Source organism: Barbatula barbatula, assembly GCF_947034865.1.
Source record: "Barbatula barbatula genome assembly, chromosome: 21".
Classification (NCBI taxonomy): Eukaryota; Metazoa; Chordata; class Actinopteri; order Cypriniformes; family Nemacheilidae; genus Barbatula; species Barbatula barbatula.
The window spans coordinates 18943373-19007956 of record NC_136784.1 but is presented as its reverse complement, the minus strand read 5'-3'; the positions used below and the strand labels follow the sequence as shown (position 1 = coordinate 19007956).

Below are 64584 nucleotides of genomic sequence, written 5' to 3'. Positions count from 1 at the left end.
GGGTTTGTTTTCCTAAATTCTTCTAAATGTTTCTTTTCTGTTCAATAGAACAAATTTTCTTACAATAATTCTGGCTACTTCTGTACGTTAGTAGATAGGTAGTAAATGATGTTCCACCAAACAAAGAAATTCATGCAGGCTTGGAACTACTTGATTTTTATATTTTGGGTGAACTATCCCCTTAAGTTTCCAGATAATAGTGGCATTTCTTAAAGAAAGCTGATCAATCATAGTTGACCCACAAATGTGATGTTCACATACACATTGGTAAAATTGGGCAGGATCCGTCCGGGTTCTGGTGTTATGGAGCGGCACTACGTTGTGCCCCGGTAAAAAATACGCTGTACCCCAGAATAAATCTCAAGTTCAAGTAATAATTTACCTTTTTCGTCAGTTTATACACTTAGCCTACGTGCAAAATTGTGGAAAAACTGATCTATAAGCAACGTAGTAACCCAATTCGCGGTCGCACATTAACCGCAGAAATCTGTGTATGCGCGAGCTTGTGTTTCCATTCAGTTGCGCCTATTTGCGAGTGTGTTGCATGATGTTTTGACAGAAAAGTACTGGAAATACACAGGTCATGCATAAAATTCTGTGGACGTTTATAAATGATACAATTTATATAGAAAGATTTTATTCTTATTACATGTAGCTTTGTACACTGCTGGCATCTAGAATGATTTGGATCAGAATTTTGTTGTTCATAGCAGAGGGCTCTCTCAATTTAGATTTTACAGTTTGTCGAGTAATAAAATAAAATTATAAGCTATATAGACGCACACCTCAAAATCCCCCACTTAACAAATCCCAATTTAGCCTAACCCCTACATACAATTTTAGTTTGTTGGCAAACATCAACAGCGTGACCTGCATCGTGTGATGCTGCTGATGAAGTGATGTAAACAGTTTTCTCTCTCTTCTCTTAGCAGCTGATTTGAAAGAACTCCCAGTGTCTCTTCACCTCTCGCTGTGAGATTCCTCCTTCTGCTTCCCCTTCATTCATCACTGAGCCGATCGACGGCAGGCCTTCTCTGTGTCACAGTCACTTCACTGCAGGCCACCGATCTGAAGATCACTCCCAGATCTTTTCTTTTGCTATTTATCTCCACAAGATTCTGCCGTACTCAGCAAACCAAAAAAGAGCCGCACATCCTCAGCTGCCTCGAGGCCTTTTAAAAACACGAATTATCCCTTCCTTCGAATAAACTGATGAGGAAAAGCATGTCTGGTAAAATTAGGGGGAATGAGGAATACCATGTTTTTGCTTGTTTTTTAAGTTCCCATTATATTACTGTGTTTTTTGTGTTTTCTTAAAGTCGGCATGAAACGGAAGAAGCGGTTGTCATTTTTTCCGTATCATGAAGAATACCCAAGTAAAAAGACTTGATTTCATCCACCGACAACTGATAAGATTGTTGAAAGATTTGAACGCCAGTTTGCAATTATAATTATAATTTTTTATTTCATGCCGGCTTTAAAATGTCCCATTTAATTATGTTTATGCATAAAACATACAATTTGAATGCAATTCAAATAGCCAAATGGAATGCAATCTAATGCAATGACATCCATTTATTGTCATGATTCCGCTATCATGTCATGTCTTTGAGTTGTTAGTCGTGTCTGTGTCTGTGTCTGTGTCTGTGTCTGTGTCTGTGTCTGTGTCTGTGTCTGTGTCTGTGTCTAGCTGTTTTTGTAGTTGTAATTCTTGTCAAGTGTTTAGTCTGTAGTTAGTTCAGTTTAGTGTGTACCCTGTTGTCACCCCCTCGTGGGTTTTTGTTTTGTTTCTGTTTTCTGTATATATTAAAGTCCTTGTTAACCCCTTCATCCCCGTTTCGCTGCCTGCAATTGGGTTCTCTCTCTAACACATCCGTGACAGAACGAACGAGCCATCACAGAACCCAGCAGCAGCATGGACACTGACCGGTCCAGCTTGGCCCGTCGCCTCTGCAGTCTTCGCCAGGGAAGTGAGACTGTGGATGAGTATGTGGAGAGGTTCCTGGACATCGCGGAACAAGGTGTGTTCGGGGAGAGGGAGCTGGCGGTGCTTTTCAACGCCGGTCTCCGAGAGCCACTCTCTCGCTCTGAGATGAGGGCGATGAGGCCGTTGGACTTCGACGCCGTGTGGTTAACTGCCGCAGCGCGTTCGGAGTCCACGACCTCATTAAACCCAGTTTACTCATCTCCGTTGGTAGCGATACCAGAGAGTGTTCCTCTGCAGATCGTTGTTGTGGGCATTGCCACGAACCACTCTCCAGCCTCTGCAGCCTCTCCACAACCGCCCAGTCTCACTGGCAAGCGGGGGAGACGGGAATCTTGGGGGTCCTCGTCCGAGGCCTCCAATCCCGAGCCGCCCGTCCCATTCACATCGTTCCTGCAGCCGACCACCAGGCGGGTGGCTCGGCTGAAGAAGAAGAGGCAACGGAGGGCGGCTCAGAGTCCGGTGGTCCCGTCAAGTCCGGTGGTCCCGTCAAGACCGGTGGTCCCGGTGGTCCCGTCAAGACCGGTGGTCCCGGTGGTCCCGTCAAGTCCGGTGGTCCTGGTGGTCCCGTCAAGTCCGGTGGTCCCGGTGGTCCCGTCAAGTCCGGTGGTCCCGGTGGTCCCGTCAAGTCCGGTGGTCCCGTCGGCCTTCCAGCCGGCGTCAAGTCCTGCCCTGCCGGCCTTCCAGCCGGCGTCAAGTCCTGCCCTGCCGGCCTTCCAGCCAGCGTCAAGTCCTGCCCTGCCGGCCTTCCAGCCGGCATCAAGTCCTGCCCTGCCGGCCTTCCAGCCGGCGTCAAGTCCTGCCCTGCCGGCCTTCCAGCCGGCCACTCCTAGGGCCACTGGGACTTGGCGCTCTCGAGCGCCGCCCCCCTGGGTGTCCCCTAAGTCCCCTGGGACTCCGCGCTTCCGAGCGCCATGGACAAAAACTGTTCCCCCATGTCCCACTCCCTTTGGACTTCCCCCCATGAACTCTGGTGTTCCCCCCATGTACTCAAGTCAACCCCCCATGAACTTTGTTGTTCCCCCGCCCCCTCCCTTGTTTGTTATTTTTATTATGTCACCCCAACCCTTTTGTTATATACTCTTGTCTGCCCCTAATCTTGTTTACAATGTTTTGCTTTGTCTTGTCGTTGTCCCAGTCTGCCCTGTCTTGTCTGTCTACCCCTTGATGAACACCTGGAAGTGTTCATTTAAGGGGGGGCTTATGTCATGATTCCGCTATCATGTCATGTTAATTCTTGGTCTTGCAGCGGAGTCATGGCATAGCCTTAGGTTTTGTGTGAGAAAGACATGGCTTTGTTGTGATTCTGACTGCCATGTGCTTTCCGTGTCTCGTCAGTGTTTCCCGCCATCTCGTTTCCTCGTTAACCTTCCCTGAGTGTTTCAGTACCCGCACCTGACCCTTGTCAATTATCCTGTGTTTGTTTCCCTTTAAAGCCTCCTCTTGTCTATTGTCCTGTGCTCGTTCGTTGTACTGGTATGCCTTGTTACTTCATGCTTTATGCTATGCCATGTTTTTGAGTTGCTAGTCTAGTCAGTGTCAGTGTCAGTGTCAGTGTCAGTGTCAGTGTCAGTGTCAGTGTCAGTGTCAGTGTCAGTGTCAGTGTCTGTGTCTGTGTCTGTGTCTGTGTCTGTGTCTGTGTCTGTGTCTGTGTCTGTGTCTGTGTCTGTGTCTGTGTCTGTGTCTGTGTCTGTGTCTGTGTCTGTGTCAGTCTAGGTGTTTTTGTAGTTGTAATTCTTGTCAAGTGTTTAGTCTGTAGTTAGTTCAGTTTAGTGTGTACCCTGTTGTCACCCCCTCGTGGGTTTTTGTTTTGTTTCTGTTTTCTGTATATATTAAAGTCCTTGTTAACCCCTTCATCCCTGTTTCGCTGCCTGCAATTGGGTTCTCTCTCTAACACATCCGTGACATTTATTGTCAACCGGTTTAAAGGTGGGGTGGTTGATTCTTCCTTCTAGCACGAAAATTATAATCCCACGCCTCCTCAAAACACATGAATGCATTTTGTAAATCCACGCAACGAATTACAAACTGAACCCATACATTTTTCCTCGCAGCATACCTGCCCATCGTCTTTCAGGCCCTTTACCTGCCGGAGCTGTCTCCATCGTGTAAGAGCTGAATCTATATGTTAATTCGATGAACCGGACGTTTTTTCGTCACTGCTTTTTCAAAAACTAACTTTCGTTTTGTAGATTTACTTGTTGTTGATTCCACAGGAACTTTTGATTGGTGCTGATTGTCCGCCATTCTCCCTACATGACACAGCGGACGTGAGCACGCTGATGATGTCTGCGTGAACAGGGTGCGCAATCGTATGCAAAATATGTAGGCTGAAACACATGACCAATCACAGTGTTCGGCCAGAACGTTTTGATTGGGCGAACGATTTTTGGTCCTGCGACATTCACAGACGATATATTATTATACAAATATTATTTGACCACTATACTTCTTGATTGCTATCAGGATATAAAGAAATTTCCAACCAACATGGCAAAAAAGAATTCTGGACAGGATCACCCTTTTAATTCCCAAAAACCACAGGGCTCCAGCAGTCACGTGAACTATTCTGTTGAGCACTGTCAATACCAATGCTAAAGTCGCTCTAGCGCTCTCCTGATAGCCTGCCAAAATGGCGGTGTTCTATAGGCTTGGCACTGCAAGATCCAAGAAGAGAGCGATTTGAAAAACCATAAAAAGTTTGCTTTTGAATAGCTCTCGTGGTACTTTGATGTCATCCGTCTGTCGGATTTTGTGTCGCCTAATAACTTCTTCTCGTTTATACAGTACATGATGCAGCTTTGTTCCTCAGATACAGACATGGCGCTCGAGCTATTCTCACCTCACATGCTAACAGCCTTTTATCTATTGTTATGACGCACTGATCTCAGACAGAAGCGTAATTACTGTTCAAGTTAATTACTGTCTCTAAACTGGAGCTCTGACTTTAGTTCAAGCCTCTCAGCAGCTCATTGAAACATCAGTCTCTACCTTAAAGATGAGGGCGGCACGCCATTGTTTAACCTTTAATGATCAGGTGCATGCAAGGGTTTCTGTCAAGGCCTGTGAACTCTTCTCGTCCCTGTAATGACCACCTCCTCGACACAATTGCAGCTTTGATGAGAGGATGTGATCAAAGAAAGGACCTCCGGCACATGACAGAGAATAAATATGGAGTTGTTAATTTGATAATCCTGTCTTCTGTCCCACTTGAGAGCTTTTATTAAGCCTGCATCTTGTCTCACTGCTAATGATAATGGGCCAAAGTTCATCTGATTTGAAAATGTCAATGGAAGTTGAGAAAAAGTTCATTTACCGTTTGTTGTCTTTAAGGTAATTGAAGCATTTATGCCACTGTGAAATCTGTTTGTGTAAACATTGTGTAACTGATTAGCGTTAGATTAAAAACAATAACCACTTGTCAAAGTCAAAATCATGTAAAAAGCATAAAACCTGAAGTGTGCTACTCTAGCAACACCAAACAGATTCATACATAAATAAAGAATTACAAATGTTGATCAGTCCAAAAGAGTTCTGCCCCAAACTCGCGCCATTCATTGTACTAATAAAGCCTTCATTTATCACATATAAGCAGTTTATTATTGGATTTCTTTGTCTCATCAGCTTAAGCTATGATATAGGGATAGATTTAATAACAGAACAATTTCACACACATGAAAGATATAAAGTACTTTAATAAATAAATACAAAATCAACATCAAAGCGTATTTCAGGAATATGGCTTGCACTACATTTCATTGTTTAAAGAACTGGTGGCACTAATCCCATTTTCACAGTGAGTACCAAATGATTCGTTTGTAAAAACAGATCATCATCAAAAATCGTGTTTTATAGTGGCTGAATATTTGTGATGTTTTTTTCTTTAAACTTTTTGATCATTAATTAATCAATAAACTGAAGTGAAATTTGATTGATGTTACTTAGAATGCAAAAACATAAAAAGATTCAGATGAGTTATAAAAATATCTGTAGAAAATGACAAATTCAATGTAAATAAATAATCAATACATAATAAATAATAATTAAATCATATAAAAAATAGCCCGTTACAGCAAGAAAATATACAAATATAAATATTTCTAAAACCCAAGAATAGCATAATTTGGACCCTTTCTACAGCCAAGTAATAAATAAAACATAACAACATTAAAAAAGTTAAAATGGATAGTATTAAAAAAGCTCTACACTGAAACACTTCATCTCTCAGCTTCTTTATAGTTATTAAACAGACTTCGTTTACATTACTAACATAGACTAATATAATGTAAGTGGTTTGGGACTGTGGAGGAGTGATACCACACAGTGAAGTGTCTCAGAACTGTTCTGGTCCTATATCATTACTCTTTGATTGCCTCTCATTCAGTCAGAAGGAAAAGAACTAGCTGTCGTATAGTAATCTTTGCAAACATGAATGACGTGAATGACTTGGCCGCTGTACGCATTGTTTTCTGCGGTAAGTACAGTTGTTGTTCTCTCTTAATGATTAATTGGCAAATGTCAATGTGCACGCACATGGGCAGCCACTCACTCGGTGTGCGGGCCTGTGAGATTACAGCCCAACCCCATAGGGACACATATTAATGAGTTCACATGTGTGTTAACAATTAATATCAATTCTTAAGGCAGGGTCTAAATGAATTAAGCTCTCATTTACAGGCACACACCAAAACCCCTCTGGATTTGACCTGAACTGAGATCATTAATAATGCTTCTTGCCGTAGAATTTACACAATTAATTCCTTCTCATTAACAGCTTTTAAAATAAAACAATTAGCCAATGTACATTAAGAAGATGTCTCAATAATGACAAGCCGGATGCTTTACTCCCTCTATGGTCAGTCGGTGTGAAGTCTCAATTACATTAGCAGGTGCATTTCAATCAATGCATTATGCCTGACTATTACATGCCTTGCATGTTTACAGCAAATATATTCAGGGTAGTTTCATGTACGGGTGGTAAAGGGCAAAGGTAGTTTGTAAACTGCATATTGTGTGTTTTGAAGCTGAAACTAGATCTTGTATTTTATGACCTACACATCGGTGATGTGTGATAGCCGGTCACAGTACGTCAGAGGACCAAAGAGTGCATTTGTGTGTGTGTACGAGTGTCCACGTACACGTGTGACCACCACCAATTTGGGCCCAAGGGACTCGCTCCTTCCCTTTCCATCAGCAGCCGTCTTCAGGGGCCGTGCAGTAATTTCATGGCTCGTTGAAGGTGTGCAAAACCTGGGCCACCGTCACTATTAACTTTCCTCTTGCCTGGAGCCTTTAAATTAAGTTGTTAATCCTGCAAACACAAGCAGACCAGTTCCTTTCGAGCCGGGAGGGGCGTAATTTAACTTGCGCATCCACAGCAAAGCAATTTTGTTTGTTTTTCGAGATGACTTTGACGTCACCTCAGTGGATATAACCTGTCAGACCCCGGTGCTGCTTCTGACTTCCTCTTGTCAGACTCTTCGTGTCTCGTCCTCCATGTTTCCAGCACGGTGGCTTCCAAACCTCCGTGTTCTAACTGCGCATCTGTTTCCTGTTTAATTGAATCAAGCCTTTCGAGTTTCCACACACCCCCTGCACTGAGTGAATGTGGTAAGACCACAGAAGTAAACATCAGAGGTTGTAGGAAGCGGCTTTTGCCATTCAACGCTTATCACCAAAGACCCATATGTTCACATAATATGCCTCCAATTTGAAAGAAGGGATAACATTGTCTACAAATTATCCCTCACAGACAATACTCGAGCAATGCGAAAAAATACATCAAACTACGTTTGTTTGCCTTACTGTAAATACAATCTCTAACTTTTCTTTTTTTTGGGAGGAGCTATAGCAGGGGTTGAGGTATTTTAGCAAGTTGAGGGTTTAGCATGGACAGCACACAGGTGGGGAGATGGTTCAGGGGGGTGATGTTTTGCCAATTTATTTTATCAAATGAACTAAAAATGAACTTCAAATGTATCTCGTGCCAGAGGCAAAAACATATGCAAAACCCATTACGCAGACCTCACTCAACCCCATTTCACACTATAATTCTATCTGATATCTTTTAAATGGTCTTCAGAAATGTGAAGGTGATGGAAGTAAAGGGGCAGGTAGTTGAGGGCTTCAGACAAGTCCGATAAAGGAATGGTTGAATTTGGGTTTAATTGTACTGCGCAAGTCAATCTTCTCAGTCAGATCTTTGGAGATGCAAGCGGCAAAACCACATCACAGTGGTGCAAAACTACACCCCGGTCCAAATGGCGTTGCCAGAGGGTGTCCACTACAATGGGTAGATTTTTAAAAGGCGGTTACATCCACACCACCACAGGTACAACCTTAAAAATAAAGGTGCTTCACGATGCCATAGAAGAACGTTTTTTTTGTCTAAATAGTTCCCTAAAGAACCTTTAACATCCGAAGAACATTTCTGTTTCACCAAAAACAAAATGGTTCTTCAGATTATAAAAGAGTAAGAAAGAGATGCTTCTTTAAAGAACCTTTGACTGAATGGCCCTTTGTAGAAAAAATAGTTTATTCTTATATAATTCTTATATGGAATACAGTAAAGAACCTTATAAGCACCCTTATTTTTAAGAGTGTACAACCGTTGACCCTTACCTTGACTACTTGACCTCTTGATACGTCACTCTGTGTTTTCATTCATTTGATCTACAGCATTTATGACCAACATAAATTCACATATTACAATATAAATTACATGAAATATTAAAACTGGAATTATTAACTAAAATAATACATTTATTTCGATTTAAAAAAAAATTTTTTTATTTGTGATTTAATAACAAAAATACATTACCTTGAACACAAAGTTTATATTAAGTTAATCTTTCCGCAATGAAACAAAAAGGAATATTCTTTAAATTCTCTTTATTCTTACAAAAACTCAACACACTGATCTCAAGAGCCAGGGTTTTACACGCTAAAAACCCATACAGCTTAAAACTTTAAACAAACCTATGCAGTGAATAAAGCAAACAAAGAAAGGAATGAACCTCAACAATACTTCTTTATGAGAGCAGGATTCTTATTCATTTCCAAAAGGTGGAACAGTTCTGATTTACAGTACACGCAGTTTCACCTTTTCTGTGTGATTTGTTCCATAGAGGTCATCAAGTCCTGTGTGTTTTATGAAGAGTGTCTTTCCTCATTTTACAGCACGGTTATTTACATCGCATTCTTGCTTTAGCGAGATATGAGCATAATTGCATGTTAGTTTTTAATTATAAAAGAAGTAAGGCGATGGCTTGTAAGGTAGCATCGCATTGTTCCCGTCTTATCCGGGCTCTGTGATCGTGTGAGCCTGCCTCCTGTGCTAAGTGATGATAAGCCCGCTTTCTGCTCGCCCATAATTAATCCATCTCCAGCGCGCCCCCGCCCTTATCACGCTCGCTCCCGCATCTCAATGGACCTGGAATTCTCTATTGATATCTCCCATAAAGAGAGAACGGAAAATCCTTCCAGTTGAGCCGTAGATTGAAGACATGATTCCTCTTGCCCCCAAATCTCAGCATTTTATTATGTAGAAATGCATGAGATTTAACAGCACATTGTGTTTTGATGGCATACTTTTCAAAGCTTTAAGATTTGGACTTGTATGTACGGCATCTTATTTAAGAAGGCTGTCACCTATTGTTTAATTTCAATCTGTTCCTGTATATAGCTCATCATGAATACAGTTTTTCAACAAACAACTTTACTTCTTTACCATAAATGAACATCAAATAGCAGGATCAAATGCCTTATCATATCTCTGATCTAATCTGATATGTCAGGCAAATTAGTCTTCTTCGCTTTTTCTTTTTCTTCCAAAGTATAGTTTTTTTTCCATGTTAAACTGAGATGAGATTTCAAGATTTAAGTGCATTTAGATTCACCAATAAACACTGCACGTGTCGTAGCTTAAAGGGCTTTCACACAGGAGAAATGTTTTGGTATGTCTAGAACTAATAGGTTGTGTTCTCACAAGGGGAATAATTCCTTCTTTAGGGACTAGATCCTTCTTTATAGCAGGGTCAAATCCAGCACAATAGGAACTACCAGTAGCACAAGTTTATGTTGACTGGCCGAACGCATGCCACGGAACAGTATTTTACAGTAATAATACACACACAGACATTGTTAGTGGTATTTACTTGTCGCCGAGAGAAGTTATCTTTATAACATATTTTCTTTGAAGATGCTGTTTTAACAAAAAAAAACATTTCTAACTCTATTTAATATTTAAGGGGTAACGCATTTGTCATTTTATTGAGTAGAAATTGCTACAGACAATGCAAGGATCCTAAATCAGGTGAGCATATTTGTTATATTATATATATCTGCAGTGTTCCAAATCCCAATAAGATGCTTAAAAACATCACTGTAAACCCAAATGCTCAAAATAATCAAACAGATTCAGTAATGTAAACTTACACTTATGAAAGAGTTAAATATTTCAAGCTCCCGAAAGGCATTTTTAATTCTGAATAAAGTATAATGATTATTTGAGATTAACTTGATGTTTTGACTCCAAAAAATAATTTACTTAATTTAAAGACGTTAATTTAACACAATTGGTCGAGAAGGACTTTCAATTCACAGCATTCTTTGCATCAGACTGTATTAGGACAGTCAATTTGAAAATGTTTTTTATGTGTTTTCAGTAAGGTTAAAGCCTTGAGAGTGTTTCACGTATTTGCATTTTTGTTTGTAGGCTACCGTTGTTCAGAAGAGTGGTGCAAGTGCTTAGGCTGTGGGAGACTAACATGTGATATTTCATGAGTGAGCAATGACTGTGCCAGTTCAAGTCCTGTGATCAATCTCTTCTTGCTCATTTCGGGTCGCATAAATAAAGGTGTTTGATTTATGCATATTAAGACTAAGAAATATGTCAAATATAGAAACTGATGAAATTAGGTTTAGGTTGCTTAAAAATGTGTGAACTTATTTTTTAAGTTCCGTCTACTTCATTCTATGGGAAGGATGAATGAAATATTTAAGTAAAACTGACTGAGACTTATTAGAACTTCAATTGAACAGTGATCAAAATGTTCTGCTTAATTCAATTTCTTTGAGTATTGTAGCTCACAGAATACAAGCGTAAATGGCACAGTATAAACTGTCTATTGGAAAAAAAGACCACTAAGCAATGATAATAGTAAAAAACGCACTACATGATCTCACTGCGTGTTTGCTTCTAACATCCACTTAACATCTCACATCTATGTGTTTTGCATTTTAATAGAATCTTTGTGTAAAAACCTTTCGTCAGTCTACGTAAATGATAATCCAAAGCGAAGATGTTTAATTCAAGCCTCGTGTTATTTTAGTTTATTATAAGGTCAAGTGCATTGCAACGTGGGATATGGTATCCCATGCAGTGTGCACTGGTTGTACATGGAATTTTGATCCAGTCATTTTCTATCGAGAACATACAGAAAAACTCCATCAAAGCCTGATACACAAAACACCAAATGTTTCATATTATAAAACCTGACATCACGTAAGAGCACACCTCGCTGTTAAATTGAATGTACCTGCAAAGAAAAACTTTCCAGATGAAAATGGAGAAAAACAGCAACACAAGTAATCTGATGTTCATTGATATGAATAGTTGAATGAGTGTATTGAGATCTCAGCTGTGGCTCAAAGCTCCTCCTGCAACAAAACCTCATCACGCGCTCATGTGCGCTGTCAGTGCGCGCTCCGACCACAGCACAACCTCCACCTCCACAGGACAGATAAACCCGGACTGCGATCAGACACGCATCTGATACACGATCCGAAAACACTGATCCGTCTGGCTGTGTTTGGATGATTCGCAGTGTTGTTTTATAATCTCCAGTCCAGCGGAATGTCCCGGAGGAAACAGAGCAACCCAAAGCAGTTCAAACGTGAGTTTTTAGAAGCGGATTTAATTGCTACGATTTCTTAACACAGGCGGTCAAACTGTGTGTTTGTGATAGTTTGAATTCAGCACAGTTTCAAACGGAATGTCTGATGTAAACAATTGCTGATCAGTCAGATGTTGACGTGATGTCTCGACGCATTTATATTCGCAAACCATATTGTTGAATTGTGTACGCTGAAAGAAATGACACAACTGCAATAGGAGCTCACAAAGGTTTGTGACTTTATCATTCACTTCTAAAACAGCATAACGAATTGACTTGCTTTGAACCATGAATTGGAACATATTCACAATAAACAGCAAAGTAATTCGAAGTTTTTTACGTGTTTGGAATAAAATAACAGTCCTGCCATCTCTCAACTTATGAGCAGTTATCAAAGGAGTTTGGATGAGGCAATTGGCTTGTAATATAACACAATAACATTGACCCAAAATGAGCTAATTCCTTTATCTATTCAATACATTTTCATTATCTTGCTTATCGGCACATTGCACAAGTGCTGCTGAAATTGTTTACCTGGCACTCCAGCCGTATCTGCTCACATCATATCTGTTTTCTGCTTTTCAATGTCTACGTTTCTTGTGATACCTCAAACATTCTGCCGAGTGATCTGAAACAGTTCTTGAATTTGACTTTCGAGTAATTTACTGTAGGCGAGAGAGTGCTGCACCTGTAAGCGCGAGAGCTTTCCCAGCCACCTGCTCATAGCAAAGGACAAAGAAGTTGTTATGGGTAGAGACACTCCTCATTTTTTTTTACATTTTGTTCCCAATTGAACACGCTTTGCCCTGTTATCTGAACCCTGGCGTTTCAACCTGGATTTTCATATTTTGCCTATTCCATTCTCTGGGGTGCCCTCTGTGAGGCAGATAAAGCCTGAGTACTGAAAGAGCTCCATTAATTTGCCCCGATGACTGTGGCGATAAGGCCAGATAATGGGGTAGATAAGCTAGGGAAGATATACCATCAGAGACCCCATTATTACCATTAGAATTCCAGCCCAGCAGTCTGCTCCAGCCTGATAATCCCTCCCCCATCCTCCATTTGGGATGATAAGACAAGGAATTGTCAGTCCGCACTCTCTTTATTAGCCCGCCTGGATATTCCGATAATATGGTGATAAATTATGTATTTTCTCTTCTCCCACTATTTTAGCGCTATTGGAAGATCTCTGTCGCGCCTTATGGAGAGATAATAAGTGCGTTCAGGGTCATCTTTTCTTCTTTTGCCAACCCTCCCCTTCTACTGGTGTTTAGGCTTTTATTTTAATAAGAGGTTGATGGTAAAAGCTGATAGGACGGTCAAGGTGTCTTGGTGGGAGAGACATCACTGCTATCAGATCTGCATCACCAGTGCAGACTGGCACCAGCTGTTCATCTCTGCCTGTTATCACCCCAATGTGGCCAAACAAGCTGCACATGTGCCCAAATTGGAAATGGTTCGGAGAGGCGGGTTTGCCAAATTTATGACAGTGGATTAAAAGGCCAGAACAGTTCGTTGTGGTTCTCCTTGGAATTAGCAAAAATTGCAGATTTATAAAAGCCATTTTCATTGTTAATTCGAGTGTAGTTCATGCTTTTGAATACTTTAAACAGGGAATTATTGCTGTTGAATATCACAATGTGCCTTTCACTGTAAATAAAAGAATGTCATTTTCATGAATGACTAGAATTACACACAGAATTACATGACACACGTTTTATATTGATTTAAATACAGTAGCTCCAAAACGTATTTGGACACTCAAGCCACAATGCAATGGCACTTTATTAGATAAGAAAACAATAATAATAAAAAAGCAATTGCAAAGAAAAACTTTAATTAGTAACAAGAGCAATAACCTTCCAAAATATGGCAGTTTAAAAAAAGTGGACATTTATGAACTTATCATGTATGTGGTTACTTAGAAGCCGATTTCTCTCTCCTGGCTTTTTAAAGTCTTTGCAAAAATGGCTGTTTTTCATATGGTTTTGTATTTTGTTATTGTATTTAATTACATCTAATTTGAATGTTTTGGGATCGCTTGACATGTTTTGAACTATTTGTGGAATAAAGTTTGGGCACAGAAGTTTGCAGCAGTGAACCATTTCTATCTTTCCTTGTTTTATAATTCCTCAATTATTTATTTGGCGGCTGTCATTTGTGGCTGTCACCGCTAACTTTGGGCTGTCAGAAAATTATGATTTATTTCATTATTATACCCTATCAGGGATGTCATATTTGTTGCCTCTCCCTTTTTTCTTTTTTTTATCCGTTTTGATTAACTTCATCTGCCAACTGTCAGCGTGAGCCATCTTTCAGTCGCAATCTATCTCTCATAGATCAGTGCAATATAAAGAGAGGGCTTATTGCGTGCCAACTTTCTCCACAGCATCTGTTCGGCACTAATGAGCTATGAAGTGCCGTGGCTCACTAGGCTGCAAAAAGAGGAGGAGGAGGAGGAGGAGGAGAGGTGGGATGCCAGCCGCCTGTCTTACCCTCCTCCATGAACGCAGTGAGACAAGTGAGGCGAGTTCAGGAATGCTGCTACTGTTTGTCTTTGTTAAGCCGATAGTTCCGCTCCAACAATTCCAGAATAGCTTTGTGAAAGTGATAAGTGATACGCTAGGTAAGAGAGAATGTACAGTCGGCCGATCATTATCGCTAAATTAACCCCAGAATGGATAACAAGTAAAGATTTGATTTCAAACGAGTTGAATCATGTAAGAAGAAAAGAGCGCGGAGTGATATGCTAGATTGACAGCTCTGTAGCAGAATGACCATCACATAAAAATGCCAAGATTGGCCAATCAGAATCAAGTATTCCATGGCTGTTATTCTTGATATTGAAATACAGTGTCTAAGAAAAGATATTTCTTTTATGAATTAATCTGTGCAGTATACAGCACAAACTGTGCTGAGACTAAATGCATGTAGGTGATGGAAACTGTTCCTGATGCCAGAAAAACAAACAAATCTGAATGTTAAAATGACAATCGGCCCAATTTAAAGTAGATATATACATGAAATCGAACACAAATTTGCTAACAATGATCAGCCAACCTGCAAACTGTAATCAAACAAACAATACGGTTACATTGACCCGTACGAAAGACTGAATCCGTAGCCGGCCCTCAGGACCCTCCGCTTTAAGAGAGGCCCACGGAATCGATGGCAAAAACAAGATAAGCGAGATGTTTATTTGACGAGACTTAATCATTGATGCCCTGCTCTGCGAGATCCTCTATCAGTGATGGCCAGCGGCTCTAACTGAACACAGCACTTTTATTCCTCTCACCTTCATTAAGACCAAAGAGTTCAATGATGGTAAATCAATAGCTGTTGTCAGACGCACACGTCGGTGGCTGGTTCTGAATGGGAACAATAAGACGGCTCAATTAGGATGTTTGTATCGAAAACATAACTGAAGCAGTAATGTTTGGAATCGCGTAATCTTATTGTCACGAAGGGCAGGAGATCTCGACATGTGATAAAGCAGGCCAAAACAAAGCTAAACGTAGGGAGCTGCTCAGTTTTCGATCAGGTGCCGACCTTTGAGTTTTTCCCTTAAGTGCGATACTGTGATTAAAAAAAAACAAATGTCGTATCCATCATTTTGCATGTGAGTTTAATATTTCATGGGAATGACATGAAAATGAACTAATTTGTCGACTTGTTGGATCTGGTTGTTTTAATCCAATTCAAACTCATAAGAATTTATCAAGAACCTCTAAAACCCTTTAAATAAAGTTATTTAAGAGGCAAAAATATTTGCCAGTGCAATAAAAGATTCAGCTCTGCCGGCTCTTTTGAACTCCAGCACCTCCACAATAACTGTAATGGCATTCCGTGCTTTTAAAAGCGCAGTGGAAAATCGCTAATGGCACAAATCCGGGGCACTAATAGATCATAGCTGAATTTTGGGAAAGCTTCTTTTGCCAACTGTGCTTAAAAGTTCATAATTCAGAGGGCTTTGGGGTTGAGTCTGCAAAGCTGTTGATACCAAATGACAGACTGTAGTTGTTTAATTACCTTAGTGATTGTAAAGTGTGCTTCTAGGATACTGGAACACTGTTAAAGTATCATTATTATTTATAGTTTCAGTTTATATCAGGGATTTTCTCGAAAATTGTTCTGTTGTTTGGGTGTTTTCTTTGCTTTTAAGAATTGCTATAAGACTTTCAGGTTTTCCAGAGAAAAGAAAAATAAGATTTTTCTGTCACATCGGCTGTTTCTGCGACACGGAGAGCAAATAGTTCAAGTTGAGACTTTTGCTTTGATTTGTAATGCTTTCCACAGTCTGCACACGAAAGAGAGAGATGATGAAAATGATACTATCTACATCTGAACGCAGCTCTTCTGAATATGTAGTTGATTGATTTATTGTGCATTTCATTGATTTCAGGTTTAGGTGTTTGTGAGCAGATAATGCAAATCTTTAAAGTCAGAAAATCATTTGTCACACAATGACATTGTAGGTCATTGTCTTATAAACAGTTCATTATTCCCAAATAGCAGGGTGCATCATTATCTGTTGACTTTGAGAACCGAATGTACGGTATATAGCAGAAGTCATTTAGGATAAAAACTAAAGTGTGAAGGCTGGAATTGGATTTATGAGGAGCAATGTGCTTCTTTAATGCCAACGGCTTTTCTGTCCAGCCCTTACATTTTCAGTCTAAACAAAACATTACAAGGTTGTTAGGGACAGAATAAGGTCTGTTTAATAAGCTGTATTCATTAAATATCATCAACTATTACACCGTCCAGCACAGCCAGAAACCTGGGTGTGGTAATCGATGATCGGCTTAACCTCACAAGTCATGTTGGCAGCACCACCCGATCCTGTAGATTCATCCTCTACAGCATTAGGAAAATTAGACCTATCCTATCAGAGCACTCTATGCAAGTCCTAGTCCAGGCCCTTGTCTTGTCCAAACTGGATTATTGCAATACTAACCTCACTATTCTTAGCTTTGTATACTGTGCTAGGCTTTAATGGACTGGTTTTGATGCACTTATGTATTTTGTTGCTGTGTTGTTATAATGTTGTTATAATTGCTTCCAATGTTTCCTCATCTGTAAGTCGCTTTGGATAAAAGCGTCTGCTAAATGACTAAATGTAAATTTAAATATGAGCAGAAAAATATGTGTTGTAAATAATATTTTTGCAAACGTAAATCAGGAATTGTTTCACGCACTGCATATTTACAAAACATGTCTAATGAATTGAATGCACCATATCGCTGCTGACCTGAAACCCTCGTAAATCCATATTTAGTGTTTTAAATGGTTTGCCATTATTCATTATTATTAGTCAGTCACCATTTATGTTTGTCACTGTGTTTTGCAAATATCTAACAAATAAAAAGATCAAAAAGTGCTTCTCAACTTTGACAACGCAGTGTTTGGAAGGACAGCGACAGTATGTAGTGGTTTCCAAATATATGCTTTTTTAAATAAAGATTTAAATAACATACGTTTTTGTAATATGTACGAAGAATTCATAAACATTTAAACGAGAGTTCATGATCAGCCAATATGTCTTAATATGCCAGGTCATGTCAATTTTCAAGTCTAAAAAAGCATAAAAAATGTGCCCACCCTATATTAGTGAAAAGCTGAACTTTTGTTCATTTTATCAGCGATCAGAGATTGAACCGTTTTACACAACAGGGTGACTCCACTTCATTCTCATTCATGTTCGATGAATCCGCGTCCGTTTTTACTAAATTCTGTTGAAGGTGTCGGAAGACGTCAGCTAAAGCACAGTCCTTGGCCTGCACCCCTCTCGTTCTTTCTCTTTTTCTCCTTTTTTCATTTATTCATCTGTCTGGTCTGTTTCTCCTGGGAAGGATTCAGCAGACAGATGGAGACAGTGAGGAGTTATGCCAGTGAGGTGATCATATGGGCGATACAGAGTCTGGCTGCAGCTGTTTGTCCAATCCAAATCCAAGACATTCACACAATGGAAACGATGCTTCAAACATGCACAGTCAATATAAAGCAAGCGTAGGCTACATATTTGATATATCATCTTTGCTTTTACATTTCAGTTGATTAAATAAGGCAGATCACTACTGGAGGGTATCGTACTTTATCATTTATTATTTGTGCCATACAATGCATGTATTGGACTGTTCTCTGGCTATGTTTAGAATGCAACAGTAGCATACTACAGGTATATACTGTATTCATAGTAGTATGCTGCATTGTTTCGGCATACCTTGGATGTTCAGTGAGTGAATTGCAATAATCTTTGTTGACATTAAGGTTTCCAATAGAAAACTATGTTAACACGTTACAATAAGGTGCTTTTTGTTAGCTGTAGTAAATGCATTAGCTAACATTAAACAATTTAGTATTTCAGAATTTGTTAATCCCTGTTAATTGTAGTTCATTTCAATACAGTCTTTTATGTCAATTCATGGTGCATTAATTATATTAACAGTGATAACATTTGATTTTAAAAGTGTATAAGTAAATGCTGAAAATAACATGGATTAACTAACGTGAATGAATGCTGTGTTAGTATTGTTCATTGTTAGTTCCGTTCAATTTAGTTAATGCATAAACTATTTGTTAACAAATAGCACCTTATTGTAAAGTGTACCATAAATTGTTTTAAACGTGATGCGCAGTCATTGCGTTGTGCACATTGCATTGTGGGATGCAGATTCCCACACAGTCTGCACTAGTTGGAGAATGTAGTAGGTCGTATATTGCCTGCATACAGAACAGAAGCATACCTTTCTGAAGCGTTTCATGCATATTCAAATAGTTAATGTTATGAAATAGTTATTGATCTACCTTAATAAATTGACTCGTCTCAGCGGGTGTAGACGTCTATCTTTTTGGTCAGATGGAACTATATACGGTAAGCAGTTGAGAAGAGAAAGAGATGGAATGGGAGGGAAACGCGAGTGATTTCCATGCGGCTCGGTCCTGTCGGATTGAATTAGCTCAGGTGTAATTAGAGCAGTGGAGAGCGTCCTGCTTTGGCTGCGGTGTGCGACGGGGCAGCATGGCTGTGCACTGAAGCCAGCTGATACTGTGCCGCTCCGCTATCACCATGCAAACACACGCCTCCAACATCGCAGGCAGGCGGCAAATCCAAGCATGAAATTAGCAGTCACTCAGATCATGCCCGCCGCATTCTTGCATATTTCTCTCCATGTGCTTTCTGCTTTGTGTGTGTACGTGTGTTTTAGAACGAGCAGGAGTGTTTAAGTGGATAGCTGGAGTTGAATCATGAGCGGGTGTGATGGTGTTTCGAGGTTGCAAACACATATCCAATTCCACATACAGTATACCACGTAGATGTCTAATTCCTGACCTTGTGAATGTAAGGGTTTTGTATTATTTAAGTGCAAAGCTTGGATGATGACAATATCCTATTGGTTCCCCTAGACGGCACCGAAATTCACTGTAAATTCAATCAAGACTTGTATGTTTGTCATGAGAACAAAATACCACAGTAATTCACAGTAATATAGTTCTTCAGTTTAGAAGAGATGTCAACAAAGCTGTTACAAGCTCGCTATCAAAGGATCTCAATATACAAAGCCGATCATTGTCATCTTATTCTTACAAGACAAAGCGCCACTTCTTACATTTATTTTCTAGCTCAGTGTCGGTTTCCAAAGGAATTGTCAGTGAAATGTGTGAGACAATGTTAAAGCTGACTTTGTACTCCATTGGGTCGCCTGAGATATAAAGGAGCGATCTTAACATATTTCTCTAGACACTTTTGTTTTTGCTACAAGATCAAATAAGGCAAAATCGTGACCTTGTGCAGCATGTCTGTCTCTAATCATTTTATGCAAGATTACAGCTGCCGTCTACAAAGGAGCAATTCATGAAGCTAATGAAAAGAAAGCGGTTCCTCAACCAGATCACAACCCGTCCCCCCGACAAACAAGATATTTGTTACGGAGCACAAATATGTGCATTTTTAATACCTTACTTTTTTAAATAAAAAGCAGAATGAATTAAATAAAAAAAAATATATATATACATTTAACCTGACAGTTTTTACTGTAGCTCTGTGAAAATAGAAATTTTGGAACCAAATTTTTTATATCAAAGCCGAAAAGCGCATCTGTGTCATTTTGTTCAGGTGGCTTCTATTTCTACGTGAAGAAAAAAAATTAATATGCAAATATCAAAGTACATGTACTGCTGGAAGGAAAAGGCCTCTCTTGATATAATGTAGCCCATGTCTTTTTTTAACAGAGGAAAGAAATTAATCAAACAGAGAAAAAAATGAAGTTTGTGATTGCATGGGTGTACCACCCAAAGGCATGGCAAGCAAATGAAAAATCAACATTGTGCCCACTGATAAGCTCAAATGAATAAGAAAGTGTGCTATGTCTACCTTCGATTCTGCTGCATGCGTGAACAAGTTATCTTTGAGCAGACGTAACCTTAGGCTTGGATCGCTTCTTGTGTCGGCTTTGCTCTTGCCTTCACTTTTACTGTTAAAGGTACAAAAACAAATGACAAAACACAGTAACAGGGTTTTGAGGGACTCGCTGTTGTGGACATGTTGATAAACATGATTTGTTAATGGTAATGGCTTAGGCAAGCACACGGTTTTTTGCTGTTGTTTATATTTAAAGCGAGGGTCTTATCAAAACCCTAACAGGACTTTTTCTTCTTTCATGAACGATGGTTTTGGCTCGGTCCCTCATTCATGAAAGAAGAAAAGGACCTGTCAGGGTTTTGTTTAGACCCTCAATATCATAGTGACTTTTGAACCCGAAAGCATCACTTGCATTTTCTTCAAAAAAAGATCCTAGGTTTTATGTGTAATAATCTGCTTTCAAATGAATTATTTTCATGATTTTGACTTTCAAGTTGAATTCACGACAGCGTCTTCTTAAGTACTAACTTTTCTTTGTCTGTTTTTTACAGGAGTGTTTGAAAGTGGGCTTGAGACAGACTCTGAGGAGACAGTGTGCGAGAAGACAGATTTACTGACAGAAGATGACAGGTCTGTTGAGAAGGATCCGCTGTTTCTCACTGACCCAGACAGCATCATATCTACAGATGAAGATCACTTGAGGAACGGTAAGGTCATCTCCATTTATGGTTTTTTACATGATCTCACAAAAATATAAAAAGCAAGAATGAAGCCTCACCCTTAAACCTCATGTCACCGGGGTCAAAACAGATATTGACAACATTGTAAAATAGTTACGACTTGTCACGAGACTGTTATAATTTGAACCCAAGAATTATGATGTTCATTATAAATCTAGCTGTATATTTTTAACCCTCGGCTGTATAAAATAGAGTGACATGCATTTCTGAGTATGCTTGAAGTACCAGACCCTTCCTAGATGCCACAATTTCTCCCACCTTCTCTCTGAAGCGGTTCACCCATGCCTGTTGTGCTCAAAGCGGTGTTTGGTTCAATGGGAAAATTGAATTTAAATATGAAAGAGGAGATTCCAGATGTATGGCATTTTGAGAGAGCGTCTACTGTATGTTGCTAACCGGCGTATTGGTCATAATAAATAACAACAGAGTTGCTGGTATTTGCTGCAGGGTTCAACCATCAAAATCCAGCTAATAGCAACGGCCCTTTGAACTGAAATTCAATTACAGTCAGTACTGCCGGCCACACCTCACCGTCACAACAGAATCCTTCGCAAGCCCCCCAACACCCTGAGCCATTTGAAATTCACTCTGCATCCTTATGCTTTATGCTTTTTATTTGTAAATGATGAATCTTCTCTTTGAAATGCCAGCCTCTGTTTCCAAAAGTTTGTGACGACTGCGTGAACTACCCGCTTTGCCTGGAAGCGGGCAATCTTCAAAAGAATAATCTCTCACTTTTCTGCTCGAAATTGGCCGAACGGAATGTGACGCTTTTCTTTTGTTCTTGTTGAATACAAATACGGGCACTTCTTTTATTATGTTCTTGCGTGCTTTGACCTATTAAGTTTTGAAAGGAAAGGGTGAAACATCCTCTGAACGTTTGAGAATATTTGAATATTTATTGTTTGCCTTGATTTTTTTTCTCTTCTCTTGATCACGTAATTGCATTTTGAATGGGTGAGCTGTATAATAGAAATGTCAGAAAATAAAATTGTGACGTAGGGCCCTATCATACACTCGCTGCAATGCGGCAGGTGCAACGCAAGTGTTTCAGTAAATTTTTTTGTTATTTAAAGAGCGCGTTAGTAATATGCACCTATAGGCAGGAGCACAGCGGGCATACACTCCTACATACAGAGGGACACGCAGCAGCACACAGTAATGCCAAATATTACAAATAAATGGATTACAAGGTAAAATATTATTATTGTGGACATAAAGATAAAATCAGGCTTGTCCTGTAGATGGTCTGCTCGCGCGAAAACCAGCAGATGCGTTCCCTCTCTGGAGAAGCGTCCAGTCTTCGCTGGACTAATAATATTCCATAACAAATAATTGTGCTCCATGACGACTGCGCAAAACAAGATAGATGCTACGAACTAATACTTTCACATTTGTCTACGTGATCTACGTTGTCGTGGTTTCTACGGCAGTAAAAGCGGAAACTGAGGGTGTTATTAGGGAGACGCAAGGTCTGGAAAAATCGTAACGGCTTACACGAATATAGTGTCTGTGGTAACACGGATATGACGCCATTGACATGCGACTGCAACACGGTTCGTGTCACTGGTTAAAATGGCAATTTCTCACGATTTACAAATAGTTGTAAACATTTGAGATAATGTAAGTACTCAACTGAACAAAATACATAACACTGGCCTAGTGCTTTTGGATATTTTACTGCAAAATAATTACAAACTGTACCTTAAAGGTGTCACGAAATGGTTTGGACAGAACCCAGATGCAGGCAGACGAAGGGTTAACTTAGGAAACTTTATTAAACAAAAACCCACGAGGGGGTAAACATGAACAAAAACACTAGAAAAAACAAACACCTCCAACGAGGGGGACAAAAGGAAACAAAGTCCTTTATAATAAAATAATAAGTCCACAAACTATTTGCCTGGAGTCGTGTAATCCCCAGTCACAGCTCAACATAGACATCCACATTAGACAATCAATATAAGACAATGCACCAACACTGAACAGAGAGAAACTGAGACCATATAAAGGGAGACAATAACGAGGAGTGATTACATGGGGAGAGTGGTGACAGCTGATGGGAATAAAACCCTAACGAGGTGAATTACAAAACAGACGATGGGAATGAAACCCTAATAAAATTACAGGAGATAGGAGGGTGGGGCTGAGAGACATAACAGGAAGACACGTGGCATTAAGTAACAACATAAAGCCACATGTCTCCACACATAACACAACAGAAACCCGAAAGACGTGGCAATGTCATGACTCTGCCCAGGGAGCTAGAAAGCTCGAGACAGGAAGGACAGAGTCCTAACATTACCCCCGCCCCCAGAAACGCCCCATGGCGTCTCAAGGGAGAAACTTCAGCGGGCCAAAACACCAAAGCACAAAGACAAACACCACAAGCACAACACAGAACAAACTAAGGGGAACATAAGGGAGGCTATGAAGGGGTTCGGGTGGGTCAACAAAAACAACAAACATGGGAGGGGGGGTGGGGGAATGGGAGGCCAAACCTTGGGGACACCAGAAAAGGGTGGGACAGGTTGAGGGGACTTGAAGCAACCGGACGAGACCGGCGGGGACTTGAAGCAACCGGACGAGACCGGCGGGGACTTGAAGCAACCGGACGAGACCGGCGGGGACTTGAAGCAACCGGACGAGACCGGCGGGGACTTGAAGCAACCGGACGAGACCGGCGGGGACTTGAAGCAACCGGACGAGACCGGCGGGGACTTGAAGCAACCGGACGAGACCGGCGGGGACTTGAAGCAACCGGACGAGACCGGCGGAGACTTGAAGCAACCGGGCGAGACCGGCGGGGACTTGAAGCAACCGGGCGAGACCGGCGGGGACTTGAAGCAGCCGGACGAGACCGGCGGGGACTTGAAGCAGCCGGACGAGACCGGCGGGGACTTGAAGGGGCTAGGGAGAGGTGTGTGTCCAAGGGGGAAAAAAGTTTGAGGTGATGCCGGCCGGAGAACTGGCTGAGGCACTGGCTGGAAGGCTGCCTGCGGAAGGGCAGGTCCGGCCGCCTGCGGAGGGGCAGGTCCGGCCGCCTGCTGAGGGGCAGGTCCTGACGCCTGCGGAGAGGCAGGTCCTGACGCCTGCGGAAAGGCAGGTCCTGACGCCTGCGGAGAGGCAGGTCCTGACGCCTGCTGAGAGGCAGGTCCGGCCGCCTGCTGAGAGGCAGGTCCTGACGCCTGCTGAGAGGCAGGTCCTGACGCCTGCTGAGAGGCAGGTCCTGACGCCTGCTGAGAGGCAGGTCCTGACGCCTGCGGAGAAGCAGGTCCTGATGCCTGCGGAGAGGCAGGTCTGGAAACCTGCGGAAAGGCAGGTCTGGACGCCTGCTGGATCGCTGGCTGTGAACCCGGCTGGAGAACCGGCAGGAGCGCTGGCTTGGCTGAGTTACGTGCCCCCCTCCGTTGCCTCCTCCTCTTCTGCCGAGCCAATCTCCTGGTAGTCGGCTGGAGGAAGGAGGTGAAGGACGGGGCTGGCTCCGCGTTGGAGGCCTCCGAAGAGGACCCCCAGGACTCTCTCCTTCCATGCTTGCCCTGAAGACTGGTAGGTGGTGAAGAGGTTGCAGGGTCCGAGGCTGATGGCGCGGTGGTGGTCACCACCCCAAGCTCCAGGGTATGATCCTCGGGGATGGGGCCCAACGGAGAAGACAACCTCGGACAGACGGAGACACTGGGCTCCGGTCGGCTCATGGCGAACTGGAGCACACCCTCGAAGCCAAGCGGTCTCAGCCTCCTCATCTCCGCAGGCGATAGGGGGACCCTCAGTCCGCTGTTGAATGCCGCCGTCACCTCTTCCTCCCCGAAGAGCTCCTCCACTGCGGCTTCCAGGAACCTGTCCAGGTACTCGTCCCGGTCCAAGTTCCCCTGGCGAATGCTGGAGAGGGGACCAGGCTGGCGAGGCCTTGCAGGGAAAATCGCCGCCTGCTGGGTTCTTATGGGTTGGTGCATTCTGTCACGAAATGGTTTGGACAGAACCCAGATGCAGGCAGACGAAGGGTTAACTTAGGAAACTTTATTAAACAAAAACCCACGAGGGGGTAAACATGAACAAAAACACTAGAAAAAACAAACACCTCCAACGAGGGGGACAAAAGGAAACAAAGTCCTTAATAATAAAATAATAAGTCCACAAACTATTTGCCTGGAGTCGTGTAATCCCCAGTCACAGCTCAACATAGACATCCACATTAGACAATCAATATAAGACAATGCACCAACACTGAACAGAGAGAAACTGAGACCATATAAAGGGAGACAATAACGAGGAGTGATTACATGGGGAGAGTGGTGACAGCTGATGGGAATGAAACCCTAACGAGGTGAATTACAAAACAGACGATGGGAATGAAACCCTAATAAAATTACAGGAGATAGGAGGGTGGGGCTGAGAGACATAACAGGAAGACACGTGGCATTAAGTAACAACATAAAGCCACATGTCTCCACACATAACACAACAGAAACCCGAAAGACGTGGCAATGTCATGACTCTGCCCAGGGAGCTAGAAAGCTCGAGACAGGAAGGACAGAGTCCTAACAAAAGGGACACTTTCTTTCTTTTTTATCAATATATTGATCTCAGTTATGATCTATTCAACACAATAATGAGCAAGTACATTAGAACTCGATGGTTTGAACACAAACAGGCTTGAAGTGCTATTTTGGCTGTGGGCTCTTGGGTCCTTAATAAGGTTTAATACTTGGTGCTGTTCCTGTATTTACTCGGCTTGAGTTTGAAGATCATAAGGGTTTATCCATTCAGTCTATAGAAAGGAATGTTCTGTCTGCAGAGGGCACAGACGGATACACTGTCTGTGTTTAAAGTTGTACGAGCTAACGGAGGTAAATACGCCTGTTTTTTGAGTTAACTTTCTCTTTCTGGTGACCGTGTTTAACAGTGCTTTGCCCGTGGTGTCAGAGCCGAAGGCAGAAAATCCTTAATCACAGCTTCATTAAGGAATCATCTTGTAGCTTAATTTCTTTCCCAACACTGTAATTAAACATTTCCAATAAGTTTCGTCACAGGGCTTAACACAGGCAGCAAGTCTGTGATCAAGGTGGGTCCAGGGACATGCTCTGTCTCCATTCTCTCCGAAGAAGAGAGCTAAAATTCCCACAGCAGACACTTGAAAGAAGCCAAAATGAGAAAGGCACAGTGGAATTATGCTCCTTACAAGGGATAAGGTTCTTAAAGAACATGCAAATGCAGTACATGTAAACGCGAAAATCAGGTCGTCGCTGTCCTCTTTACAGATTGGTCTTTAATATAGATGTTTTTTTACAGGTGAAATGATTGGAAATGTAAAGGTGGAACAACAAGACAATGACCGACTGGAAGAAAAAGCCCCGCCCAGCCCAGCAGAGGAATGGGACGGCCCAAGTAAGACACCTGTCCAATCACATTTTACCTGCCTTACTATATAGGAGATTTTGTAATACGTTGTCAACATAGACAAACGAAACGTTACTATGCTACTTTTATCAAAGTAAATCCTTTACACTACAACCAATGTAAAACTAGTAACTGTCAGCACACACATAAATGACTATAATATTTATACTATATATTTCGTGAACTGCAAATATAGCAGTATTATATTTATTGTTATTCATTTATCGTCGGTTCTGATATTATCAAATAATTTGAAATGCTTCGAGGGACACGTTTTTTAGTATGACATCATACAAGAGGATTTTTTACATTTTCAGATCCCCAGAATTTAAAGGGATACTTAACCCAACAAATGATGCCATCATTTACTCGCCTTCGAGTTGTTCCAAATCTGTATAAATATATTATATTAATATAAGATATTTGGAAGAATGCTTATAACTAAGATCTCACCCCTCATTGACTCCTATATAGGAGGACATTTTGAAGAATGTAGTACAGCAAACGGTTCTAGGGCACTTTTGACTATGAGAGTCAATGGTGGCAAAATCTGTCTGGTTATAAGCATTCTTTCAAGTATCTTTCACTGTGTTCATCAGAACAAAGACATTTATACAGATTTGGAGTTTTCATTTTTGGGTGAAGTATCACTTTAATGAGCCAGGCGAATACTGTAATAAGCCTTGTTTTCTGTAAAAAGCATGAAATCTGATAACATAATAATGCCATTTTGGAAGGCACTTTATCTTGCATGTTCACACTAGATTAAAACAGTCACTAGTGTCACAGCTACAGTGTGTTTGTCTTCATATCTCATGGTGTAATCGGTTCTTGATGATGAGATATCTGCACACTGATCTTCACACTTTTTCCACGGATGTCTCTTTCTCTCCTTCTTATCATCTGAATAAATATGATTCGTTTCGATTGAGATTCATTTGAACTATATTGGATCCCAGTGTGGTCTTGTCTGATTAGTTTGCCCGAAGAATCATTATGTCATGCAAATATACACAGAATGTTTGGCCTAATATTCCAGTCGGATTCCATTTAAAATAAATATTATGTTTGCATACGCATTATACATTTACATGTATTCATTGAGCAGACGCTTTTAGACTTAGAGATCATTTAACATTTTGTCGAAGAGTTTAAGAATAATTGTAGTTTTTCAAGCCATGTTTACAATCAAGATTAAAGCTCAGTCAAGGGCAATTTGAACAATATGAAAGAAACAAACACGGAAGGTTGAAATAAATAAAGAGAGCAAAAAAAGCACACGGATAGCGTTTAGTCAGGTGCATCCGGTACAGATACAGTATGTTTCTTTCTGAGTTTTGCATGCAGGCCAGCTGTAATGTAATACAGTTATGGCTTAATTTGAGGTCTACATGCATAAAGTGTTAACTTACGGGTTGATTTCTATGTGTTGTCACCATGCAGGATGCAGTTGTGGGACCGGTTTGCACATGCTTTATTATAGGTTGATGTTTGGGTGGTTAAATGCCGCCCCACAGCTTGTTTCATACAATAGATTGTGCTTTGGCTATAGGCATACATATAACATGTGTTTATGTGTTTGTTTTTTGCCTCTGTTATTTGTTAACATTAAACTTAAGCGACTCGCCCATGGCACAGTCATAACTTCTGGAAAAAATGAATAAATAAATCACAGCACCCCCTTCTCAAAATACATTCCTTTGTCTATGGTCGTAGATGAAGTCACTTAAAATAAAAAGAGCAATATGTTTTTGCTGACATACCCTGAGAGAGTAAAAAACTGATATATGTTTACGCACATGTATTATTTACTAATGTTCACCACTGGTAGAAGTCACTTGACTGAATTTTTTTTTATAATATCTGAATGCCATATACTGTATGTTAACATAAATCTCATGGTTACATTTTTGCCATTCTGTATTTTGGGATTAGTTTGCAAATTAGGAGTAGGTGAGCCTAAACTTTGAACATTATGTCAATGCATCGCAACATTCAGGGACATGTCAGAGTCCCTGAAGGTTTTAACGTTCCTACGCAAAGGAAAAGGAAACAGTTGTCAAGAGAGAGAGATGGACGAAAGGAAAAAGATTCTGTCTGGGGCCTCTCAGAAGAAGACAGGATGTAGTGAAGGATTTTAATGAAAGTGTAGTGGATTAGAGAAATTCCTGGAACAATATGAAATCATTACAGCGACAGTCGACATCAAAGTCCTGCTGACGGAGCCCCCTAAAGCCTTTTCACAGAGAGAGCGGAAGCATGGCCGAGCACATGTAAACCACAGCCGAGAGCGGCTGACCACTGCACTCAGAGAGAGAGAGAGAGAGAGAGAGAGAGAGAGAGAGAGAGAGAGAGAGAGAGAGAGAGAGAGAGAGAGAGAGAGAGAGAGAGAGAGAGAGACTTCACTGGACGTTTTATCCTTGTTTTGAGATTATGTGGATATTTTAAACTCTTTAAAGGGCCAATATTATCGAAAAGAATAATTCATTCCGAAATAATTATATTTTAAAATGGATTATTATTTATTCCTCCTCCAGTCGGAATGACCTGTTATGACTTTCGACAGTGCCCATTTTTTATTATTTCATTTAAAGGAGCAATGTGGGGATTTAAGCGGCATCATGTGGTGAGGTTGCGCATTGCAACCAATGGCTCACTCCACCTCTCCGTTTCGAAGCAGATAACATATTTACAAAACGCATTCTGTAAAGCAGTTTGTCTGTTCAGGGCTACTGTAGAAACAACAAGGTGAATTCTATGTAAGGAGACTTGCGGTGTAGATAGAAATAGATCATTCTAAGGTAAGATAAAAATACTCTTCATAATGTAAGGTCTTTATACACCTCTGAAGACATAGTTAAATATAACACATTGCATATGTCAATAGATCCTGCAAAATATTACACACTGGATCTTTAAAATGTCTCACTAAAAATGGTAAAAATAAATGTTACACTTAACCATAAATGCGCCAAAGGATCACTTAATTAAAAGCTCCCCACACTGGGAGATCTTCGACTGTCGGAAACAAAAGTTTTAATGCTCCTCTTGACCCCTACCTATATGGACACAATGTGGCTTATTTATTGTCTGTAAGATGCGCCCGTCCCATCCCATGCCCAGAGGAGGGGGGGAGGGGAGGGGGGTTGCGGCTGTCAGTTGAATTAAAATACCACGTAATAATAATAATAATATAAATAATGACATTGATAAAAGGGCTAATCTACACGAAACAAAACAGCGTGTTCCTCCCTGATTGTGTGGGTTGTTGCAATATTCAATTAGACCATTTTCTCTGGCATATTAATCATCTTTTCAACAAACAAGCCGGCGTTAATTAAAGCGGAGCGCGAGGATAAAGACGTGTTGCTGGATCATCACTCCGTTTATCAGCTGCGCGCACACACCCCGTCGTTTAGCAAATCCTGCGCAGCGCTGCAAGGGGAATTTCAATGCTTTTGGGTTTGGAACTGGGTTTTTGGGATGGGAGGGGGTGGATTGTAAGAGTTTCAAATACAGAGCCTGTCAACGTGAGCCCTCTGCCCTTCACTGTGGGGGGATGAATTTATTTGTCAGTTTTATTTCGGCTGAAGAAAAGGAGCCCGTAGAGTAAATCCCCTAAACCTGAGACATACGTGAGAAGTCTGAACTCTCCGCGTCTCTTTTAGAGGCCTCAGTAGGAAACAATAGAAAGACCGTTTTACACGGGTTGAAAATAAATAATGAACATTCATTAGTCTGATGGTAATGCATAGATTTGCATGATGCATGGTGGAGTGGAAGAATGATGCTGATTTGTCAATGGTGAATTTGAGTCATGTAGGGGGCGGGGGGGGGGGGGTTACTGGCATTTATAATAAGATAAATAATTCATATGTTTATAATATGGGGAATTCTTCTTTTTATCAGCCAAACAAGCATGGTTATATGTTAAGGTTGCAAAGACATGTGTTCTCCTACTGTATTTTAAAAGATGCCCATTATGGTTGACTACTCAAAATCAGCATAGCCATATTTCTCTATGAACTTGATGACTGTCCAGACGCGCTCTGAACTTGAACACAGTGCACTTCCAACCCCAGAGTATACATCACACAATCATGCCACACTCCCACAATCCTTTTCTTCTCTGGATGCTTGACTTGAAGCACACTCGAACAGCCTGCTACACCACACTGCCTTATTCTGTCCTACGTTCTCTCTCGCTCACTCTTTTGCAGTCTCTCTCTTCAGGAAGTCGTGGCAGAGAGTGAGGGAGAAGTCAAAAACCCTCGACAATGTGCTGGAGAAATATCAGAGTGCCTTTTTTCCACTCGTCACCCAAGCCAAAGATGGGCCGTCTCCAAATCCTGCTGCCCTATCAGACAAATTAAAGTAAATCAAGCATGAAATGAAGCAGGAGAGCCCGGAGATAAGGTCCCTTTAAGTCCCTCACAGATTAGACCACTGAGAGAGAGAGAGAGAGAGAGAGAGAGATGGAAGAATATGGAGGTGTGGAAAAAGGCCGGTTTACTGGTTCCTCTGTGGTAGACTGTTCTTTTGATTTCTTTAGTTTGGAATTGACGTTAAAGAATAGAGGAGCTATTTCATGAAAAATGTTCTTGATAATGACCATTTGTTTGTTATAGTGCACCAACGTTTTAAAGTGCTTTTGAGTGTGGTCGCATTCTCGAGATGAAATGTCGTTCACCGTGAGCGTCCTAATGTTCATTCGATGCACTGAAGTGGAACGGTACAAAAATGTTTATGCAAGAATGAATTATTTGCCATAACTTGACATACTAGACTGCTTCATAAATGATATTTCTCAACTATTAGGTTAAGTCATGAGTTCTTTTCTAATCTTAAAGTCAACATGAACTCAAAATTGACTGTATTTACTTTCATGCAAATTTCTGGTTTTACTATAAATGAACGATTGAATATGTTTCAAATCTTTTATCAAAATGTAATAACTTGCCCACTTCTGAAATTACTTCATATCAAACCTGACGCGATGCATCATCATGCATTTTTATATAAAAAGGTTTCTGTCCCAAATAGTATTTTCTGTGTAACCTTTGTAACACTGTTTACAAGGCAAAGTATAAATGTTATCAGTAGATACTGTTATACGTATGTTTATTAGGGCTTTCAAATGATTAATCGCATCCAGAATATTTTGTCTGTGCACTATGAATATTAATTTAGTATTTATAAACACATACATGTATTGATATTTATTTTATTTATATTTACCAGTAATTTGAATTATATATATATATATATATATATATACGTTTATTTATTTTATATTTTTCCTAATATATGCATGTATGTGTGTGTATCTATAAACACAAAATGTATATGCACATTGCAAAGACACATAATATGTAAACACAAACTTTTATTCTTGATGTGATTATTCGTTTGAATGCCCTTATGTTTATGTAAGTGAATGTGTTTATACAGTTCGTTTAACTGTATATATTCATTTGCTTGTTTCTGTTTGCATGTAAAAAATATTGTTCTCGGAAGAGATTCAAATTCAAAAACATGAGTATTAGAAAAAAGCAAGAACAAATCTCCAGCCCTAAATTTACAGTCACTTGCACGAACGCAGTTCATCCTAAAATGTACAAATAATATTTGAACCTTATCAAATTGTTTCAAATTACCAAGATATCGTGTTGTTATTTTACCTGTTACTGTTATTTCTAAAACAATATATAAAGTGTTTTTGAACTGTGCCCTCACTTGTATTATTCCATTTTATAGACATCTATTAATCCAAAGGGATGAGGGGTATAAAAGCTTAACCCTCATCCAGTGGCTTTAGATGCTCTTTATTTATCACTGCATCTTCAGGGATTTCACAACTCCCCCTGAAACTGGATAATTTAACACGCTTCTGCACTGTTCACATCAAAACGTCCCGCAGAAAGAGGCTTAATCCACCTTATCTGAAGCCCTGTCAAAGCAGCGAGGCGCAAGCCTAATCAAAGAGACAGGCAGGGTCACCCGGGAGAGAGAGGCCGATAGAGCGCTCTATGGCCGGGTGTATGATCTCTAATTGACTGCAGGAGTTGGGGGGCTGATCACATATCTGAGGGGTCATAGCCTGCTCATGGGGCGGTGCTTTGGTTAAAGATCTAGGTAACTGAAGATTTGAATACCGAAAACCTTTTCCCTTTGAGCAATGTACTTAACCTTTAGGTTAATGCGTAGGTTTTTGAATGCAGCGCGTCCTGCTTGAATTTCTTTGAATATAAGTCTAAAAAGCTCACTATTGGCCAACTTTTACTGTCAGTGATACGGTATACATTCATGCCAATTGATGCCAGTGAATAGATCTTGATGCCCATATCTAAGGAGCAAAGTGTTAGAGGTCCATTTTTCTTACAATGTATGTGTTGCAGTTGAGAATATCGTATTGTCAGAGTTGTTAACTGTAAAATGTTGGCTACTTTCTACAGGGGAGCTGACAATAGTACATGAAGAAGGAGAGAAAAGGATTCGTTCCTGCCAGGCACTTTCTCTGGGCACCACATGGGGTCCTTTCCCTGGGAAGATTGAGATGGCCACAGGAGACAGTGACAAGGTGAGTGAAGTTGTGTGTTTTTAGGCTTCTCTATAAGGAAAGATTCGGGGGGAAATCACGAAGTAGTGGTGTGGATGCATTGCATTTCTTTCTTTTTGCTTACCAACAAATACAAGAACATTTTAGTGCAAAGGCAACATACTGTGAGCCAGTGGACAATTTTGTTGCTCAAAGTTTGCCCTTTCACAGCTCAACCTATTCGATGGATTTCTCAGTTGTTTTCAGGTAAGCTCAGTTAAAGGTCCAGTGTGTAATATTTGGGATGATCTATTGATAGAAATGCAATATAATATACATAGCTATGCCTTCAGAGGTGTATAAAGATCTTGCACAATGAAGCGTTATGTTTTGATTCCTTAGAATGAGCTATTTCTATCTACATACACCGCCATGTTTGGAAGGGAGGGGTGGAGTGAGCGGTTGCTTGCAATTCCCTACGTTGCCGCTAGATATTACTGACTGTTCCTTTAAGTATTATCAAATGTTCCTGAAATTGTTTAGAAAAAACAAACAGACAAAATACGCGAGGAGTATGGAGCTGTAAAAGGATTTTGAAGGTAAAATAAACCTTAGGTAATTTGTCTAAATTCAATGAATATTGTCAGTGTTCATATGGAAATAATGAATAATACAAGTCATTTGTGTGACATTGGTCATTTCTATACAGTGTATTAATGTTTGATGATTACAGAAAGACTTGAGACGGACAGACAAGATAGACTGACAGGAGAGCAATGCAGAGAAATAAAATCATTTGGTTTGATGCACGTTTGTGTCCATTTAGAGGCCTTCGAGAAGGCGGTGTTGTGTTATGAGTGTGTATAAGAGAGAGAGAGAGAGTCACGGGTAAATCTGTGCCCGTGGCAGGTTTACTCTGTGAAGCGGCCTGGTATCGCAGGCCCATTGTTGTTGCTCCTGTCAGAACGGGAGAGGCCGATGGAGGCCTGTGCTGGCCTGATAAGAGGAAAGAGGATTCAGTAGAGAGAGACACAGAAAGAAACAGAAATGACTCCGGGAGAGTGGAGTGCTGTGTAGACTTTTCACGAAGTATTCCCACACAGTCTCGCACTCCTCCTGCAGGAATTTGAAGGCGAGACTGTATAGCCTCCCTACTGTAAGTGAGAACACAGCAAGCAGGTGAAATGCAATCAAAGCAAATGAATAGATGAAAATTATTCAGTTGTTCTGTGGCTCAACTGGTCATGGGTTCAATATCCAGAAAACACACATTCTGATAAAATGTACTGTACAGCTTGAATGCGATTGAACAGTCAGATGCGTGAATGTAAATGTTGTCTTGAGATTTTAAAGTTTCAATTAGTAACTTAACTCTCTACTGCCATCTCTGTTTGACAAATAGAATTGCAGGATACGTTTTATCTTTAGGCTCTGTGTCCACCGGAGCATTCGTTCCTGTGGCCGGCGTAAAAAAATAAAGGGTTTCCAACTGAAATGCTGCCATTTCTCCCCACGCTTGGCGCCCCTGCTTTGCATTTTTTCCATTCTTACTGCTCAGCGTTTGTCTATGAAGGCAGCTTAGAGAGAGAGGCTTCATAGGCAGCATAGTGGAAGTCTATTTGAACAGCAATAACTAATCACACATTTAAAGACTACAGTATTAATTTCTCGCTAGAAATGTAATCGAAAGAAAATTAAACTTACATTTATACAAAACTGTGCTCTAAACGGCGTTTCCGTCACTATTTTTTATTTTTTCGAGCTCAATCTTTCTCGTCCAATCGCCTTTCTTGCATGTTGTTATGGAAACGACAGGTCTTGCTACTCGCTTGTCATAGACGGATTTCACTCCGCTGTCTGTTGAAATCGAAAACAGGTGAGGTGAGGCAGAGGTGGCAAGAAACCGGAAGAACAGTGGTTTGGACCATCGGGTGTCTGTGACATGAACAAACAAATGATGCGTTTTAAAACCAACGTAAGATTTGCTGTGTGTGAGCGAATGAAACTCGCGTATGGAAGTACAGAATAAATCACTAATATGTGATGGTAGAGCTAAAGTGGTCAAGTGAAACATGCATCCTGCGCTTATATTGTCACATTTAAGATCATAAATGGTTTTAATAACTCCAGGTCGGTTGTCCAAACCATTGCAGTCTTTCCGGTTTTCTTCCCACCTCTGCCTCACTATCGATTTCAACATGGCAGTGACATGAAACCAGTCTATTGGTTAGCTGTGAAAAAGGTGCTCGACGTAGGGCGTTTTTTCCGAAAAAGTTTAACTTTGTTCAACTTCAAAAGACGCTCTGAGCAACAGAAAAAGGAGATGGCGTTTTAAAAAGGGCTCTGGACTTTTTGAAAACACGGTTTACTCCATAGGATTAGAATGTAAAACAAACACTAGCAGCTTAAAAAACGAAGTCACGTGTGAACATAGCCTTACATAAACTCAGGTTATAAATCATTCATACAAGCTTACCGTTCAGTTAATGGCCGAATCAGTTGTTTGGCTTAAAAGAAGTGTAAATAAGTTCATATGTTTCCATTTGAAAATATTTTCTCTGCAAATGTGAGACTCTGTGAAGCTCTGAGATTCAGATAAATAAATCAACAGCTCCCATTGTACCATTTGAAAAAAGATCATGTCTTTAATATATCAATTATGTTGCCTAGATGAGATTAAGTGGAAAGCAAAAGAAAACTTTTATTAAAGCCTTAGATATGTTTCCTTAGAAAAAGACCCAGAAATCTCCACTAGAGTTTCAGATTATCGCAATAATGCAACAAACTGAGCTCAGATTTGCCGGGTCGGCAATACAAAGTCAAAATGATTTAATATTACTGAGGATATGAACTCAAGATGCAAGACCAGTTACATTGGCTATTCAGTCTACATTTTATTCTTCTGGATGTATTTCAACAGCTTTCTTATTTGTTGATTTCTTTTTCTTTAAAAGTTGAGCAAAATATCACATTTACAGAGAAAGTATATAAGCAGTTCAGTTTCACTATTCTCCTTCACTGCTATGAGAAAACGTTGGGTCAGAACCGTCCTGTCTGAGGTTGAGCGGCCGGCCGGAAGATGATACGATTCAGCAAAAATGCAGATTTGGCCAGAGAGAGAGAGATAGAGATAGAGATAGAGAGAGAGAGAGAGAGAGAGAGAGAGAGAGAGAGAGAGAGAGAGAGAGAGAGAGACACAGAGAGAGAGAGAGACAGAGAGAGAGAGACACAGAGAGAGAGAGACACAGAGAGAGAGAGACACAGAGAGAGAGAGAGAGAGAGAGAGAGAGAGACACAGAGAGAGACACAGAGAGAGACACAGAGAGAGAGAGAGAGAGAGAGACACAGAGAGAGAGAGACACAGAGAGAGACACAGAGAGAGAGAGAGAGAGAGAGAGAGAGAGACACAGAGAGAGACACAGAGAGAGACACAGAGAGAGACACAGAGAGAGACACAGAGAGAGACACAGAGAGAGACACAGAGAGACAGAGAGAGAGAGCGAGCGAGCTCCTGGAGAGATAAGTGCTGTGATAACAGATGAAGAGTCTGGAATGCGTTTGGTTTCCTTTCCTCCTCCACAGAGAGGAAAGAGAGATGAAAGAATGAATCTGCTTAACAGCTGGACTTCTCATGAACCCCACAGGTAGATGAGAATATGTCCACTTGACCCCAAAGGCCTGTGATGAATTCATCTAAAATTAGTACAAAGGTCTGCTTTGGGTCCCCAGAAAATGTGATAAAATACAGAGCAAATGAAAATTCTGACTGCATAACACAATTTTGTAAATTCAAAACCATTATGTCATAGATCTGTTTGGGTAAATAAATATATCTGCATATATTTAGTATAAAATTATATATAATTATTTTCCACAGAAATGACACAATTTACGCACATAAGCCTTCACACATAAGATTCTGCTTTAGATTATGAAATCTAAGCCTCAGTCCACGCTTTTGAAACCCACACTAGTTCTTGAAATTCCCCTTCTGGTGGTCTCAGGAAGCTGTGATGCTGGTGATAGAGGGTTACAGTGTGTTTAAAGATCAGTGCTCGGCATTCCATTTCTTCTGTCTCTAAATCCACGCCGCTTCATTCTGGATTCCAGCTGTCCCAAAGGAAGAGATCTGATCAGGTGGAACATTCAGAGGTCTTAAACAATACAACCATTCAGACGCTGGACAGGAGACACACACACAAGCATAAAGATTTTGTCTGAAAGAGCCTTAGGGAATGATGATTCGAGAGGTTGACATTGTTTGAATTAGTTTTCGACAACACGATCTCAGCTTCGTACGGTACGTTCGGTTCACTTATTAATCATTCGGCTAAAATCACAGGCTCCGGATTGTAACAATTTGGGGTTAACAGATTTAATGCAGTTCTTATGAAAATTGTGTTTACAAGACATCTGTTTTGTAGTTTTGTACACTAAAGGTACTGCTAAGCATGTTACCAAAATGTTATATACTCTCCTACTCGTAAGTCGCTTTGGATAAAAGCATCTGCCAAATGAATACATCTAAATTTGGGAAGATGCAATGAGACCTTTTGATGAATATACTGAATTGTATTTGTTGGTTTGGTGACATCAGATCTTTCAGTATCGGTTTTCCTTGTTGTCTTTATTAGTTACTAAACTAGATACAGGTTTCATAAATACTATCTGTATCATTTTTAGACACTTGATTGTGCTTTAACAGACAAACCTGTTGTATTTCAGACACACCAAACTGTGATGCAACCTTTTTAAATGTCAATCAGTCTTTAAATGAGCATTTCCTCTGGGCCAGAATAAACTGCAAAGTGGACTTTCTACTACCCTATAATATTGTATACTGATCTGGCTAGTTTAAATGTATGGGTAGAAGAAGCATGCATTGTCATGGTTGTAAATAACCTGAAAAGTCAATCGGTTTAAGGATGCAAGCTGACTGGCTGGCGGTTCGCAGGAGTTTCATGACATACCTTTTGGTCCTTTTTCTACTTTCTGAAGGGAATCTGTGTTTTCTGTGGCAGGTGTCTCTGCTCCTCAGAGGAGGTCCACGCTGGCTGAAGGATGTCATGTGGGTCAGTTCAGAAGATGGCAGAAGCAACTGTGCTGTGTACAGCAAAGGTGAGAATTTACTCTCCGGGCCAACTATTTTTAATGCGCTACAATTCTATTTTGCCGATTATTAAGAGTACACTGGCACCTAAATGGACCCAAAGACATCAGTCATTAACTAAAAGCCACAAAACGTCAGATTTGACACAATAAATTCATTTTCCATGAGATTCTTTCAAAGATAGAGCCATGGCACCATTTTTGCCAAAAGAAACTGTGTCGCACAACCAAATACTCAACATTCAAAGAGCAGAAAGATAACTCTTTGTAACCCGCTCTCTCTCTCTCTCTCTCTCTCTCTCCTTGACTAAAAGTGATATTTCCGCTAAAGCGCTCCACTTTTTTATTATCTGCCGGAGCTTAATTGATTAATCTACTTACAGTACATGTGTAAGTTGAACTGAGAACAATCCCTACTCCATTCTGGAAAAAAGACTCGAGGAAATGAAAGACTTAAAAGCCTTTATCGCACTTATCTGAGAACACAGAGAAATGAAATAATGGCTCAACATCTCCAGCAATGTCAAATTCCATTATCGGTATACTCAAACAGTACCGCCCCCCGGAGGAGTCGACTATCCACCAGCGTGCAGCGCAGCGATTGCGTTTAATTAAAAGACAACACTGATGAACTGAAGGGCTTTCAGGGCTGAGAAGTTATTAAGGGACTGAAAGGGGCCAGGATCGATTAGGTCAGGCTGCTGGATATCTCCCAAACTCTCTGGATTACTACACTCAACCAGATTACAATGTTCCAGCTCTCACATTAGTGGTCGCATAGCTGGTTTTTGGGGCATGAAAATCTTGCACAATAATTTATTTCAGTTCTCGGTTCTCGTGCGCATTCGGTTTTAAACAGCGTTACATCAAGACGAGAAACATTGGGGATATTTGTTTGTCTTGTTGTCCATCAAACTTTTGTGAAAAAAGATGTTTGCAGATGGGGAAGAAAAACTATTTGGATTGAGTTTATTTTCCTTCACCCCAATGGCAAACACCTTTCCCCGCTTTAAACAGATAACATCACAACATTTTGTTATGTATCTTTGGAATAAAAATAGGCAACTATACCTTGTTTAAAGGATGTTTACACTCAAAACTGAGTAAGAACAATATTTTCCTGCCAAAATAATGCAAACCGAATGGCACTGCATATTTCAAATTTCACCGTGGTTCACTTCTGTAAATTAGGATATATTGGGAACTTGTAAATGACCAAAATGTACCCGATGTCAACGAGAATCTTCGTTCTGAAAAAGATCAACCAAACAATCGGATTTCTTGCTAAACAAATAGACTTTGGACACCATTTCTCAAAAACATACCAGAGGATGTTTTGGAAGCCTGATGTCCTGTTTTGTTCCTTCTAACAGTATAAGAGTCGTGGAATTCTCTGATATGAAATGTCGTGGCAGTAGCAGCTCATGGGTGCTTGTGAAGGGGACAGTAAAATTCTTAAGCATGTGTTTTATATGTCCTCTCTATCCTGTCAGAGGGCTTTTGGCTTATCTTGAGTGAATGTCGAGACTTGAAATGTCAGGCACTGGCAGAAAAAAAATGAGATTATGAGGCTGCTGGATGTTGTCAGGGGGTTGTGATGCGTCATAAATCCTGGTTTGATGGTAGTGAATGTTTGGATCAGAAGGGACACGGCTTAAGCACTGCAGAGATTTTGAGCTCCTCTAGCAAACAGGAAAGAGGTTTATTCTGGTCATTAGATGATGTAGACCTCATCTTGTGATTTATCACCCCCCCCCATAACTTTCGCTCTTCCCTTCATATTTTATGCTCGCTGTCTCCCGTTCTCTCGCTCTCTGTCTCAGTTCTTGATGGACTGATAACTGACAGGCTTATGGCTGTCTGTGATGAGAAGGTGCTGCTCTGTTAAGGTGAATTTGGGGTCAGTGGAAAGAAAAAATCCTGGCACGGCACTGCAAAGGGAAGTAATGCTGCTTGGCTTATCACTTCTAGGTTCCTGGGATTATACCAGGGGATAGTAGCCAGAACTTGTCTAATTTCTGTTAAAAACATACTGTGGTGTAATAAGTGCTCCAAAAAGTAGTCCCACCCCAAAGGACGGTTGTAGATAGTATAAAAGATTACAATTTTATTTTATTAGCACACAGTCACAAAACCACACAACAGTGTATTAAAGGGATACTTCATCCAGAAATGAAAATTCTGTCATCATTCGAGTTGTTCCAAATCTGTATGAATTTGGAAAGATATTTGGAAGAATGCTTATAACCAAAAAGACCCCCCATTGATTCCCATAAACATTACTTTATCATTGTTTTCTTTTGAACACAAAAGAAGACATTTTGAAGAATGTAGGGCAGCAAACAGTTCTTGGGCACTTTTGACTACCATTGTATTTTGGGAGTCAATGGGGGGCGAGATCTGTCTGGTTATAAGCATTCTTCCAAATATCTTTCTGAGTGAAGTATCCCTTTTAGTGTACGTTATTTTATTCAAGATCTGTTTGCACATAACTAAGCAAGCCATTTGTACATTGATTTCAACCAATGGCGTGACTTTAGGGTAGGACTATTTAACTGACCAATAAAATACAGTATGTTGCAAGGGTTCACATACATGTATGAGCTTCACATTTTTGCTTTAAGACCCACCAGAACACTTTACATTTATGCATTTGTCAGACGTTTTTATCCAAAGCGACTTTCATTGCATTATACTATACTGTACATTTGTTTCTAAGTATGTGCAATCCCTGTGATCGAACCCATGACCTTGGCGTTGCTAACACCATGCTCTAACTACTGAGCACAACATTGTGCCGCAGAATGCTAGACACTGCATTATAAATAAATTGGAATATTTCTTTAAAGACAACAGTTGTCACCTTCTCTGATGTTTTTGAGGCACCTCATGTCAGAGACTTTTCTGTTTGATTCTCAATAAAGACGAATTCGACAGAGACAAAGTTTAATTGAGTTTTTTCCTGAAACAAATCGGGAGTTTCGCTAGAATGTAGTAAAGCAGAAGCACATAATCCTCTTCCCACTGAGGCGTTCGCTTAAGGGGTCTCTACTTCCTTTCTCCCAATCTCTCCCCCCTTCCGTCCCTCCCACCCTCTTCCCTGCTCTATCCCATTACCTGGAAAAGAGTAGAGGGTCCCCTGCCACAATACCGAATGTGCCAAGATAAAAGTGAACCATTTCCATCCCAGATTTTTTCTGTAGAAGCCTCAGTTGTTTTTCAGAGACGCAGATCAAAGTCGCTCACCACGAGGCCAGTCTATAAGGTCAGAAACAAACCTTCCCCAGTGGCATAAACCTCCCCATTGTAGCCTCAGCAAACTATCTGCAAGTGCAATAGCAAAGAGATTTGCATAACATGTCAGTCATCGTCCCTCTGGCGAGGGTCCCGACAATATCCCGCTGCATTCTGAATGAATCCCCAGAGGAGCAGATGGGAGAATGTTTAAGTTTATTAACAGAATCATCCACGCTACTAGTCTACAAAACTGAATTTAAGGTTAATGATTTTAAAAGGGTTATGCTGGAATGCTTCTTAATACTTTCTGTGATGGCCAACAAGTGTCCAGCATGTCTGGAAAATCTGTTCATGCTGTTTGTAAATAAAAATATTGGTAACCACAAAGAATGACCACAAAGTACCGATCTGTCATTTAGACAGTGGGTGGCTGCTTTGAAGATGCTTAAATATAAGATTTATTTAACCCTTTTAATCTCTACGTCATTCATCTTTTACACAAATGAACTAATATTCTTAAATGTGGAAATAGCCACAATGAGGAATGATTCACATTTACTTTTATTCTGCCTTCATTTTTACCTAGTTTGCTACCAATAACATTTACGTTTACCTTAATATTTACCTCTTTTATTGTCATTTTGTGTAAATTCTTTGCTTACCACAAGAGTGACATCTCACTTTAATGGTGTGTCAGAGCTGATGGTAGTGCGCAGCTATTAAGAAGCTGTAGCGAAGCCCTAATTACATATTCGCGTATGGAAATGAAGAGATGCGAAGAAGCTGTCAAGGCAGACTTCAATCAAAAACAACCGAGTTGAACGTCTAGCTTCACTTTCCTCTTTCTTTATTAAGATCACCGCAGTATGAAAGGCAGTGAGGGGGAGGTAAACGCAAAAGGATGATGATGTGGGATTGGGGGGTGGCGGGCGGGGGGAGTCCATCTCAGGCAGAACTGATGTGGTTCTATCCATATTCATATTCAGCAACAGCTGTTATCGCTTAAAAGGCTTTCTAATTACAACAACAAGACAAAAACTGCTTGGATACGGGCCAGACCCGCTAAATGATAAAATAAGCACTCGTTCTCTCTCGCGCTCTCCCCCACTTTTTCTCCCTCTCTCTTAATCTCCACAAAGCACCTTGGATGCTGCTCACCCAAATACATGCCAATGAACAGGGAAAGTGCCATTCGGAGATGCAGGTGTCACATTTGATAAGAAACTTCTGGATTAAATATGCTGTGGCTAATGAGCAGCCGGGCGAGCCAGCGAGGGTGCGACCATGGGCACGATTGTTCTCGGGCTGATAACATTCTGTGGAAGAAACAGCCAAATTCCATCATTTAATAAACAGCCCCGGCCTCTGTCAGAAAGAGTGTCTGGATCCCAGTGTTAAGTGGGAGACATCGCTGTTCATTACGGGGGATTTCGTAAGGTGTGGAGGTGCGTATTTGGATCGCACCATATTTAGCCACTGTCTGTGTTGCTCATATAGGTTTTGTTGTGGTAATAAACACATTTTCATTTTGGGCGAACGATCCCGTTAAGACGTGCTCAATAGAGGTCAAACGTCGACCTCTTCAAGGTCATACTGACAGCATATCAGTCATGTGGGACTGGACTGAAAGAAAGGAAAAGAGGGATGCGGGTCTTGACCTGTCACTCATAAGGAGCTTAGTTCACCCAGCCAGTAAAATCTCACACTCTGCCAGCATTGGCTTTACCCGGACCAGTAGGCTGGCTGTCAGGAAGACGATTCATTTCTCAAAGCTCACATTAAGAAATTGGAAAACGTCCGGATCGTTTTTTTTTGGCTGACCTGTCAAGCAACTACCGCTCCTCAATTCGAACCTGAAAGCCAGGGGTGGGGTGTGCGCTGTGAGGAAAATAAACACAGACCTCATGAATATACAGAAGATCCTCATAACTTCACACACTGCTGCCCCAGCCAGATGACTGGCCGTGCCTCACAGGAAGCGGCGCGATGCCCCTCCGGTGTCTGTTTGATGTAGCGTGCAGGCCTGTGGATCAATGAGAGCACAGGTGTGCGGGGCAGATGGTCCTGAGGTGATACCCGGGGTGGTGAAACTCAGCCTGGCCAGGAACACTGATGCTCCATCAGGGCAAACCCCCTCCGGGGAACAAAGCTGTATGACTGATGCACCCGGGGGCGCGCTGAGGCAGAGATGAGATTTATGGAATGGAGTTGTGAACTTCCTGGAGTCTCGCGCACACTTGGTGCTGCGTTTTCAAAATCACAGTCGCTTACTGTGTAAACCCTTTTCTTAAAATTCACCAATGTTTACTGTAGTTCTCCATATAATACATACTTTATGTACCATACTTGACCTCGGTGTCTCTCTCAGACATTTCTTTCGGAATTTTTTTTGTATAAACAATAACTGTAGGAGAACGTGAAATGCACACTGCTGAATGTCTTTAAAAAACAATTGTGGTTGTTGTTTGACAAAAATGTGGAAATGTTTTGATATTGTGGCAAATACATTTGGCTTCCCATCAGTATGTCGTGGCCTATCATCCTGTGTATAGGCTACTGACCAAATAACAAATAGGCTAAATCAGACAAATTGTATTTCTGCTGACGCCTCAAGAAGCTTTTCACAGAACAAGAGAGGAATTGAGAGGAAAAAAATTAACTCACTCCGAGGTTTTGGTATTTAACACAATCACAGAGTAACGATCAATTTGTTTGTATTGATATATGACCATTAATGCTATTGGTCTCGAAAGGGCTGAGGACATCGCCACCTTGTGGCAAAGAAATGACTCAAACACTGTACGGCACTGCTTTTTTCAGTTCTGATGAGAAACTCTTTGAAAGATCCAAATATTGGCTTTGATTTATTGGTTTGAAAGAGGGAGGAAAGATGAATGTGCTTTTCATTTATATTTCTCATTGTGCTCACAGTGTGCCGTGCCAAAATAAGCCCTGTCTAGGCGAGTTGCTCTGTTTAACTGCCAGATCTAAGAATTGATGAATATTTCAGTTTGTGAATGTTGGAGTAGTTTTCTCTCATACAATTATATTTTTTCTTTTACAAACGTATTATTGTAGCCATAATCTGTACGATAAATACTGCTGTATTTACTACAGTAATAACCTGGTGTTATCGATAAAGAAGATAGAATTACAGAAATATTCTGACACTGAATAATTACACACAATAGCATTTTGTGTGAATTTACGGGGTTACCATAGTCAATGTTTGTAACTAAAAAAGGAATGGGATTTTTGTGTATAATACTTTTTTTGTGCGTGTTAATAGTACACTACAGTACACCATGATAGAATAAAAAACATGTTAACTCCTCATGTCAGACCCAGCAAACATGATGCAATTAGCGGTCCTCTCCACGAGGCATGACAGCCCACCCCAGGTCACCTCTTCTTTTGACACGCTGTCAGAGAACGTTCACACATCTTTCAAAGGTAGCGTCGAGTGTGCTACATGCTCATTGTCCAACTCTTCAATTAATGCACGTCCTAATTCCACCATTTAGCGCTGGCGTATCATGTCTCTTCTAGTTATCTCGTGTTCCAGACTTAGTAAATAGTCATATTTAAAACTTTAATCCCCTCAATGGAAGATGACGTGCAGACAGTAAGCCTGTCATTTAGCGAGATAAATGTTATCTCAGTCACAAAGCCTTCCTCTCCTTTTTAAATGGCTAATGAGTTTGTTCTGTGGACTCCAGTGGAATGTTTCATCCGCAGCCCTTCAGTTTGATAATGCTGTACTTTTATCCGAGATGTCCATTCTCTTTAGCAATAGGGAAAATGTACGGCAGTATACTGTCCCGGACTTGTTTGTTGCAGCCTCAAAGGCTTACACACATATGGGGCAGGATAGAGCTGTACGTAGGCTCAAAGAGTAAGCGGTTATTAAGTTTGTACTTGCAGATTCTCAAGTATTTAGTAGATAAAAAGAGAAGCTTACCGAGGCTGTTTCTGCTAACAAGCCTTTGAGGTCTTGCACTGATACCAGACAATGACAGAAAAAGTGATCCATATGTACAGTATATACCGTGGTATTGGGAGCTCTTGTCACAGTCGGATTTCAAAGTTTAGTATTTCAAACTAGTTTTTAAACATTTTTGCTCATCTTCATCAGTAAAATGTTCATTCAGTAAAAAGGATTTCCAAACATGAGATGTTTTACAGCTTTTATGATGTAGATTGCTTGGTTTTTTTAAGACGTTCATGAGATGTTTGGAATGTCTTAGTATAAAAATCTTCCTTGAACCTCCAAGAAACAAACTGCCTTTAAACTCACTTAAACCCCTTGCTTTGCTTTTCACTTGCAGGAGGACATGTGTGGTGCTCCACAACAAAACATCTCATTGAGGGAGACGAACTTTCTGGCTGTGTTGTGGATATGCAGCATCATCTTCAAACACCAGCCCAATCTCCCTACGGTCAAGGGATGTTCCAGGCCCGACAGCTGGACGGCATCCAACTTCTTCCTCAGCAAGCAGCCATGGCGTCCATACTGCCGGGCGCTATCATCAACAGTGAGTGCCGCGTTATCAGGCCACTGCCACAGTGGATACACTGATTTATGTGCTTGGTTAAAAATGGAAATCCATGTCAAAGAGTCATCACAGCTCTGATGTGCATGTTTTTCATGGATAAGGGAATCACCAAGGGTCGAGGATGACCTTCAGCTTTCTGCAGGAATTAGATATTTACCCTCTTCTGTTCTCAAATCGCAGTTCACAAGAGTTTGATGCGAACTACAGCTATTATGGGGTCTGTAGGGTCAGGTTTTGTGCATTATTATTTTTGATAATTAATGAGCAGGAAATACAATGCATATTTTGTAAACTTCTTTACATTTTTCACAAGCTTGAAAACTCAGTATGGATGTGCTTGTGTCCCGTTTTCTGTCTTTGTAGAAGACATCTTCCCCTGCAAGGCGTGTGGCATCTGGTTCCGGAGTGAAAGAAACCTCCAAGCACACCTTATGTATTACTGCAGTGGGCGGCTAAGGGACCCTGAGATGGTGGCAGAGAAAAACGCCAATATCAGCCATCAAATGCTCCGTAGTTGCACATACCCACAATGCAATATGAGCTTTGCAGGCTCAAATGCCCTTGAAATGCACTTATCTACACATCACAGTGAGTAGTTCAAGTTCAGTTTTTTTATAGTCAAAAGACTAAAGTTTGTTGCCATTTTATGTTTCAAGTCTAGCAGCTAGTGTGTGACCACGAGCCCAACCTACGTGGCAGTCACCAAAAGCTTATCAAAAGTATATTGACTAACCAATCGGACCTGGCTGAAGACGCACTGACAGTTATCAGAGGGATCATAAAAATCTAATTAACCCTTCAATTTATCTTTTTTCTTTAAAGGTCTAAAGTCGGATGAGATCTCCACTGGAAGCAACTTGAAATGCACAATTTGTGACTATACTGCTGAAACACTAATGGTACTCCAGCACCACATCCTTTCCCACCTGTCCCAGACCGGCCTGAGATGTGATCACTGCCACTTTACGTTCCAAACCCCCAGAGAACTCGCCAAACACCAGGAATTACATGGACATGGCAGAACGAGCAACAAACTCATCAAAGAAGACAAAGCAGATAACTCTCGTAGTATTCTTGCAGGTAGCCCTCAACAAGGTAAAACTATTGCAAACAAAAAAGACCTTCAGGAAAGTGCAATACAACGTGATCTTGGTGAAGTCGCCGAAACAGAAACCACAGAAAGCGGTCAGTCATCCATTAAGAGCGAGGGCAAGTCAGGAAACAAGGCTGGTGTTTCTTTTTCCAGAGTAAAGTCAGAACCGTCCAGTCCCCGTTTGGCCTCCTCTCCCATTCAACACCACCTGCCTCCTGCCTTCCCCATACCCCCTTTCATGCCACATGTCCCATTCTCACAGGATATTACCGTGGCCCCACAAGCATCCGAGATTTTGGCCAAAATGTCAGAGTTGGTGCATCGCAGGTTACGCCATGGGGGAAACTCTTATCCTCCAGTGATGTACAGCACACTTGTTCCAAAAGGAGCGACATGCTTTGAATGCAATATCACCTTCAATAACCTTGATAATTATTTGGTGCACAAGAAACATTACTGCAACAGTCGCTGGGAACACACACCCAAGCTGAATGATTTTGCCGGACTTTTGGATAAACCAGCAGGCAACGCAAGTCCTAAAATTGGAGCCAGTTTGCCTGTTGTGATAAATGCTGCGCATCCTACTAAGGTTAAAGGACACGAGTCAACCCCTGAAGGCGGAAAAGTCTCTGATGAACTCTCAGTGCAGGTTAAAAAAGCATCAACTCCGTCCGGTGCACAGGAGAGGCCAAATGGCACCCAGTTGGATTTGCAAAGCCTAAATATGCCACCCACCGAAAATGACATTGACCCTAACCAGACGACATGTGAGGCATGCAAGATCACCTTTAGTCGACATGAGAACTACATGGTGCATAAACAGTATTACTGTGCCACCCGCCATGATCCCCATGTGAAACGTGGAAACAACAAAGGACCAGCCAATCAGAAGACGGTTCGTGCTCGTAAAAGAAGAAAGGCGTATGAGCTGGCCACTCCAGAACAAGAACAAGAACAAATGCAGCATATGGGTGTGCCATCGTTCCTTGGAATGCCCGCCCTAGGAGCTCCATACATGCCAAAAGACACAATGGAGAGTTTCAGGGACCATCAGAGGTACAACATGATCCAAGGCCTAGTACCCAAATATCCGGAGGCTTCATTGACGGTAGCAAAATCAGCTCTTGTCTCAAAATCCATTACATTATCTAAGGAGGAGAGCGACGCGCCTATAGATCTAAGTAAAAAATGCACACCACAGTTTGGTAACACCCCACTGTCGCCCAAAGGGCTTTTGGATTATCATGAGTGTGCTGTGTGCAATATAAGTTTTAACAAAGTTGAGGACTATCTTAAGCACAAACAAAACTTCTGCCCAGGCAACGTTCTGCAAAATTCTTCCTCCGAAAACAAAATACGTACAAGCATCAAAAAGGAAGGCCACATAAAGACAAGCAACCTCTTCGAGATCCCAGCTTCGCATTCAAAGAATGAGCATCCAAATGCAGCGACATCATCTGTCAGTGACGACCGTCAGATCCCTATAAAAGATGACCCCAGGAGCGTGTTACAACCCTCCGGGGGTTACCCAAGTGCTAAGAAAATGAAACCTGATGAACAAATCTGGCCTTACTATGAAATCAAACCCACCGACTACGCGACAGGGATGCTTGTCACGCAGAGCGAACGAAGACAAAGTCCCAATGAGGGCTGTGAGGGGGAGAAAGACCAGCCGATGCCTGATGGGAGCCATCTTAGCACAGATGACCCTGAAAGCCAGGGCAAGAAATCATTCTTAAACAACAGCCTCGAACTAGATGAAAAAGCAGGGGACACACGTTCCTGTACACCAGATATCCACACAGACAGACCCATCAACCTTAAGGAAAGCAAAACTTTGATGCCATCTCCAAAGGCCGAGGAGGTCTCGACAAGCATCAAGAGAGTATTGACTGGGTCCATTGCCGCCACTGGTAATGTTAAGTACTGTCGTCCTTGTGACATCCAATTCAACAATCTGTCAAACTTTATAACACACAAGAAGTTTTATTGTTCATCACACACGGCAGAGCATGTGAAATAGCGCTCTTGTTCTTCGTTTAAAAGCCGTTTCACAATAATAAAAGAAAGTCAACCAGGGCCAAACGTTTTAAAGGTGATCCCGAGCCTCTAATGCTGTCAAATGCCAAGAGCGTATAATTGTACTGTGAGAGCACATCCATGTAACGCACACACGCAAAGCGGCTTTCCTTCGCGCTCACACAAAATTGGACGTACGCTCAGAAATGGGAGGTTTTCACTTAAGAAATATCTCCTCATGTGCAGAGAGATTGCGTGCACTTGTGAATATCTCTTTCCTAGAATCTGCTCTTACAAGTGTGTAAAATTAACTTTTGAGAAAATTCTTCAACCATGCACATTTGACTTTTCACAAGCTGCGTTTTTTTCTTAGCACAACATTTGTATAATTCTGTGCTGGTTTACACAGCAGCAGGCGGACAATCAATTCAGGAGGTTTATTCTACAGTCATTAAATAGAAAATTGTTTAAATATTTGTTGGGTATTGTGTGTTAATACTTTTCTGTGTTTACGTATTTATTTATTTAAGAATAGTTCCAACTCTAAGTAATGCAGATTTGAAATGAAAGTTTACAGATTCTCTTCAATGTCTTATTTAGAAGTACAGAGAGAAGCCACATAAATAGGCTATGAAAAAACAGTTGTTATTGGAGTACTTCTGCCTCGACCGCTGTGTCAAAACAAGTACTGGCAATCAAGTTTTCCTGAATAATTATCAATACACGTAGAGTCTAGTTTGTCCTTGATGTTTCTTTATGCTTAAATATGATTTTTCTTGTTGATGCAGAACTCTTCTTACAAAGGTGACCGTATGTGTGTTTGTTGATTCATGGTATCTTTTTTAAATATTTGGCTTCTAATGCAATACTTTTTAGAAGATTAAACATTATTTAAAAGCAGCATTACGAAAATGGTAGCATTTATACTTGGACCCCATAAATTGTATGAAGTGTTTATGGAAGTCTTGCCGAAGGATGAAGTTTACACCTAGTTTGGATGACCACTTGTAACCTTTGCTTAAAAATGTTGTCAAAAATGTGTTGCTATGCATGTACCTGTATGGAATGAAATTCCAGAAATGTTATTTTATGTGGCATAAAAATTAAAATTCATCTCAGGACAGTGGTGTGTTAATTGCAATATATAATAATTTCATATATCCAATGTACTTTGCCAACTTTTTGCCTAGATTACCTAAACAAACACAAACTTTGTGTACTGTGCAGCACACTACACAAAACACTACCACCACCTAGTGTTAGTCACGATTCAAGACATATTATTACCTCTTATTACCTGCAGTGTTATACATACATACAGCTTAATATACAAAGATATTAACCTTTTCAGCCCTGGTGCATATTTAGCTTTTTTTATTCATTTAAAAAATGCTTGACGCACATACTGTACATCGGACTAACTTGTATTGATAAATATGATTGAAACCCAAGTTGACAATGAATCTACTCTAAAGTTAGAATTTTATAGTTTTATTTAACACTGTTATTTATAGTCTGTCTGATATTTGACCCTTGACTTGACTTAAAGTGTTAGATTGGTGAAGTATATAGCAATATATTTGAGATTGAGAGCTTGATACATGACTTAGATTTACACATTTGGCAGATGCTTTTATCCAAAGCGGGTTACATTGCATTATACTATACATTTGTTTCTGAGTATATGCAATCCCTGGGATCAGACTCATGAGTCTTACCACTGAGCCACAGGAAAGCTACACATACTCATGTTTTTTTAGTTTTCGTGATAAAAACATGAAATGTGATATTATTTGTATGATTATGCTATCTTATGTAACATACATAGAAAATCTATTGGACTGGGTTCTACACTTGCAAAGGTACCATTTATGCTTCCACTACTAAATGTAAAAATATGAAAATATGTAAGTAACGGGTCGTTTTCTGGAAACCCAGAAACCGTAGCAAAACAATGGGCATCGGTTTGAGATTGAACATCCCCCTGTTGCAAAGGTTAGTAACTATCTATAAAATGTGAAATTATTTGGGATTTTCTGGGAATTGTCAGGCAGGAGCGGTGCTGGGGTGGGCAATGGGGCTGAAGCCACAAATGTTTTCAGTAAAGCCCAGAATTTTTGCTGAAAATCATTTTATCCTTTGCCGGAACCTTCTCTCCTTTACGGTGAACACGGCCCATGGTTGCTTAGTAATTGCAGACGCCACGAAAGCCCAAGCTCCCGGGCGCTTTGAAAAAGATAAAATGACGCGGCTCGCATTGCAGAAACAAAATTTATATTCGAACACACATCTGGATGGAGTGGTGCAAGCATGGCCATGAAAGTTCTGGGTAAGGTTAATGCTAGAACAAAATTCCTTGCCAGACATATTAGTTTCCTTGATGAACACAATATAAAATTATTTGCATCAGGTTTAGTGTTATGTCGTTTTGATTATGCATGCATTTCTTGGATATCCGATCTGTTGCGTGGTTGGTCGGGCAGATCATTACTCCAGAGAAGGTATGCGAGTGGCACCACAAGATGTTTGTCTGCAGAGCTTAGGGATCTGGTGAGTACATAAGTCTGCATTAGCGAGTGAAGATAAAGGGGTGCCAAATCAGTGGCTGTGTAGTGTCAGATAACTTGGAGGTGATGCACGGGCTGGCATAAGAGGGCATAAGCTGTCTAAGTAGGAAGTTAGTATGGAACAAAGAGTGTCGGTGGAACTGTTAGTATTCAACATAGAGAGCTGTTCAGAGGGTGGGAGCGTGGCAGAGACCGCAGAGGATAAGCAGGAAGGAGAGAGTGTACATAGGTCACGCCGGAATGTGACCAGTGGGAAGTGTATAGTGTCTGGAGACGTTAGGTAGAGATCAATATTGAAGAAATGACCAAACGTGTGCAAAGTGGTGACCTGAGAGTGATGAGTGGAGTGGAGCAGTGAAGTCAAATACATTTTATTTATATGGCGCTTTTCACACGATGGTGGAAAAGCACTCAAAGATTGAAAGTTGATGGGTGATAAGTTAGTTTATTTCATAACAAAACCAAGTCCAAGTTGGGAAGTGCAATAAATGAGGAGACAAGACTTTTTTTTTCTCCTCCAATAGAGTTTTGGGTTCCTCGCCACCGTTTGCATCCTGTTTTGCGCTGTTTGCCTGGCAAGTCAGCGTTATTTATATAGCGCTTTTAAAAAATGCCATTGTTACAAAGCAGCTGTACAAGAAAACATTGACTATAAGCAAAACATAAAAGGTTATGGAAGTCAAAACACAGGTCAAATATCAGACACACTATAAATTCCTATATGCGGTGTTCATTAAATAAGACTATAACATTTCTATGGACAGTCCCTTGGTGAATGTCTCTTCCTTTACTTGTGGGTCACCACAAAGTAGTGTTTTTGAAGTGAAATGATCCATTCAATAAGTCAATAAGAGCCAAGTATACTATAGATGGGCACTCATCCAGCATCTTTGGGTGATACCAATGTAAGTGTTAGGGGGACAAGGAATGTGGAAACAAAACTGAAACCATTTCAGACTGTGCTTAGAACGGTTCGGCGTGATGGTGGAAAAGCGCACAAAGATTGAAGATTGAAGGTTGATGGATGATAAATTGCACGGATCCATGCCTTTATTGTATTATTATTTTTTTTAAAAACATTGGCCCATTAACTCACTGCCCTTCAATCCAGCCTCTTCAATATCTGTATTCTCTAGGGGGGGGGGGTTAAGAGAAATTGTGACTACACAAAAACTACACATTTTTCATCTACACATGTGACTATTAATATTTATATTTATATTAATAAACTTCATTATGTCTCCATAAACCTCTAAAACCATACAATAAAACGGTGCTTCTCCATGTTCAGTAGATGCATCAAAAGACATGTTCCTCTTCAGCTATCCCACCCCTACTCGATAGGTGGCAGAGCTGGGAGATTTTGCAACTTCTCTGCGAGCCTAAATCGTGTTAGAAAATGTAGAGAACGAAAATAAAAAATATTTAAAAAAACTACAAGTTGCATTTATGTTACAATTTGTAGAAAGAACAATACATTTGAAGGAACGGGTCCACAACCGTTATAGTTTTGACTATAAAAATTGTTTTTTGAATACAAACAACTTTTATTTTGAAAAAATCTCAAGCTACCAGACTTTTATTATGAATACCGACATTGTTGTGTTTTTTCCACGCTGAGCTAACGCACCGAGAAAATGTCTAGAATTTATGTGGGAAAATTAAGCTATCGCGCCACGGAGAAAGACGTGGAAAGGTTTTTTAAAGGCTATGGAAAGATACTGGAAGTGGACCTGAAGAATGGGTGAATTATATTCTCATGCGAGCAAATTACATTTAACATTAACGTTACTGCCGATGCAGTTGAGGATGAACTGTTTGTTCTTTGCTAAAGACACGTTTCGTTGTACGATGATATTTGATTCATTATATAAATACAGAGTGGGAAATAACATAAGAAAAAAGAAAACTAGTGATAATGCTTACATTTAGATCGTCTCGAGCAACATTTTATATACCGAATGGACGATTTACCAATCGCAATTATACCTTTTTGTCCTTTCAAATGCACGGTTTAACATCCCATCTCTCACTGTGTTCAGGTATGGCTTCGTGGAGTTTGATGACCCCCGTGATGCAGATGACGCCGTTTATGATCTCAATGGTAAAGATCTTTGTGGGAAGAGGGTGAAAGTGGAGCACACCATAGGACAGAGGCGTGATGGTGGCAACAGATATGGAAGAAGTAAGATACTCATGTAATCCTCGTTGTAGTTAAACATTTGTTCTTTGTACAATGTTAGAACTTTGTTAAGCTTCTCGGCACAAAGATGTCTGGTTTAAAAACCACGAATCACGTCTTTGTGTATGCAATTCAGAAGCCTGAAAAGTGGTTTGTAACATTACTGCACTTGCATTTACTAAGGAAGCATAGTTGTTTCATTCATGGGTGAAACTTCAGTTAGAGGGACTTTTTTGTTCCTTAATATGATTTACAATGATATAATAGGAAATAGCCCATATTACAATAGCTTTGGACATTTAATTGTGTCTCACTAATTGCATATTACTAATTAAAAATGTTTACGAAGATAATCAAGAATATAAGTATATGCATGTAAGTGTATTTTTTTATATCCGATATACAAGAAATTATAAGGTGATTTAGAAACAGTGTTTTTTTTTGAAGTACTTTTAGCTAAATAAATGTTAGTATGTGTTTATAAAAACATGTGTTAGACATTAAACAAAATCATAAAACAATAAAATCAACTCAACGCACTTAAACACTAATTTCCCAGACATCAAGACATAACAATGATAATATTTTACTGTAGGTAAGACATTTCAAATTAAGCAGTTAAGGTTAAGTTGTCAAAAGTGCCTCTAATTGAAGAATAACCATGATCTTTGTGTTTTTGTGTACAAGAAACTAAGTTATTCTAACACTGCAATGTTTTTGCAAATGCAATAAAGTGAACTATTTTTCATTTTAACTCTTGTATTTAAAATAATGTCAAAAAAGATTAGAAATTAATTGAATAATGTTTTATTAAAAGAGCCTGACCCTTTTGCTGGCCATGGTGTCTCCCCTCCCCATGGGTGTGCCTCTTTGACCAAACTGGGCCCCTGGGCAGACCATTAAGCGAGCCAAAGTGAACCAGGACCACTTTTCCCATTAAGCCAGGTGGTGAGGATGCCAAAAAGTTTAGATGATGTGGGTTACGCTCTTTTTGGTGTCTATTAATTATTTTGTGTAATTTCTTTTCCCTTTGCTTTTATGAAATCAATTTAGATTAAGGTACAGCGTAAGTATGGTATTTGGTGGAGTATTATTAAAAGTACAGTACAGTTTGTAATAGATGACAGTATTAAAACAAAATTTTTTGCATATTGTTTATATTACAATTTTTGTATGAATCAAAATCAACAGCTAAATGTCCGTTTTAAAGTTTGTGTTTGGTGTAGTATTTTCAATTGTCTCTATACCTCTTTACATCTTATTCTCATCACTTCGAAGGTAACCGGTTTGGTCGTGGAGGGGGGGGGGACAGACATGGCCCACCTACACGCTCAGATTACAGGCTTATTGTGGAAAATCTTTCTAGCCGCTGCAGCTGGCAGGATCTGAAGGTACAGGGCACACACCACTGAAAAAAAAACTGCAAATTGTCTGGCTTCTGGGCTTTATTGGCTTATATGTGTCAACACAGGACATTTAGTAACTTGCTATAAAAGAATAATTCTGTGTCATGAGACTAACATGTCACTGTTTCATACAAGGACTACATGCGACAGGCTGGTGAAGTGACGTATGCAGATGCTAATAACGGCCGCAAGAACGAGGGCGTCATAGAATTCAGGCAGTACTCTGACATGAAAAGAGCCCTGGAAAAACTTGACGGCACCGAGGTCAATGGAAGAAAGATTCGTCTCATTGAGGACCGCCCTGGTGCCAAACGCCGACGGTCCTACTCCCGCAGCAGCTCCAGGTAAAAATAAAGGCATTAGTTAAATATTAATCGCAGTATTCTGATGTTGGGTAAGTGTGGTGAAGTAAGCTAACTTTATACACATGATCTCTACAAAACTCTAAAGTATCTGGCTTTATTCACACATCTCTCAGGTCTCGCTCTAGGAGCAGGAGGTCTCGCAAGAGCCGAAGTCACAGTCGAACCAGCGGTCGCTCAAGGTAGGCAACGAAAACATGTGTAATAAAAACGTAGTGTGATGTGAAATGACATTGCTTTGGGAAACTACAACAGTGTAGTTAAGGTAACATTTTAAATGCGGTTAGTATATGGGATGTTTTACCACAGTGCTTTTTAAAGGAAAAGTTTGCCCAAAGATGACATGTATCCCATAAATTACTAAGCATTCATGCCATCCTAGGTGTACATGTAATCTTTTATTCAGATGAACACAATCAGAGTATTAAATAAGATCCCGACTCTTCCTACACCTTTCTTATGCCACTGTATAGTGACTGTGTTTGTGAAGTTTCATCATGAAAGTAATCCATACAACTCCAGCAGATTAATAAATGTCTCCTGAAGCAAAACGATACGTTCAAGGAAAAGCTTATAATATTATGATCTTATTTTGCCAAGAATAGTCACATTAGAATAAGAACAGGTATATAAGAGAACTACAGTCAATATGGCATGCCGGCTCCTTGATCCTATTTGTTCTGTGACTCATAAGAAGTTCATTGTTTCAGTATAGCTTTTAGTTTTTTGGCCTTTGCATCTTTATATAGATAAGACAAGTGGAGAGTGAGATAGGAAATTATGGAATGAGAGAGCTCTCATCCCTTGAGACATGGGCTGCTGCACAACATGTCGGTGCACAGTCTACTGGTGCTGACTAGTATAGTTTTAATATATCTCTCTTATGCTTAATTTAGTTAAAGGTAAATTAGATTAAATGTAGATTATTATTATTGCGATATATGTATCATTTGTATACATATGTGTTTATTACATTTTTATATATGTTAAAAGTGCTATAAAAGGCTTACTGAATAATTACAGATCATTTTATAACAGCAAAGGGGCGTTGTTAAAAAAATTACTTTGGTTAGGGATGCACCGATACCACTTTTTAAGGATCGAGTACGAGGACTGATATTTTTCCCTGGTACTCACCGATACCGATGCCTGTTGTACAGTATTTTTTTTATGTGGCGATTTTCTAAGAACAACACAATGAACATATCAGCATCTTTATTTTTAACAACTTCAACTCATATTAGGATCAAATAAATCATTCTTATGTGCTTATCACAAATTTGTGTCCGTGTCTGGGTCCATCAGATCCTTCGGAGGTGCAGTCCTTCATTGTTGTTTCAGATTTCTGCCTCCGCTCTCTATGTCATAATCACGTCACTACTAGAGCAGGCTCCTTGGTTAACCCGGCGCAAATTTTCGCCAAAGTTCAGATTTTTCAACTTGCGTGAATAACGCGAACGCTAAATTCACGCCTCATCCGAGCGAATCGCACCACAAGTAGGTCTATCGCGTCTACCAAACGTGTAAATTACTTACGCTTAACGCTTCATTCGCGCTTGGTGTATACACACGTTGAGGCTGACGTGTCTGCTGCGGCTAGTGTCTCTGTGTGCACTGGAACGTTCTGTCAGTTACATCACGTGAGGTATCGGTCTTTGGTATGGGGAATTTTTACGAGTACATGAGCTTGGTATCAGGCCCGACACTGGTATCGGTATTGGTGCTTCCCTACTTTGTGTCGTGCCTAAAACCAATTTAGCTGTTATAAACACTACTGTAACCCACTGCTTCGTGGGGCTTATTGCTTTCCTAATGCAATTCCAAATGCGAAGCAAGGCCAAGCAACACCGACGCAACAACAGTGGCCCAGTGATAATTGTGCTATGTTAGTGATGGAAGAAATTAATCTGTTGAATAAATTTCCAGAGCAATTGGTTAAATTCAACAAAGACAATAAACCCCATTATAAACACGACATTTGTTGCCTCTAGTTGAAACATAATTACTGATTATTAGGATGTTAAGGACCTTTTTTCATGTTGCGAGCATGTCTGCATTTGCAAATCACACAAAGAAAAACATGCGGTGCAAACACATGACAAACTCAACTCGCGTTAGTCCGTAACAAAGTCTTTTACAACGAAAATATACTTACAGGCTGCGAATCTGAAGCGCCAGACAGTCCTTGCGAAGTTATAATGGTTTTTAACAAAAGCTTCCGTGCACAGCCGGTCTTGATCGCTCCCAGGATCCTGAAGCAATCATCCGTGAAATGCACTGCACACACTTGAATATTCGGATTGTGCTGTTCTGGCTTTCTTTTCGTAACGAAACACACAGTGTCTCCACGACATGGCTGTGGCGGCGACGATACCTTACTTGCGTATAGATTTGGCCGGTCTTAGTCAAATCATACCACAAAATGATCTATATTACTTAAATCTTTTGCAATTTTACTTGTCTTATACATGCATGGGCAACTTATAACACACCAAAGAGACAGAAAAAGAAGTATTCGTGCCATAAGGCCCCTTCAAGAACTCAAGTGTCACATTTTGTTTTAAACCCCAAAGGCTTGTTTTCGAGGTTGCCTAAAGCTACCTCGAAAAAAGTGTTTCTTGGTATACTGTGTTCACACCAAACGCGAATGAAGCGTTAAGCGTGAGTGATTTACATGTTAAGTCAATGCAAAGACGCGATGACCTACTTGATTCGCGCGAGTTGACAAATCTGAACTTAGGCCGCGTTAACCAATCATAAGCTTGCTCTACTAGGGCTGTGAGCGAGCGGCAGAAGCCCCTTCCATGACGCGAATTTCACGTGTGAATGATGCAAGTAAACTCAAAATGTTCAAGCGTCCAACTACACACGAATAGCGCGATTTACCATGTTTGGTGTGAACACTCTATTAGGTGTTTTTGGTCAGAAATATTTTATTTACAGTAATTGTTTTTTTAGAAATATCTGCCTTCCTCAATTTCACTATTGATTTGATGTTTATTTTGTACCTTTCTCTATCCTATTCAGACATTCAGGCTCTCGATCACGCAGCAGGTCAGTCAGCAAGAAGGCAAAGGACAGGAGCACTAGAGGAGAGATGGAGGAGAGCAGCAGTGGAGCTCGCAGCCCACACAACAAAAAGAGCAAAAGGGGTGACTCTCAGTCTCGATCCAGGTCTCGATCAAAGTCAAGAAATAACTGGTCTCTTTCCAAGGAGGCTAGGAACAAGAATCGGGAAGCTCCGAGTGATGAAGAAGGCAGAGGGGCAGAAAGGTCAGGCTGGTCAAAGTCCCGCTCTCGATCTAGGTCACAAACGCCCCCAGATGCTGATCTGCAGAGGAGGTCCAGATCCAAATCTCGCTCTCGTTCGCATTCTAAATCGTTTTCTCGATCCCGCTCACGGTCTCGGTCACAAGATTAAATGTTGTCCTTTCTTGCCTGACATTCCTCTTCTGAAGTCCATTTTTTTCTTTTATTCTTTTACCCCAAATTGCTAAAGATTTGTTAAAATACTTCCGTTTTCATTATTGGTTTTGCTGTATCCTTTTAGTCCCAGTGTTATCAAGAATGTTGCTCATTTCTTTTCTGTAAAACCCAATTCAGGTTTTTATTTTCTCCAAGTAAATGAGAAAAATTAATCTCAAGCATCCTTAGTTTTTTTTGTTAGAATGTTGCTTGAATTTGTGTTAAGTCAAGAAAAGGAAACGTGATCCTAGAATAGATGTCTTAACCTTTCCATTGCATATATGAGAGGTTGCCCCAATTACAATTAAGTGTTAAGATGGGGATGATTTTATGTTATTCCTTTAGATCTTTTTACTATGAATTTCTCCATAAAAATAATAAAAAAACTGCCTCAGAATTGTTCCGTCTAGTTTCTTTGTTACTCGTTATTTCAATTTTTTCTAATTTAAACATTTTGCAAAACTAGCAAACATGGTATAAGGTTTCTAGAAGTTCTAAAGACTTTATTTTTGTTTTTAAAGTCAATTGTAGGTCATTTGTCAAGTGTTGTGAACCACTTAATAACAATAGCGGCATATGAAGTAACCATTGAATTACTTCCAGACAGTGCTCAATGAACTTCAATGGCTAGTTTGCACCAACAAAATCTTTTTCACTTTTCAATCAGTTCAGTAGACTAGCAACCTCCTTAATGTATGAACCAATCAGAAGCAGGTGCAATTTAATGGTTTACATGTGTCAGAGGGGCTATTGGGTGAATGCAAAAGCATTCTGAATTTCTTTGTGGAACAGGTGTGAAGAGGCATTTATAATTGTATGATCTGATATGGGTAAGTTGGTGGATTGCTGTGCGATGTGACTTATGATTCATGTGCTGTCAACAAACAAAAGCATAACTGCAACAATTTGATCACAAGTTGCAGGGATATTTTGTGCCTAGCACATAGCATCTGTTAGTTTCTTCTGATGTTCAGAAAGGATTTAAAGATGCAAGACATTTTGATTGTTGGTAACCCCAACATAATAATACCAAAACAATAACTGTCCAATAAAGTCCTGTGGGTGACACAAGCTACTGCCCACAGTCCTGGGAAACCATGGTGGTTAGGGACCATGGTGGCTCAGGTCTTGCTGGGGCCACGGAGAAGCTGGCTGTGGCTCTACAGATTCAAGGCATGTTGTGATCATTAGACGATGTGGCGTGACCCAGGAAAGCTCTGGAGGTTCATTGGCTGCAGTGCACGTACTCAGGATCTCGCTGGCTGTGATGCCCTCTCTGCCATGGAGGGTAAGATGGTTTCTCCTATAGGTCTCCTGTATTATTTAATGCAAATATACTCAACTTCAGGCAATCACATTTCAACCACACCATACACAAAGGGCCACCAGCTTGCTCCAGACTTCTGCGTAGATTTAGGATGGTGTGCATGAGGCTATAGATTACAGGTAATCTATTTCTTGCGCATATCGATTGTTTAACTTAATAAGACTTCAATATATCGGTGGGATCAGCTGTTTTATTTGTTGCCTGTATCTGCTTTATTGACTCTCAAAGTGACTGTGTCAGGTTGCTCAGACAGAATCCAAAGAAAGCAAAAAACCTTATTCAACGTAAAGGGCTAAACTGAGAAGCCCAACCCCAACAAACAGAAAGAATGAATGAAGTTCCATGTGTTCACTCACAGTCAGACAGTCGGACATCATGCCCTGACACATAGAACTGTGATCGGACAATAAACACCCTTTGGTCGCCAGTGATTTCCTGGTTTTTGCTTGTCTAGTTACTTTGTGGAATATACTTTTATTGTCTTGGATTTTTTTTAAATCCTCATCATCACAAGTCTTGTTGTGGCATCGTCCTTCTGTCCTGTGTGTAGCGTTACATTTATAGCATCAGATAAAGGCAACATCTCACTCCTAGTCTTGCTTGACTTGCTTAGGGCTGCTTTCCATACTATAAAGCATAACATACTTTTAGATCGCTTACACAATTATACCGTTATTCAGGGACAGGCACTACATTGATTCAGATCTTGCTTATTTGACAGATATCAATTTGTCCATTTAAATGGGGAGTTGTAAATTCTTATGTAAGTAAATTATGGATCACCTCAGGGATCGGTTTAAGGACCCCTTGCTGTTCTCCATATACATATTTAGAAAACATGGAATTAGTTTCCACCTTTATGCAGATGATACTCAGTTATATATCTCATCAAGACCAGATTATTGCTTTCAGCTATCCAAATTATCAAAGTACATCCAAGACATAAAACATTGCATGAAGACTATTAATATCCTCCTTTAAAATTCCAATACAACAGAAATATTACTTATAACAAATACTATACAGAGACACGTAAGAAGAATATTTCAGATTTTAACCAGCATAATTTTTGTTACTCAAACAAATACAGTTAAAGATCTAGGCATTATATTAGTCAGCAACCTGTCATTTGGAAATCACATCTCAAATGTCACAACAGCAGCCTTCTTTCACCTTGGAAATGTTGCTTAACTATGTTATATTGCCATACTACTGTCAACTATGACATATTCTGTGTTGCTGATTCATTGACTTGGAAAAACGCTCTGGGCATGTGTGCGTGCGTGCTGAGGAATGGCTTGGTAATTTTAGTCTCCCTCAGCGTTGTGGCTGACTGGATAACCTGTGCCTTTTTGTGAAGGTGCCAGGTCCTGTGGTCAGCGGTGGAGCAGCAGATACGGCAGTATTGTTGATGGACCCAAGTGAAATTCATGGAAGCAGTGCAACAACACGTTATCTATTTAAAGTCCTGCTGACAGGGGAAACACGGAGCTAAATCAAGACGGGACTGGATTTGGGTATTGTTCACCCTGGGACAGAACATTGGACAAACCCTGATTTTATTGTTTCCCTGGGTCTTGGAGATGTCATTTTAATATTGTCATTTTACAGTTAACTTATAGAAATAATAAAACACTATTTTTATATATATTTATTGTGTCGTTCTCGCTGTGTTGGTGTAGCCGGGAATCCAAATTAAGATTTATATTTAACAGACTTCTAATCTGTTACTTAAGTGGCGTAGTCGGCAGGATCTTTCCTTTTCCACACCACACAGTGTAGAATGGCAGATGAAAATGAAGGACAGCCTGAACGCCCAGAGTGTAGTGTGTCGCAAGGTACTGGGGCCAGGCCGGAAAATGTTCCACGTAGTCAGCCTGTGATAAATGCAATGTTGATGCCTTGGTTCATGGGGGTCCCATGGATCCCAAGGTTTAATGGTGACTCAAGCAAAAATAAATTTCTGAATGGAGCGGGCAGGTACAGGCTATGCTGAGGGCACAAGGGTTAAACGAGGAACAGAAAATTGACTTCATATATGGGGCACTTGAGGGTGAGGCAAAAAGAGAGATGAGGCTACTGAATCCAACCAGACAATTAACAAGTATAGACATGTTAAGAGAGTTAAAGAGGCTGTATGGGCGTATAACACCAGTACACCAGCTCCGGGCACAATTCTTTAAATGTCACCAACAGGAAGAGGAAACTGTTTCTGCTTTCATTCTCCGTCTCTGAGAATTATTCTCCACATGGAAGGAGCAGAAACCAACGGGCTCTGCCCAGGATGAGATGACGATTAGAGACCAGCTTGTCCTGGGTTTGAGGCCTGGTGTGGTGCAACAGGAAGTTCAGAGGCAGGTGCGTCGAAAACCTACATTGTCCTTTTCTGAGGTGTGTAGCGAAGTGAGAGCATTGGAAGCTGAGCTGAAGATGGAGCTTGTCAGTGCCTCCCGTATCTCTGTGCCACAGCTGAATCCATCCATGGTTGCACCTAGCCTAGAAGAGTGGAGGGAGACCGTAAGAGCCGAAGTCAGAAAATAAATTACAGACCAACTACAAGATTAAACGCCAACTCAGACTATGGTGCATAGAGACCCGCCCTTATCCCCTAGAGGGGTTGCCCGCGAAGACCACTATGCTGCTTCCCCCAGGCGTCACCAGACTTCGGAGTGGGATGACCGGGGCAGACCAATCTGCAGAGGCTGTGGGAAAGCTGGTCACATCCAGAGGTACTGTCAACAGGGGAGACAGTTAAACTGACAGCCCCAACCACTGAGAGCCAGGTGGTTGGGGAGGGGGACCAGGGAAACCAAATGGACAAACCATCCCTGGTGGGAATGTGTCCAGGGGTTGAAGTTGTTGTTGCAGGAGTTAAATTGCCCTGCTTGCTTGATACAGGCTCACAAGTTATGTTGTTTAGTGAAACTTTCTTTCAGAAATGGCTGAGTGGAGAGCAGAAGCAAAATCTTCAAGATCTGCACTGGCTTTCTCTTAAAGCAGCTAATGGACTACAGATCTCATATACTGGCTACGCCATCTTGGATTTCTCAGTGGGAGGAGTCATAGTGCCAGGTAAAGGGGTTATCATTGTAAAGGATGAGTGCCTGAGTGCTGAAAGAGGTATCCTAGGGATGAATGTTATTTCACATTGCTGGAAAGAGCTGTTTCAGGGAGTCCACCCTGGCTTGACTGTCTTTGGTACAACTCTGTCATGTGAAGCAAAGGGGGAGTCGGAGCGTGCTTTTGCTTTCTGTCAAAAGATTTCACAGGACGAATCTGATGGACATATTGGAGTGGCCAGGTTAACCCGCCAAGACCCAGTCTATTTGCCTCCTAACAGTGAGGTGGTACTGTGGACACACCTTTATGGTGCAGAAACCAGGTCGGATATTTGTGCTTTGGTGGAGGGCACAGAAAGAGATGACGAGTGGCAGGTGGCTAGGACTGTTACTACTGTGGTGAAAGGACAGTGGCCATCATCACTGGTGCCCCACAGGGATGTGTTCTCTCCCCACTGCTCTTCTCCCTGTACACCAACGACTGCACCTCTAAAGACCCCTCCGTCAAGCCTCCCTATAAGGGTACGTAACCTCAATCCTTACCCCATATTGATACCTCAACGCCGCCCCCTTGCTAATGTCTTCCAGGTTGATCCAAGGCAGTTTCGAGGGGAAAAGGTCCTTGTGTTGAAGACCTTAGATCCAGGGGTTGTGGAAGTGGATGTCCAGACTAACCACATCAGCACCAAAGACCAGCACCCAGTCAGCCTACTGAAAGGTGATGGCTTAACAATGGATCAGCAACAGAAGATGGATTTGCTGTTACAGCGATGGAGAGACATCTTTGCAGCAGATGATGATGACTTTGGCCAGACCAGTGCAGTCCTCCACTCCATACCTACAGGTTCTGCACCGCCCAGCAGGGAGCGCTATAGACCAGTTCCACCAAGCCTTTACCCTGAATTTAGGGAACTCCTGCAAAATATGCTGGATAATGATATCGTACAGGAAAGCTCCAGCCCTTGGGCAGCACCGATTGTGCTTGTGAAGAAAAAGGATGGATCCTGGCGCTTTTGCGTGGACTACAGGAAGCTGAATGCCCTAACCCACAAAGATGCCTATCCCTTGCCAAGGATAGAAGAATCCCTCACCAGCCTCAAGCAAGCTGCTTGGTATTCTACCCTTGTCCTGGCCAGTGGATATTGGCAAGTAGATGTGGACCCGAAGGACCGAGAGAAGACTGCATTTACTACACCCCTGGGCTTGTATGAGTTCCAGAGGATGCCCTTTGGTCTCTGTAATGCACCTGCAACTTTTCAACGCCTGATGCAGCGGTGCCTGGGCG

General features: G+C 40.8%; 2 protein-coding genes across 2 annotated transcripts; both read left to right on the top strand.

Moving 5' to 3' along the window:
• Positions 1 to 6412: 6412 nt before the first annotated feature.
• Positions 6413 to 50042, top strand: zfpm2b (zinc finger protein, FOG family member 2b; the record flags this gene model as incomplete). Its single annotated transcript, XM_079485086.1, has 8 exons — positions 6413 to 6458; positions 20794 to 20949; positions 26272 to 26367; positions 32835 to 32959; positions 37939 to 38035; positions 45592 to 45798; positions 46183 to 46407; positions 46642 to 50042. The coding sequence occupies 8 exons, from the start codon at positions 6413 to 6415 to the stop codon at positions 48933 to 48935; spliced, it is 3246 nt and encodes a 1081-aa protein (XP_079341212.1). The 3' UTR covers positions 48936 to 50042.
• Positions 50043 to 53071: 3029 nt separating this feature from the next.
• On the top strand, positions 53072 to 59321 carry srsf4 (serine and arginine rich splicing factor 4). The gene is made up of 6 exons (XM_079484586.1): positions 53072 to 53242; positions 53541 to 53683; positions 54959 to 55071; positions 55222 to 55430; positions 55565 to 55630; positions 58476 to 59321. Exons 1-6 carry the CDS (start codon positions 53136 to 53138, stop codon positions 58867 to 58869), a joined length of 1032 nt encoding a protein of 343 aa, XP_079340712.1. The 5' UTR covers positions 53072 to 53135; the 3' UTR covers positions 58870 to 59321.
• Positions 59322 to 64584: the final 5263 nt, after the last annotated feature.

What these genes read in the sequence shown, in the direction of transcription:
- srsf4 (XM_079484586.1), top strand. Translation starts at nt 53,136, where the DNA reads ATGTCTAGAATTTATGTGGGAAAATTAAGCTATCGCGCCACGGAGAAA. An exon ending in GCAGCTGGCAGGATCTGAAG is followed by an intron (nt 55,072 to 55,221) that starts GTACAGGGCACA and finishes GTTTCATACAAG; the next exon opens with GACTACATGCGACAGGCTGG. An exon ending in CGAACCAGCGGTCGCTCAAG is followed by an intron (nt 55,631 to 58,475) that starts GTAGGCAACGAA and finishes TATCCTATTCAG; the next exon opens with ACATTCAGGCTCTCGATCAC.